Genomic DNA, 71,361 nt, shown 5'->3' with positions numbered 1-71,361 from the left:
TGTGGATGTGTGCCCCAATCTTTGTGTAAGGCCCGGTTTCCGCCTCGAAGGAAATCCCTTAGTGGAACCGTGACCTAGGCCTTTGTGGCGAGGGTCACCGGAGATTTAGGTGAGGCGCCTTCGTGGCGTTCGGTGTGTGGTGTGAGTACCGCATCTTGGGGTGAGGCCTTTGTGGCGTTGGTGTGCATCGAGCAACCACACCTCAAGGTGAGCCTCTTGTGGCGTTCGGGAGCACTAAGCCACCGCACCTCTCCAACGGAGATTAGCACTCGCAAGAGTGTGAACTTCGGGATAAATCATCGTCTCCCGCGTGCCTCGGTTATCTCTATACCCGAGCTCTTTACTTATGCACTTTACCTTGTGATAGACATCGTGCTTGAAGTTATATATATCTTGCTATCACATACTTGCTTGTATTGCTTAGCATAAGTTGTTGGTGCACTTAGGTGAACCTTTGCTTAGAATAAGTTGTTGGTGCACATAGGTGAACCATAGTATATAGGCTTTGGGCTTGACAAAGTAAACGCTAGTTTTATTCCGCATTTGTTAAGCCCATCTCGTAAAAGTTTTAAACCGCCTATTCACCCCCCCTCTAGGCGACATCCGTATCCTTTCAGTAAGCCACCAAGAACACCAAGAACAGCTAGAACAGGAAGAACAGCTTCACTGTTCAACCTGCTCCATCACACCACTGAATTAAATCAAGCATCAAGCTCACCAGGAGGAGCAGGGCAAGAAAATCAACCATAAGATCAACACAGACGCAAACCCTCTACACCAACACCAAATTCTAGGAGCTGGAGTGAGGTATACCAAGCATCATGAACAAACTAGATGGTTTTGTTCATATATAAGCATATGCACCAATCACACAGAAGCAAAAAGGGTATGAAACCCTGGATGTATCATCATTTGGTTACTAAACCAATTGGTGCCAGCAAGTACAACTAAGGCTAGAAGGAAATCAAACCAGGGAACACTGGTTGTGACAACACAGTGTCATAACCAGAGAAATCCAGCATGGATTTAATCCTATATAGCCACCCAGATTCACCAAGCACCTATTAGTCTAGCTAAACCATCAGACTGATAGGCAACATGTGCCTATCTTGTTTATCAACATCAAAGTCACTGGTAATCACCAAGTAATTAGCCAGTGAGCATCTATTCATCAAAGTAAGCCAACACTGGTGGGAGCCACCCTAACAGCAAGGAATTACTGTCAGGGTTACCTCAGCCACACCATCAATCCAAACAGTTAAGCCTTACACATGCATCATCAACCAAGTGGGTTCAGAATGGGCTAGGGTCCCCAACAATTGTTGGCATCCCTCTAGCCCAAGTAAATCAATTGATATGATCATCACTGTGTTACAGTTCACATCATTTATCCAAATAACAAAGCAAATTAAGCAGATAAATGAAACAGATAAGCTACTGATGCACAGGGTCTTGCAGATGATCCAAAGGATCATTGCACACAGTCACTGAGGCTTGGACAAGCACCAGCACACCCAGACTAAGTCTGTAAGAAGCACACATAGCACTGAATGAGCACCAGTGAGTCACAGAGAGGGGCACCCACTAATTCACAAACCAGAAATGATCAGATGATCATCAGGGCTTGCTATAGCATGCCAATACATATTAGAGCATCACTGATCAGCAAAGCATAGTACCAGATAATTAAATAGCCACACATAATCCACTGTTGCTTCACAGATAACCAAATGGATAATCATATGATTGTATCCAGAAGCACATCCAAGGTTGGAGGAACCACTGGATCATGATAAACAAGTAAAGCACTTAGTGCTCATCACTAAATCATACCAGTAGGCCAACAGCAATGCTCAGATGAGCATGCTCATGAATTTAAGCACAAGAACTAGCCACAGAAGCTCAGGCACTTGCAAAATTGCAAGATTTGCATACTGCAATTAAGACATTGAAGCATATATGAATACACATGAGTGCCAGGCAAGCATAGAAACAAGAACAGAGGCACAGGGAAGAAATTCTAGCAAGTAAAGCAAGCTTTCACAGGCACATAGCTTAGCAATCTTGCACAGCAGCACAAGCAGCATCAACAGCACACGCAGCACAGCAGCAGCAGTAAGCACGGCCACAGAGCAGCATGAGCACGGCTAGCCTCTCCATGAGGAGGAGAGGCTGTGACCAGAGCTAAGGAAGGAGGAAGGAGAACAAGCACATGAGAGAAAGGGAGAGATGGCGAACGTACCGGGGTCGAGCAGGCAGACGACCATGGCGGCCATGGCGGCACACGCCACAGCGCGGCGGCGCCAGGCCAAGCCAGGCCATGGAGGCGCCACAGCACCACCCCATCATGGCAGCACAGCCACGGCGGCGCCATCACGCCAGGGGCTCGGGGAGCCGCGGGATCACGCGGATCCCGCAACCCTAACCATGGCGAAGGGGGTCGAGGACGAGCGGGAGCGGCGTCAGCTCCAGATCGACGCGGATGGAAGGGATCGCCAGCATCTGGCGGTTCGATTGCGCCCCATGGCGTGGGCCATGGCGGCCGGAGACCGCCGGAATCGGCCGGCGACGGTGAGGGCGACACAGGTCGCCAGAGAGCGAAAGGGGATTAGGGTTAGGTCGAGGCGGCGCGAGGAGGTGAGGGAGTGAGCGACCGCTCGGGTCGGTTGGACCCGAGCTGGTCTAACCCAACCCACTGGGCTCCACTGACAGGTGGGCCCAGGGGCAGTTGTGACTTTTCACAATTCAATAAAAACCAGAAACTTTGAAATTCAATAGAAAATTGAAAAGAGCTCTAAAAAAATAATTAAAAATATGAAAATAAATCAGCATAAAATTCTCTATCCAAATAAAATATCAAAGAGAATTTTTGAAGATAATTAAGAATAAGTCTTAATTTGATGATTTAAATAATGATTTAAATCACACATATTATTTTCAATAAAGAAAATAGTCCATTAATGCAATTGGACTTTAAAAACACCTTGACAACATTTCAAGGTTGTATTTACCCTAAAACAAGTATCTCCAAATCATTCTTAGTAATTACCTCTCACATAAAATAATAAGACATCAGAAAGGGGGGAACAAACCCTAAAAATGAAAAGCATGTATAATCGCTTCTTTAACCATTGCCCTTATCGGACAATGATGCTATTTTTCAGAGACAGAGGACAAGGGTCAGTCCACACCATCCAACTGCAAAACTTTGCAGTGTTCAGGCAAGTTCATCACTTGCTCATGTCATTTGAGTATTTCTATCAAATTACTTGCAAAGTACTATGGTTATCACTATTGCATCAAAACCAAAACCACTACTTTCATAACTATGAATATGACTATGTGGTGGGCAATGGAACCATGGATTGTGTTGATATGGTGGAGGTTCCATTGCAAGGGATTATATCCATCTAGGATTAAACAACAAATGTCGCCAGTGATTCTTGTGCCGTAATAACCGTGTTAACCATAAGATCTGAAATGGGACGGACTAGTCAATCGTATTTCCACCTCTTGTACATCAACAGATGCGCTTACCGTAGCAGTTGTATCTTGCGGAGCAACTTGTGGGTGGGGAACCCATTCTAAGTCCCCACGGTTATGCTGTGCATACCGTAGCGGTTGCGGCTTGCGGAACAACTTGAGGGTGGGGATCCCACTCTAATTCCCCACGGTAATGTGGTCTATGATGGGTTGCAGCTACCGGCGAAGGAGTTTGGTTCGATCCCAGGCTGTTGTCGTGGTCGGGGTCCGTCCTTAAATGGTGTAAGTGGACCGACGAGGACCCAGGGTCGGGGTTTGCAACAAAGGGTGGGTGTGCGAGGTAGCGGAGGAATATGATTGGCTATGACCTTATACCGGGCCTCACACCGAAGGAAGTGTGGACGGGAAAGCTGCCCGGTTGGCACCAAGGTGAAGATCTCTTATGGGTAAAGCAACACACCTCTGCAGAGTGTAAAGAACTGTGACCTGTCACTCCCTGTTCCGGGATATGGAACTGCGAACGTGGCCGGAAAGGAGCTCCATGAAGTTCTAGTAAACCGGTGAAGGCTGACGGACATAGCTCTTTGGAATAAAAGCAATCTCTTGAAGAAATGTTTATCGAAACCTGCATTGGTATTAGACTTTCAGGTCTAATATCGTAGCTAGTGAATTAAACACCTCTTATCTATAATGAACTTGTTGAGTACGCTCGTACTCATACCACTCTTAAATCCCATGCTTAGATTGTCTGAATCGTCTGGAGGAGGACTACGACAACAATGAAGGAGCCGAGATCATCGGCTATGAAGAACCAGACCTCTCTGGAGGTATCGAGGGCGTAGACTACCTCATCGTCTACGGAACCGGGAAGGCTTCCGGAGGAGACCAAGCCTAGAAACATCAAGTAGTAGTAGTAGTAGTCGAGCAGCCCGAACTCTTAGGATTTAGCTGCTCGAGCGAATAAATGTACGACTTAATGAGACATCTATATTGTAAGCTATGTTGGGTTCGCCTCGAACCCAGGAGTATTCCTCTTAGGACCCAAGAGGAGCTTCGAGACGATATATGTATGATTATTGTAATATTAAATGAATGAGTTATGGACCTGCTATGTTCTGTTGTACTACTCTGAGGGACGTAATATTTGCGGAATGGTACTTCGTGAATGTTATATCAACGACTGGCATACTACAACATGCAGTGGTATGCAGGGTCACCACAGAAAACGATATTCATATGAAGTTCGAATGAAATTTGTATAAATTTAACGCGAATTTAAACTTAAAAAATAAAAAAACATCTAGCGGCGCTGGGAGTCGAAGGCGCTGAAGTCCAGGTCATCGCCATCGTCGCTGGATGCCCCGAAGGACCAACTGTCGTCCTCGTCGGCCTCCTCCTCCTTTGGCGCCGGCAGCTCGGAAGGCCCATCGAGGCCGACCTAGTTGGCGCCGTGGTCCCTGGCGAACCACACCGCCACCTGCCGTGGGTCGATCGCGAGATGCCGGTATTCTTCGTCGACGGAGCGGCCGACCATGAAGTTTTGGCCGGGGAACTCCTCCTCGTCGTCATCACCACGGAGGTCCGCCTGTGCCTCGGCCTCCTTCTCCCACCATTTCTTCTTCGCCGGTGGAAGCGGCGACGAGGCCACGACGTCCTCCTCCTTGAGGCGGCGGCCCGACCCCATCGTCCGACGGGCCGGAGCAGATGACGCACGCCTCGCGCCCCAGTCGCGGATGACGATGCCTCCGAAAGGAGGCGCGAGCGCGGCCGAGCGCGTGCGGACGACGGCCGATGAAGATCCGGTGCGCGAGCTTCCGGAGGCCGCGATCCTCTCCGGTGGCCTCTGCAGAGTCGGCGCCACCCGCACCATGCAGGCCGCTTGCGGGAAGTACAGTGGGTCACGCGGCGGGTCGCCGCGGACGCGCTGGCGGTAGCCGTACTGGCGTAGTGTGGTGTCGATGTCGCGGCCGTACCACCAGGCACGTCGGTCGATGGTGTTGAAGCGACTGCGCGAGTGGTCGGCCGCCCACGCAAGCTCGACGGCGCGGTCATCTTCAAAACGTCGCTGCCAGGTCAGGCCGTCGACGGCGTTGTCCGGCAGCTCCTCTTCGCAAGCATCATCTGGTTCCGCCGTTCCCTCCCGAGGGCTGGCGTATGTGGTCCTGCCAGTGGCGGCGGTGGCACGGCGAAGCCGGCGTTGGAGACGTTCCAGCCATGCGGCAGTTTGTACTGCATTGGCACGGGGATGCGGTGCCAGTATAGTATGTCGGCCTCGTCGACGTTGAGCTGCAACGAGCGCAGCATGCCGCCGCCGCTGCCGCCGGCCTCGTCTTTGTGCGCCATCGTCGGTGGGTGCGTGGGAGATTTGCGCGGCGGTTGGACGACGACGGCTAGGGTTGGAAGGCGGGGAACAGAGAGGAGTGCGCCGGTGTGGTTTTAAGGGAGGCGGCGGACGCGCATTAAAGGCGCGTGGGTAAGGTAGGTGGACGCCGCGTGGCCAGTCGCCACCCTCGTCGCCGCTTGGATTTCCGCGCAGGAGCCATTAACGTCGACGACCAACCTTCCCGCGTCGTTTTCGATGCAAACCGCCGCGTCCTCTCGTTGACAAGAAGCCCCCACCCGCGAAAATCGTCGTGCCGCGAGGCGTCGACGCGTCCGATTCGCGCCCTTCGCCACGGAGTTACAGGCGCTTCTATTAGGCTGAAAAACTGGCCGGCGCCGTTTGAGGCGCACCGTGAGAGCCTAAAAACCACGCCGGCCCTCAAATCAGGAACGCTAACAAAGAGAAAATTACCTCCTAGTCGACTGAAAATACAACGGCTAGTGCTAGCTAGCACTATTAGCGTTAACCGTGGCCCGTGGTTGCGAGGCAGCTTGCACTTTGCACAGCGACCGACCGTTGTCGTCGTCCAGCTTGCGCGAGGACCGACCGTTAACGAGCGCGAAATCCCCAAACTACCCTCAGACGTCGACCCGCACGCGCGCGCGCCCGACGACGGCGCAGCTTGCTTTCTCCATCCTCCTGCGCGTCCGCCGTCGTCACTGTCCTTATCCGTCTTTCTTTCCATCTCTCCCTATTTAGCCCCGACCTGCCCCCGGCCGTCGTCTCCACGCAGCTCAGTCATACACACCTCCACAAACACAGCCACATCGCCAGTACACCAGCACCACCAGCTAGCTTCTCGTACCTTGAGCAACGCAAGGCCGGCCATGGACTCGGAGTCTTCGACGTCGCCCTACTCGCCCCCGTCCCTGCGCCACAAGCTGCGGACCACCGTGTGTGGCTGCTTCGGCTCGCCGGACAGCGACGGGGAGAGGCCGCAGAGCGGCGGCAGGGCCAAGTGGAGGAGGAGGGTCGCCGCCACGGGCGAGTTCAGGTACGACCCGCTCAGCTACGCGCTCAACTTCGACGACGGCGGCAGCGACGACAGCGACGAGGGCGCGGATGCCGCGTTCCGGTACCGGAACTTCAGCTCCCGTCTGCCGAGCTCGCCCAAGCCGGCAGCGGCCCGGAGGCTCACCGCCGTCCCCATCGCCTGAACTGGATCGCAGTGACGTACCCCGTTTCTTTTTTTGCTGTAACTTCCTTGTCTAAGCGAGATTGAAGCCCTTACTTACGGATGTAACTCTACGCAATTTTATTTACGAGCAATTTATATAGCGGGAGGAGTACAGCAGTAGCAAACCGAAATGGTTCCCCGTGTAATCGACCACTAATATACAGTGAACTGACGACTTGATTGTCACAGAAACTTGTCTCTGCTCTGTCTGACAAGTTCATCTCTGTTCGTTTCGATTATCTGAAGCACTTGATTAGAATCTGCTGGGATTTTGGATTGGTGGGCCTCGTCTCGTGTGGATTACGGTTCATTCAGAGTTGAGCCGAGCTTGGACAATTGGTTCTCTGCAGTGCTGCGACTGGCAACAGAGAAAATAATTTGTCTTACTTAGCTGCAATTCACTCTGTACTCTCAACTTCTGAAGCAGACACAATTGGTTCTCGCGGAGGAATAGAGCTGGGGAACTAATCAGAGTGAACGCACCACAGAACGGCGGTGTGCGTGTGGGAATCCGATCCCGGAGAGGCACCCGAGTCCGTGCAAGTGGAGCTAGCCGTTTTGCCGAGTAAATTACATAGGTAAACGGTTGCGAGTTGGTACCAACTCCAACTCTGGTAATTTTAACAAGTATAAGTGCAACTTCTGGTCAGCTTGTAACAAATAGAGCAACTTTGGAGTTAAACGAGAAATAAGCACGCGGGCCCACTGGTCATAGCAAGCGTCCGTCGGCCAGCCGTTAGGGCACGATTCAATATTCATCTGTGCCCGTTAGGGCTCAGGTCAGTCTCTCCCCCCCCCCCCCCCCATTTCTTTGTCGACCGGGCGGAGATGGCGGTGGGAGCGGCGGCGCTGCTGGCGGCGCAGGCGGGAGGAGTGTTGGAGAAGGCGGAGTCTTCGACGACGGGTTGGATGACCTGTGGCCGGCCCGGGTTTCGTCGAAACAGTTCCTGGCCCAGATGTGGGAGGACAACCCGGCGGCGACCTCGTCCTGGACAAGCAGCCACGCCGGTGGAGGAGATGCGTAAGTTGATCTACTCCATCAATCCGCTGTTATCTATCTTCCTCTCAAGCCCGTAGGTCCAATTTTACTCATTTGGATATTTCTATTTGCTTTGTAGCCTAGATACCGAAGTTTGGGATGTGAGGATACATTTTGAGGATGGTCAGGATATGCTAGAGAACCAAATTTGTCGTGATGACCTGACTTACATGAATGTAGTTTCAATGCTTGAGCCACGTGGCTATGGATTTGGGGATTCTATGTACTGTAGAATGGAAAGTGAAATGGAATTGGCTGAGAACAATGCTAAAATATGAGTTGCTACTGCATTTTTATTCAACAAAGATGTTAAACTTGACTGCTAAGAGGGGACTACATGGTGTTGCTAATAAATTAAAAAAAACCAAACAAGGCAGCACATTAGGGGATAATTCGTCTAACATTATTACTTATTCGTCTCCAATTGTGTTGGATTTCAGTGAGCCACATGTGTATGTCGTGGATGAAGATGGCCAGTTGTTTAATAGCCAAGTTGGTAGTAATAATCCTGTTCGGCAGGGTTCAGACAATCATCCTCACTTCTATGTCGTGGATGAAGATGGTGAGCTATCAGACATTGATGAGGATGCAGATGTGGGCACACATGATGCAGCATTTGACATGGGAGACTTTGTATATTCTGTTGAAATCGGGATGAAGGAAAAGGCTGAAGTTGGTGAGATCTTGGAGGAGATAAGAATGCAAAAAGAGGATCCAATGTCACACTTCCAAGGGGGTACGTGCGCACCCCCTGGCAACCACACATTTTGCATTGAGATTCGGTTACAGTTAGGGAGGCAGCTGTCCGATTGCTAGTTAAATACACCCTAATCTAAACAGCACGTGGCTAGCAGGGACCCACGTCCCAATTATTGAGCCCGGGAATGATTAGTTCCATGTTTTGGCGCCATGATTCTTGGAGGGGAATCTCTTCCCGTGAAGTTTTTGGCGCCAGCCGGATGTTGGGGCGCGTAACTGGGTAAGGAGATCCTTATCTTTAGATTGGTTTGCCACTTGCCCTAAAGCTGCTGCTTTCGTTTATAAATATGTAGGTGCAAGAGAAGCTTTGGCATCAAGCTGCTGAAATAAAATACAGATCATAGAAGCAATGGCTGCCCTCAACGCCGGAGCTCCAGGAGCAGGCCGTGGAGATATCGTGAATGCTGTAGCTGCTAGGACTGCGGTGGTGGCATCTGCGGATAGGAGGCTTAGCTTGCATGGCTTAGTCGCCGTGGTGGGAACTATGCAGCCGGCCATGGGAGTTGGTGTGGTTGCTGAGCTTTTTGCAGCTCGTTTTGGCGAGCCGCCGTCGAGGGTTGAGGCGACGGTTCATGCGCCTGGTGAGTTCCTACTGTATTTTGCAGATCCTGCTACAAGACGGGCTGCTCTAGCTGTCCAGGGGCCGGTTGTTATGGGCGGTGCATCATTCTTGCTCACGCCGTGGGATCGTCTTCGTGGAGCAATGCCTGCTATTCTGCCTTACAAGGTACGGGTATGCATTGAAGGAGTCCCGGAGCACGCTCGTGACACCACCTCCGTTGCCCCGATTTTCGCTGGTTCAGCGCTAATCGACGGCGTCGACGAGATGGTGCAATGTGATCAGGAGACAGCCTGCTTCTGCCTCTGGATTTGGATGGAAAATGTAGACAGATTGGCTACCAGGGGTGTCCTTAAGCTGGAGGAGCCTGTGGAGATTGAATCCCCTCTGGTTCACTATGAGATGTAAATAAAAACCTAGATTACTTATAAATATATTGCTAAAGAGTGAGGGGATAAGAAGGAATCTGTATGAGCACTATGGGAAGCGTGTGTGGGTTGCAGCACTATGGGAATCGTGCATGCTCAGAAAAGTGGTGGGGGCTTTTGATTTGACATTGTTTTTGCTGACTTTTGACATTGCCTGGCAGTACATGAAGTGCTACTCTATATTCTACTACCCACTTGCAGAACAGCTGTACAAAAAGGTTATAGAAAAATTACGCTGTGCACTGTTTATCATCTTCAACCTATGGATAGAGCTAGCTGTAGCCAGTGTTTATGTTATGCTGCATTCGGTGGATCTGTGTGCAAAGGGGTAATGGCCTGTGCTATATAGAAAAATGTGTGTTCATGAAAAAGAAAAGAAGATTGACTATAACATTTTCATGACGAAGTGGCGAGGATACAATAAATGTGTACTGAATGTTTTGGATATAAGACTACCCGGTGTGAGACTGAAAGTTAGCAGTGAGCACGTGGACCATGGTACATGAAATATAAAGGTGGTACGCATGAGGATGTTAAATAAGGATATGAGCAATAAAAATCATGCTTGTTATTTCATTTACAAAAAGGTTATTGCTTGAGAGGTGATAAAAATGGGTGAACCAGACTACACATGTGTTTGATGAGGGGTGGGGGATTGTATAGGGTAGAAGAATTTACAGGGAAAGAGTGTGGTTCAGATCATGGGACCCATTGTTTGAATTCAAAATGTGTAGGTCCGGTCGGTGGGGTCCACATTTTGAATTCAAATGTAGGGCCGGGGTGTATAGTGCCAACCGGGGTCCACATTTCGAATTCAAATATGTGGGGTACCACTGGATTAGGTATGTAATGATGTAGGCTGAACGAAATTTGAAGATAACCAAAAAGGCCTAATAGTGACACGTGTCGGCTGTTGAAGGCGTGCTCACGTACCCATGTGATCACCGGGCTTCTTTTGGTGATACAAATATTGAAGATTTGTTTGTAAGTGCAGATGAACCAGGTGAACTATGTACTGAGGTGCCACTGAAGAAAATTAAGCTACCTGTTAAGAGAAAAAGGCCCCACTGAAAGGTCACATTCAAGTGTTGTCGTTGAACATGTGCTAGACTTCATACCATCTGATGATGAGGAAAAATGTCATGGTTTTGTGCCGGAATATGATGATGATGGGTTTCAGCCATCGTCGATGATTCTACCTAAAGGAAGAAAGAGTAGAGCAAAAAAAGGCCACCTAGGGTATGGTATGATGAGAGAAGGCTGCAATCACATGAGCAACTAGCACTTCACATGTGTTTTACAAATGTGGAGCAGTTCAGATATGCATTGGTCAACTTGCATATAGCACAAAGTAGGAATTCCAACTATCATCGAAACTCTGATGTTAGAGTTATTGCTGATTGCATAAATAAGCTAGCATGTCATTTCTACATTACTGCATCAGAGATAAAAGGAGAGAAGACTTTTTTCATTACGAAGATGAATCTTGAGCATACATGTGCGACGACAACTGATACTTCTAGGGTTAGTGCAAAATGGCTTTCCAGAAGGTATGAGAGTTTGTTTAGATTTGATCCTAATACGGGCATTCAGACATTGATTGACAAAGCAAAGTTGCACTATGGTGTCGACGTTCCGAAGATGATGGCATACAGGGCTAAAAATCATGCGCTCGATACTGTCCTAGGTGATCACCGAGAGAAATACTTCAGACTGAGAGATTGGGCACAAGCAGTGATCGATACAAACCCAGGAAGTCAGGTGATTGTGCAAACAGTTATCCCTCCACCTTCTATGGAGAATCCACATCCAGGTCCAACATTCCATGGTCTCTTCTTCTACTTAGATGGAACCAAAGAGGGATTTCTGAAAGGTTGCAGGCCATTCATATGTACTGCATTTGCTATTCTTCATCTGTTGTTGTATTGCTAATTTCCTATATTATGCCATTCATAGGATGACGTGAATTATTGTTTGTACTGCAGGTTTGGATGGTTGCTTCATCAAACTCTTCACTGGTGCTCAAATACTAGCTGCAACTGGCCGAGATGGGAATAACAACATGTTCCATATTGCCTTCACAGTCGTCCCAAAGAGGACCCAGCCAATTGGTGTTGGTTCTTGACTCAGCTAAATTATGCTTTGGGAGGAGAACAAGGAGAATTTGGACCTTACACAATTATGTCCGATAGGCAAAAGGTTAGTCCTATTTCTCTTACCTCATATGATATTCTTATTTGTGTTACTTCATATGTCATTTTTTGTCATGGTAGTGTTACTGAAATACTTATGTTATATAAATGGACAGGGACTTCTCAAAGAAGTGACCCAATTGTTTCCTTCTGCTCACCAAAGATATTGTCTAAGACACATTTACGCAAACCTTCAAACGGCTGGATTCAGGGGGAAGATCTAAAGAAATGCATGGATCGAGCCAGATATGCATACCATAAGGATCAGTTTGAGGTTGCAATGGAGACTTTAAAAGTGGAGAGTGAAGAGGATTGGAAATGGCTGAGTCAGATCCCACCCCACACATGGGTACGACATGCATTCGACACCAACTGCAAGACTAACCTAGTTGTTGACAACCTCAGTGAGGTGTTTAACAGATATATCTTGGATGTTAGGAAGAAGCCAATAAGAACAATGCTTATTGGTGTAAAGAACAAGTTAATGATTAGGAGTCATGAGAAGAGGGTTGGTGGAGAAACTGCTAGGTGGGTGATCACACCACATTTCATGGAGCAGCTTGAGCTAGCCAAGAAGTACTCCAGGCCTTGAACACCAAGAATTTCAGGGACTGATTTGTGGGAAGTGACTAATGGAAAATGTGATCAGATACATGTTGTTAATTTGGTAGCTAGAACATGTGGATGCAGGAGATGGGATGTCATAGAGCTCCCTTGTAATCATTCTTGTAGTGCTATAATCAAGGCCAAGCAAAAACCCGAGGACTATGTTAGAAATTTCTTCAAGAAACCAATGTATATTGAAGCATTCAAGCCTATGATTTTCCTAGTGCCTAGGCAGCATGAGTGGCCAAAGACTGACACTCCGGACATCATCCCTCTTGATTTCAAGATCACTAGAGGGAGAAAGGTAGAGAAGAGAAGAAAGGGAAATTTTGAGAAGCCCAAAGCTAAAGATACTTCTTGAATGAGGACGATAACCTGCTCAAACTGCAAATTGCAGGGCCACAAGTACACCAGCTGCACTACGCCGTTGAGGCCTGATCTACTTATTAGAAAGAATAAACATGTGGTTAGTAAATTGTTAGAGTTTTTTTTTAGTTTCCAACTTGCTTTCCTAACTATAACTTGCAACTTGTAGCCCAATAGAGGTGAAGATGATCCAACTGGTGCTGCTTCGGGTCCAAGTGTTGCTGCTGCTCCTAGTGCAAGTGTTGTTGTTCCTCCGAGTGCAAGTGTTGCTGCTCCTAGTGCAAGTGATGATGCTCCTAGTGCAGGTGCTGCTGCAGGTCACGCAAGTGTTGTTGCTGTTGCTGCAGGTCGAGCAAGTGCTGCTGCTCCTCCTCGTCATGTTGGTAGTTCTTCTTCTACAACCTGTAGCACTACCGCACCAGCAAGAACTGCATTTTCTCCACCAAGACGAAGCCGGCTATCCAGCGTACAAAAGGGCAAGGACATGGGGTTACATGAATTGTGGTTATGTTGACCTAGATCATGATGCTGACCCTTCAAACTGAAACATTCTACTTCATGTGTTGAGTTAACTGTGTTGTAATGGACATAGTATATGCCTTACCCTAGTCACTATTTTGGTTGTCTGGACATGATGTAATTCATGCCTTATTTTGATCCTTCAAACTGAACCAGATCAGGAAGCTCCATTTGAGATGGTGTAATCCATGTCTTATGCACTTATGAAATTCTAGTGATGACTAATGGTGCATATATATGATGCTCCATTTGATAACTTGTTATATTCTACTGAATTGTGCCTTCTCAGTACACCAATTGGTGCTCCATTTGATGATTTGATAAATTACTTGTTATATTCTGATGAATTATGCCTTCTCAGTACGCAAATGGTGGTCCAGCTGATGAATTACTTGTTATATTATGATTAATTAGTTGTCAACATACAAATGGTGCTCCATTTGATGAATTACTTGTTATATTTGATAAGCTGAGTTATTTTCTACTGAATTTTGCATTTTCAGTATATATATAGTGCATTGCTAATCATTGTCAGTATATATTTGATGAGCTGAGTCATTTCCTTTACTGAAAGTACTTCCATTGTTAGTATATATCCTACAAATATCATTGTCAGTATATATTTGATGAGTATATATTTGATGAGCTGACAGTATATGGTGCATTGCATTATCATTTCCTTTACTGGAACTGATAGTAGTTCCATTAAATGGAGCCTACCATAAATCGGCGACGCCACCGTGCCGGTTCTAACTCCGGCGACCATAAATGGGCAGCGCCGCGGGCGATAATATGTTCACACATATATCCATAAATTGACAAGTCATAATCCCGTACAGACAACAATAATTTAGTAGAGACAACAATAGTAAATCAAACAGACAGTAGTTCCATTAGATGATAAGATCAAACTGATAGTAGTTCCATCTACTACATAATTCGGTGCATCCATTACATACTACAATAGTTCAGCAAAGCACAGTAGTTCCATTACATGCTAACATAGTTCACCAAGGCACAAACTACTTAATTATTACATGGAAACAACTCATTCTCCACAGATCTCAACTATCTTCTTCATCTTCTCCTTCTGAGCATGGGATAGCTTGAGGAGATCTGCAACATAGTACTCTAGCCTCTTCTTTTCCTCCTTCAAAGTTGAACATTCATCATCTATCTTGAGCCTCCTTGCCAGCTCATGCTCCATCCTCTTCTTTTCTTCCCTCAATGATATCACTTCTTGCTCTGCCTTCTCTCTTTGCCACTTCAAGCTCAAGGTCATGAGAAGTTATCTCTGAAACATACTCCAGAGCATTGCCCAATTGCTTGTGCAACTCCATATTCTTCTTCTCCAACTCTTTTTTCTGTAATGTTAGTTGGTAATTCCTAGTGGCATACTCCACATTACCATGTATCCTATTGTCCCTCTCTTCATCATGCATGGCCCAAAGCTTGACCAAACTCCTCTCCAGTGGAGGTGGCCATGGCCCATGACATAGGCATCCCAAATGGGCCTGCCAGAGATAGTACCCGGGGTTTACTGAAGGCCCACTGCCCGAAGAATAAGAAGATTCGAGAGCCCAAGATGTATTTAAGGAAAGATAGAGTTGTAATAGGAAGTGTTATTTGTAATCTGGCGGGATGAGTTAGAAACCGTCCCGGACTCTGTAACTTGTATTACACGAATCCCTCGGCTCCGCCTCCTATATAAAGGGGGAGTCGAGGGACGAGGAGATCATCGAATCATTGTCTGCAAATCCTAGTTTTCATAATCGTCGAGTATTTTCCGGCTGAAACCTTCGAGATCTACTTACCCTCTACTTCCAACTAAACCCTAGCCTACAATCCATAGGCATTGACGAGTTGATACCTTGTCAATTGGCGCCGTCTGTGGGGACTAGAGGCGTAAGGAGCTGATCTCGATGGCACGCTCAAGATCTTCGACATCGTCAACCGCAAGCAACACAATGGATCGAGGTAAACAGATCGCTGCTGGTCTTGTCGATTTTGTTCCTCACCCACCCTCCCGTTTGGATGCATATGCGTATCTGGCGGAGCCCATGGAGATGACGTTCGGAAGGTTTCACTTTCGCGTCGAGAAGGAAGGATCGTATCGTGTCGAGATTCCGATTTCGTCGGGATCGTCGGTGATCGATTCAGATTTTTCAAGCTATGCATCGTCAACCGAGTCAGGAGAAGAAACCTCGGTGACACGCTACGTCAGCACCAGAACAAGAGAGAAACTCGCCAAGATCTTCAACGACATGTCGTTCGAGTCATCTGCGGACTCATATATAAGCGATGGCTCAAGCAATGTCGACAGTTATGACTTTATCGACAAATCTATCACAGTGGGCAAGGTCTTCATCAATCTCAACGATGATGTCACCAAACCCAACGTAGATCTGAGTACAAAGTATCATCAGATTTACGCCATTGAAGATCAAGAGGAGACATCCGAGGCTTTCGACGATGCTGGGAAATCCATACGTCGATCCCTCTAATCTGCGGCAAGGCCTGGGCAACAAATACGTCGGGCCAGAGCCGCGAGATAGAGTTCAGCTTTCACAAGCAGCGTGGGACAGAGCCGCGAGAGCTATGAACGGCACAGAACCAATGGCTACCACGGCCACACCAGAAGAACTGCAAGCATATCAATATAGGCTCGCACGAGCTGCCAGGGAATTGGAAAAACAGACAGCTGAGTTGAATAGGAGAAAGGAGGCAGCTTCTGCATCCAGCAGGAGAAGGGCAGATTTAAGTCGACAATCTAGAACTACGGGTGATAGCCATCGGGAGGCGCGGAACAGAGCAAGATCAAGGCTGCAACACATACCTGAAGCAGAAAGAGAGCACTTGGTCAGAACCTCGACATGTCCTTCATGTCGATAGATACAAGAGGAAACATCATCCCTAAGACACCGGAGGCTGGGTATATGGCGACACATGCTTTTATCCTTGCGTCTAAACCACCTCCGGGTGATCCAAGGGAAACATTGTACAATATGGCGGTAGCAGGAGTTGGAGCTATGGGGACAGCGTTTGTATCAACGCCTCCGAAGGAGCGGCAAGGCAAAATAGTCCACGACCTGCAGCAGCAACGGCGGCGGCACCGAAGGGCCAAGTGGAGCAAGAGACACGGCGGCACGAGCAAGAGTCGACGGAGCGCGGCAAAGCGAAGGGATCATCGGCAATCTCCGGAATTGACCGACGAAGATATGTGTGGCTTGCCATGCTTTACGAGGAGAGTCCGGAAAACTCGAGTCCCCTCGGGATTCAAGTTACCCGATAATTTCAAGAAGTTCGACGGCCTTCAAGATCCGGAGGATTGGCTAGTCGACTATCTAGAGACGGTGAAGCTCACGGGAGGAACTAGGGCAACAGCCATGCAAAGTATCCAGTGCATTTGAGTGGAGCCGCACGATCTTGGATAAAGAAACTTGCTCCAGGATCCATCGACAGGCTGGGAAAGTTTCGAGGATGTGTTCGTCAAGAACTTTAGATCCACGTGCAAAAACCCGCGTCGTTAGAGGAGTTGAGAGCGTGTCGACAAAAGCCGATGAGCCAATGAGGAAGTACATCCAGAGGTGGAATATCATTAAAAACTCGGCAGAAAATATATCGACGAGAGAGCAATAGATGCGTTTGTCGCAGGAGTCGAGCGTGGAGATTTCGTCGAAGACTTGGGAAGGACCAATCCAAAGACAGTATCCGCGTTAATGGAGATAGCAAATAAATGGGCAGATGGAGAAGACGCTGTCCACAACAAACGACACAGTCGCGAGGAGGACCGCGGTCGAAACTATCAACCGAGGCGAAGATTTCCTCGGACGTACCAGAACTACGACGCTCCAGGACAAATTTCGGCAGGTTTTCGGACAAATACGGGAGGAAGCAACAGAGATGATTACCGAGAGAAGCGGTGAGCAGCGAGGTGATAACAGGGATGATTCACGCAACGAGGCAAAATAGCGGGCCTAGGTTCCCAAGACCTTTCGTGTCCCCCGAAGAGATGATGAATGGACCGTGCCGGATGCATTTTTCTCGACAAGACAACGGAAAAAAGACGGTCGGGGCACTTGCGGAAGGATTGTCGAAATTTTCAAGCAATGTTGCGGTATGCGAGAGAACGCTAATGCGCGGGCAGCACAGAGAAATCCTCGAGAACCCGAAGCGAGATTCACTTGCCGCCTCCTCCCGCGATTACGAGACGACAATCGGCATCGGCTCAGAATAGCGGCAGCACCTGCACCACCACCTTATGTTGATCCTAATTCCAATGGAGCAGTTGTTGATGATCCGAAGGAAGACCGTCCAATAGAGCTCGAGAAAGTAATCTCACGACAGGTGTTTATGGCAGAGAAAATGCCTCCACCAACAGTTGAGTACCTTAATTGGTCGGGACAAGATATCGGCTTCACAATAGCAGATCATCCGCAGCAAGTTCCTCGACCCGGGCGATCGGCACTTATTACGCACGGCGATTATCGCGGGATTTGATGTCTCTCGAGTGTTCATAGACGGCGGCAGCAGCTTAAACCTTATGTATGCAGATACATTGAGGAAGATGAACATATCCTTAGCAAACTTGAAACCAACGGACACAAGGTTCCACGGCATCACACCGGAGAAACCAAGTTATCCATTGGGAAAGATCAATCTCGACGTTCAGTTTGGGACCCGAGAAAATTATAGAATCGAGAGGCTCGAGTTTGAAGTCGTGGATTTTCCGTCGCAATATCACGCTCTGTTGGGACGACCAGCATATGCTAGATTTATGGCAGTGCCACACTATACATACTTGTTGTGGAGGTTGCCTGGACCAAAGGGACCAATCACGCTTAAAGGAAGCTTTGCCTTAGCCGATAAGTGCGACAAGGATTTCCACCGGTTGTCGAAACCTTCGGGATGCAAGCTGAGTACTTGGCGTCAAAAAGCATGACCGATTACGACGTCTTGCCAGGACGTTGGAAGGCCAAACAAAGAATCAACTTTCGATCTGAGAAAAATTCAAAAGAGGTGCAAATTCACCCGATGACCCAAAAAGACGACATCTATCGCAAACGACATGGATATCGCATAGGAAAGCGCGCTCGTCGAGTTCCTCCGTGAGCACCGGAAAATCTTCGCATGGTGTCCAGGTGACATGCCAGGAGTACCAGGGGAACTTGCCGAGCACCACCTAAACTTGGATCCACTAGCAAGACCAATCAAACAACCTTTGCGGCGTTTTTCGGAACCAAACCGCAAAGCCATCTTTATCGAAATTAATCGACTACAAGAAGCTGGTTTTATCAAAGAGATATTCACAGAGGCCACATGGGTAGCAAATCCTGTCTTTGGTGCCGAAGAAAAACACTAAGGTCCTTCGCATGTGCGTCGACTTTACGTGTGTCAATAAACATTGTCCAAAGGATCACTTTCCCCTCCCGAGGATCGATCAAATTATCGACTCCACGGCTGGATGTGAACGTCTTTCCTTCCTGGATGCATATTCTGGTTATAACCAGATCAGATTAAAAGAAGAAGATGAAGTAAAGACCGCATTTATTACACCTTACGGCGTGTTTTGTTACAGAACAATGCCCTTTGGTCTAAAAAATGCGGGAGCAACATATCAAAGGATGATGCAGAAGTGTTTGGCGACACAGATCGGGAAGAACGTGCAAGTATACATTGATGATGTCGTCATAACATCAAAAAAGGGGGCAACGTTGATCGAGGATCTCAAGGAAACCTTCGACAACCTTGATAAGTTCTGCCTCAAACTGAACCCGACGAAGTGTTCCTTTGGCGTCCCAAATAGAGAACTTTTGGGGTTTCTAGTCTCAGCAAGAGGGATTGAAGCAAATCCCGACAAAATACAGGCTATCGTAACAATGAGGAAGCCAACAAAGTTGAAGGAGATACAACAGCTAACGGGGCGAGTCGCAGCTTTGAGTAGATTCGTCGCTAGGCTGGGAGAAAAGGCACTGCCGTTCTACGCTTTGATAAAACAAGGAGATAAATTTCAGTGGAACGAAGAAGCCGACAGAGCTTTCGAGGATTTGAAGCGCACAATTTCGACACCGCCAATTCTGGTGGCACCAAAAGAAAGGGAACCCCTCCTGCTATATATCGCAGCCACACCCCAAGTGGTGAGCACGGTGCTAGTTGTCGAAAGGGAAGAAGAAGGAAAACTCCACGGCGTGCGAGAGGCCGATATACTTCGTCAGCGAAGTTTTATCACCATCTAAACAAAGGTATCCGCAGTACCAAAAGATAGCATATGGAGTATTCACGACAGCACGAAAATTGCGCCACTATTTTTCGGCACATCCGATCATAGTGGTCAATGAAGCTCCCTTGTCAAATATACTGAACAACCCAGAAGCTACGGGTCGTGTCTCCCTTTGGGGAATAGAACTTTCCCCTCGGGACATCACGTATGAAAAAAGAAAAGCAATAAAATCGCAAATACTGCCGGACTTCATCGCAGAGTGGATGGAGTTGCAAAATATAGGACCTCCAGATTTATCGAGAACTTGGACCATGAACTTCGACGGGTCCAAAAGATCGGAAGGAGCTGGCGCAGAGTAGTACTCATATCACCTGAAGGCGACAAGTTGAAGTACATCCTCCGGATGACGTTCCATAACGCATCTAACAATGAAGCGAGAATATGAGGCTCTCATACATGGAATGAAGATGGCGAAAGCTTGGAGCAACTCGACTAAAAATCTTTGGCGACTCACAGCTGGTGGCACAGCAAGTTATGAACCAATGTGATGCAGTCAATGATAGCATGATGGCATACAAGGAGGTATACAATGAACTCGAAAAGTTGTTCGATGGATGCGAAGTAAACCATATTAGCAGATTGAGCAACGACGAAGCCGATGTTCTTGCAAACATCGGGTCGCAATGCCTTGCAGTCCCGCCAGGTGTATTCAGGAAGAAATAACGAGAGAGATCCACCAAGTCGACAAAATCAAAAAGAAGGAGAAGAAACCCTCGGGGGCTACCAAGGAAAAGAAAGAGGACGAAGAAGAAGATCGGGACCTGGTCATGGTGATACGAATACCGTGGATGCAGCCGTACATATCATACATCCTGAGGAAAGAAATACCCGACGATCCAGTTGAGGCAAGGCGAGTAATTCGTCGCTCCAAAGCTTTCACGGTGGTCAAGGGAGAATTGTATAAGCGAAGTATTTCAGGCGTCTTGCAAAGGTGCGTCACACCAGAGGAAGGAAGAATAATTCGAAGGATGTACACGAAGGAATATGTGGCCACCACGCAAGTAGTCGAGCTATCGCAGCCAAAGTTTTTCGAGCAGGATTCTCTTGGTGACAAGAATCGAGGACGCCAAGGACATAGTAAGAACTTGCGACGCGTGTCAAAGGTTTGCCGCAAAACCTCACTCTCCGAAGCGAGCTAGCACCAATACCATTGTCATGGCCCTTTGCTCAATGGGGACTTGATATGGTGGGTAAGTTACACAAATCCTGGCCAGGAGGAAAGGAGTACATGCTAGTAGTGTCGACAAGTTTACAAAATGGATAGAAGCGAAGCCGATAAATTCACCGGATGGAGCATCCGCGATAAAATTCGTAAAGGCCTCGTCTTCAGATTTGGAGTGCCCCATAGCATCGTCACGGACAACGGCGATAACTTCACATCCCATGAATTCAAAGATTATTGCGAAGAGGTGGGTATCAAGCTGAACTTTGCGTCGGTTGCACATCCTCAAACCAATGGGCAAGTCGAGAAAGCCAATGGTATCATCTGCAATGGCATCAAGAAGCGCTTGTTAGGACCACTTTGGAAAAAGCTCGACATACCTGGCCGAAGAACTACCAAGTGTGTTATGGAGCATCCGAACAACACCAAACACGACAACGCAGGAAACTCCGTTTTTCTCGGTTCATGGAGCGAAAGTACTACCAATCGAGATAGAGCACAACTCTCCACGTGTCGCTGAATATGATGAAGAAACATCGAGAAGAGCGCTAGAGGACGACGTCGACGCACTTGATGAAGCTCGAGATGAAGTATTATCTCGGGTAACCAAATATCAACAGGACTTGAAGAATTACCACGATCGACGTTTGCGGCCAAGATCTTTTCGGTGGGCGACCTAGTTCTTCGGCTCACGCAAAAAAGTCATGAAAAACTCGAGTCACCATGGCTTGGCCCTTACATCGTCTCGGAAGTACTCGGAGGAGGAGCATATAGGATAATGGACAAGTAGACCGGGGTGGAGGAGCCAACCCCCTGGAACGTGGCGCAACGTAGGCGGTGCTACGCCTAGAGTCGAAATATAGTCCTTGTAAAACTTCAATGTCTTTGAAACGCCCGCGAGTTTTCAGACGCACTCTTTTCCTTTTTCGGGGCACCGAGTGGGGCCGGAGAAGGTTTTTAATGAGGCGGGCTCGCGGTGCTGCAATATAATAAAGATAGTGACAATATAACTTTTCGTCTTTATCGACATGACCAAAATCTTTGCTCCGACGAATTTCAATATAGTTCATCGACAAAAGAAAAACCTTGCCTTGGTATTCAAATACCTCGTGAGTCAATAAAAATACAAAATAGTACTCAGTAAAAAGCTCGGGGGCTCATATTCACCTTAAATATATATATGCCTTGGTTTAAAACCTCGCAAATATACAAATATAGTAAAGAGTCACCGAAACACTCGGGGGCTAGACAAATAGAGAAATATAATGATTGCTTTACAATATAGTCATGGATGACAAAGAAGAAATATCTACAAGAAGAAAATAACTAGTCTTGATTCAGTATGTCATCAAGAGTAACTCTGTTTTCCTCAGGAGCAGCACCAAGAAAATCGGCATAATGGCCATCGGCAAAAAAGTCGGCATCCATCCGAAGCAGGTCCTCAATCATTTCTTCGGCTATGGGCGTAACCTTCGTGTTAATCCTGTCAACACCAACTCTCCGACGTTTTACCTTTTGGTGAACCTTCTCGACAACCTGGGCAAGGTCAAGTTTCGAGTGGCAGATCTGGAGCATGATAAGAGCAAATCTGGCGCCAGCTACTAGTTGAGCTCTGACAAAATCATGGATACTGCGAGCATCCTTAAACCTTTCCATCAATTCAGGAAGAGTTTTTGGTTGGACGTTCCGAGGAAACATGGAGTTGTAAACCATGGACAAGGTCTTGGTACGTAAGTCAAGGAAATCGCGAGTTTGAGAGGTACGATCTTGAAATCGACAATTTGGCGGGTCCTCTCCGGGTAGCCCAAAACAAAGAACCATGATCCAGGGAAAGATTAACAAGGAGGTTTGTCCTAGCACTTACTCTCTCTTCCTCGGCAGCATCGGTAAAGGCACCTATCAAAACAAAGAAGTGGAAACCTTTAAGAGACAATAGCATGAAGATGAAAGATATCAGAGGATGAAACAGGCATACCCGACATATCTGCACTGGCTTCATTCATTAATTCGAGCATGAAATTTTCTCGAGTAGTCGCCTTTTCAGCCTCGGAAGCAGCAAATTCCTTGGCAGCCACGGCCTCGCGAGCTTGCTGGAGAGCAACTTTTTCGGCTTCAGATGACTTGCGAGATTGTTCCATCATCACAAGTGTTTGCTTCTTTGCATACTGAAGCTGCTGTCGAAGTTCGTTCAGTTCTTGCGACAAGGTATCATCGACAGGTGCAGTATCAGCAACAGCTCTCCTCGCGTGAGAAGAAGAAGGCGACACATTGGAAGGAGCGGAAGTTGGAGTATAGTTATCAAATATCAACTGAAATATAAACAGGATAAAATCAAACGACAAGCAAAGATAGAATTTTTCATTAATCTCTTGGAATAATTACAAGGGCATTACAGTGGAGCTAAGGAAATACGTGTCGCTAAACGACTACTTTGGCGACAAAAGCAAAAGAAACAAAGAAAAACAGAGGCATGCAACTAGACCTCCGGCCTTGACGAGCTAGGAGTCGACGCTGGCTTAATCCCGAGATAGGCCAAGATCTTCTTCGTGTTGGGCTTGGCTGCCTTGATCAGCGACTTCCACCTTGATTGTTCTATTTGCTCGGTGTCGCCAACTTTCGTCCGATCGATAGTCCTGTCGATCGTCAGCAACCAAGGCGACAGGTGTTTTCAACGGCAACCTTCATATTCTCTTGGCGCATCTTCAGTCCAAGGTCTTCCGGTGTATTGAACATCTTGGCAAGGTTGAGGAAAGTCGCAGGCTCCTCCTTCTTCGGGAAGAAGTAGGGGAACAATGCTGACAATACTGCATTAGCGTTCGATACACCTTCACGAATCTCGGACCCATGAAGCTCCAGATAGGAAAGTGCGTCAAGGACCGGATCATCGACATGATTCGTCAGGTCAAAATCCTGGTTTGTTTGGACTGTCAAGGAAACAAAGTATTAGTGAAAAGACAAGAAACAAAGATTCTCCTAAAAATAGAAGGGAGCAGTAAAATTACCGAAAGTACGGCGACTCTGAGTCTTCAGGCGCTTGAGGATTCCTTCTTCACGAGAAGCTTGCGCAGCTTTGTGCTCATCTAAAGCAGTTGTAGCATCCTTAAGCTTTTTCTGCAGTTCCTCGACACCAGCAGCTTTCGCCTTGGCTTCATCAGCTTCGGTCTTGGCTTTGCTAGCAGCGAGGTCCGCTTTCTTGCGAGCCGCCTCACTTTGCTCAAGTTTTCGAGAAAGTGCGTCGGCGCGTTCGTTAGCCTCTGCAAGTTTTTCTGTCGAGATATGAAAAAAAAGAGAGGAGAAAGATCAAAAATCGCGACAAGCACCAAGAGTAAAAAATCAAGGAAAAACAGCAAGTACAAAAGTCGTTACCTTCGGCTCTACTAGCATATTCACGGTACCCAATAAATTGGGAACCGATGCGGAGAAGATCCTTGATCATAGGCTGTTCAACGTGAACACAGAAAGAAAAACATCGGCATGAAAAAGAGAAAAGGTGTGAAAAAACAAAATAAGGAAAATATAGATGTCGACAAGCTTACATCATCTAGGAGCAGAGTCGACGAACTGCCCAACTGAGGGGCAGGTTCAATAATCTTTTCAACCCTTGCCCTTTTTGGTGAAGGAGCAAGGGGGCTTGATGGCGGAGTAGTGGTGACGACGTTTTGTTGAGGAGGCGAGGTTTCTTCTCCTTCAACTAGCGTGTACGAGGCAAGTACGATGCGTGACGTGCTTGTCCGAGGAGCCACGTCAGTAGTTGGAACTTCTTCCTCGTCATCGCTAATAATCAAAAAATCGGCAGCATAAAAAGCAAGACAAGCTAAATATTTCGAGTACAAAAATAGAGAGAAATAAAGACGACTTACGAGCTGATGAGGGATTCAGCGTAAAGATCGTAAGTTGACTTCAGATGAGAAGGAACAACTTCTTCAGCCTTAGAGGTGCCAGAATCTTCAACATTAGTCCTTTTCCTTTTGTTCTTGGGAGAAACAGCAGGAGGAAGGGATTGCGTCGATTCACTGGCTTCAGACTCAACTTCTTTTTCATGAGAAGCCGCAGATTTGTGAGAACCCGCGACTTCACTTTCACGAATAGAAGAACCTTGAGTATCTTCGGCAACGATGGCCTGTTCTTCGACTTCTCCACCCTCCGGAAGAGGAGGAAGGGAAGTCATGGTAGGATGGTTCTGTAAAAATAGTGACCAGAAGAAAAATTAAAAGAGATGACAATATAATGAGGTGCAGAGAAAGTGCAAAATAAGGAAAAAACTCGGCAAGACAAAATACCTCGGGGAGTGGATTGGCGGCGCTGTACGGTTCCACGCGACAAGAGGAAGGAATTGGGTCTTTACCCAGGCGAGAAAGTCTTCGAATCAACTTCTCCAAGTCCTTGGTGGAAAGATCACCGGAGATTCTGTTGGCGTCATTTTTACCAGAATATGTCCAAAGGGGATTTTTGCGAGCACGAAGAGGCTGCACTCTAATCCTAAGGAAATAGGCGATGATTTGAACACCGTAAAGCTCTTTGCCTCGAGTGTTTTGAAGGCGGCGAATACGAGACATGAGCGCCTCTGTCGCCTTTTTCTCTTCCTCGGAAGCTTCGGCATCCCCGGAGCGGCGGCGCTGAATTTTGGCACTTCCGTCGAAAGGAACTATGTTGTGCTCAACGGAGTTGGCGCTTTCTTCGTGAATGTAGAGCCACTTTTTGCGCCATCCTTGGACAGAATCAGGAAATTTGACGTCGAAATAGTCGACATCAGTGCGAACACAGATAACAACGCCACCTATGTTATAAGTGACGTTGTGGGAGCCATTGCGGCGGAGGCAGAAGATGCGTTTCCACAGAGCCCAATTGGGAGGGATTCCGAGGAAGCATTCGCAAAGTGTGATGAAAATAGAAATGTGAAGGATGGAATTGGGAGTCAATTGGTGCAATTGAATCCCATAAACAAAAAGAAGACCGCGGAGGAAATCGTGGATTGGGGTCGAGAGGCCGCGGATGAGATGATCAACAAAACTAACCCGATACTCCATTGGAGGCTTGGGGTAGCTTTCTTCGCTAGGGAAGCGGATGGCGTCCTCCTTCTTCATGAGGCCAAGCCTCTTCAGCATGTTGGTGTCTTGGTTGGAGATTTTAGATCTCTCCCACTCAAGATCCTCGGCGGCCATCTTGGATTCCGGAGTCTTTGTGGCGAGTCGACGCGTGCGCGGTGGCATCAACGGCAATGACAGAGCAATGTGTGTGAGTGCGGAAAATCAGAGAAAGATTGGGCGCAGGAGAAGTTTTGCGAAGAGGAACAGGTGAGCGGCGCAAGCGAGGGGATGAACGGAGGTTGAAGAAAGGTTTATATAAGAATCGGGTGAAGCAGTGTGCCGTTGGATGAAGAGATCGTGTGGTGAGAATAGATCTTCTAGATACAAGGGTAAAAAGGTATTTTTACTGAGATAGGCGTTACTGTACGTGCGCCAGAAAAAGCGGAGGACGTGTGTCCCCCACTTGCACGACGTGTCAACATGGTGGAAGCAATGGACCCACAGGGCAGAAAAATCACGACTATTCGAGAAGGATGAAGTAAATTTGGTTAAGGGAAGCATGTCGACAAGAAAGGTTAAAAAAGATTGGCGACAGGAAGAATTATTCAATACTTCGGGAGCCTTTGATCAAAAACAAGTTTTTCCCCAAATGCTCGGGGGCTACTTCGACAAAAAGTAAAATTTCGACTATGGCAATATAGAAATTGCGGGAGCCTACAACCAAGCACAAGTTCTTGGCTGTAGCCTCGGGGGCTACTCCCATCGGGAGCGCTGTTCGCGCACCCGAGAGATAAAAAAAAGAGAGAGACAAGAAGAAAGAGATCGTATTGGGAAATAATGAAAATATAGTGACAAGGTGGATTAAAATGTTGAGCCTACAACCAAGCACAAGTTCTTGGTTGTAGCCTCGGGGGCTACTCCCATCAGGAACGCTGTTCGCGTGCCCGATGAAATTAACAAAGGAAAAATAGAAAAGCAAGAAAGTATATTTCGAGTTGTAGTTAACTCTACATATACTCCCATCGGGAGAGCAGTATAAGTCATATTTGACTCGATAAAATGTGCCATTCCAACAGCCGGAAAAGCACTCGACAATATATTCTCAGAACGCCGAAGTTGCGATCAATTTCTGAATGCCGCAAATTTGCGAAGGTAAGACCCCAGATCCGTTCTGCTGGGCGTGGCATCGCCGAAGACTGCGCTCTGCTACTTTTATCCGTATCAACAGATACGAAGAAAAATCCTAACGGACGCGTTAGGTACCCGATAAATTTGACTGGGACTCGACAGAATGGTAAGACCTTAAGCGGCACCTGTCGAAGTTTACACCAGTATCCCGAGATCATGTCCAGGGACGTGGTCTTGAAGTAGGTTTTTGCGGATTGCCACTAGAGCAGTTAACTAGTACCTGATCCGTCAGATGAACTAGCCCCAACTACCATTATCCCTGTACAATATAGAATTTTATGTGAAGAAGTATAAAAAAGGTTAAAGCTTTCGAATAAAAATAAACAGTGGAGATTTTCCCTGACTCTACGATTCAAGCAAAATCTCGGGGGCTACTGACATAGGCATCCCAAATGGGCCTGCCAGAGATAGTACCCGGGGTTTACTGAAGGCCCACTGCCCGAAGAATAAGAAGATTCGAGAGCCCAAGATGTATTTAAGGAAAGATAGAGTTGTAATAGGAAGTGTTATTTGTAATCTGGCGGGATGAGTTAGAAACCGTCCCGGACTCTGTAACTTGTATTACACGAATCCCTCGGCTCCGCCTCCTATATAAAGGGGGAGTCGAGGGACGAGGAGATCATCGAATCATTGTCTGCAAATCCTAGTTTTCATAATCGTCGAGTATTTTCCGGCTGAAACCTTCGAGATCTACTTACCCTCTACTTCCAACTAAACCCTAGCCTACAATCCATAGGCATTGACGAGTTGATACCTTGTCAGCCCATCTACCCACTCAACCTTGTCATACATCTCTTCATCCTAAATTATGCGTGAAAATCCATAAGAAACTATGCTAAATTATATGAAGGCAGTAGCTACATCCATCAATAAAAATGCATGTAAATACTAAAAAGGCAGTAGCTATATCCATCTTGTTATCCTAAAAAGGCAGTAGCTATATCCATCTTATTAAATTATGGTCATCCTACAAAGGCAGTAGCTCTATCCATCAAAAGGGGCAGTACCTACTACTATAATTATGTTCTTATTAAATTGCCGGAAATTCAATTCGGCTCCCGGGTGCATATGCTTCTCTACCAAAAAATTATATTTTGAAACGTTAAAAAAATTGACAAAAAATTCTACATGTACATGTCCATAATATATGTGCGTTCAAAAAGAGAAATTTTATCATCTAAAAAGTCTTATTTTTAGCATTGAATTTTGTCATTTTTACACACTCCAAGCAACAAATTGGTTTTTCATGAAACAACTTTGTAAGCGTGTAGCACGGGAAGATGTACGTGCGAACTTTTCATTTTAATTTTTTAATTTTTTGAAATTTATATAACATGCATCTCAAAATAAAGGGAGCATGTGCTCCCATGTGCCAAAACACCACTCCCATTGCTATTCTGGTCATAACAAAGTAAGCATTGGTCATATTAAATTATGCTACATAGGGATACTAAATTGTGGGCATATTTTAATTCTACTATTATTTAAATGGTGGGCACATTAAAATTCTGGTCATATTATATTGCTTGACTTATCTAAGCAATGGTCATATTATAATTCTGCTACATAGACATACCAAATTGCAATGGTCATACTATATTCTGTATATATCAATGGTTATATAAAAAAGGCATTATAGTTCCCAACCTTGCATCCACAAGCCAGAAATCTCATGCCCGTGTTCTCTCCTTCGAAGCAAATAACCTTGTACATTGACATATCATGGTTGCACCTCAAATCACAATCGTTGTACTCAGTGAAATCAGTGTCCAGAGTTGTTTCTGGGATCTAAGAGAAGGGACAGGGAGGCAAGATCTAAGCTTCAATCGAAAAATCCCAAATCGTAGAAAACCCTAACCCTAGTCAGTGAGCACGTACTGACTTGCGAGGACTGAGGACGTGGCCGTAGTCGAACTGGCTGCTCTCTCTGTCATTCCACGAGGGCATGGCAACGGCGAGGCGCGGCGGGGTGCGGCCAGGCGGCACGGCGGTGCTCCGAACGACCGAAGTGAGAAGAGAGATGTGGGACTGGAGTGAGTCAACGCATGTTGCCACCGGGTCGAGTCACACCGCGTCTTATCTAATCAAGCCCTAACGGCTCACTTTGAGCCCAATTTAGCTTTGAGCCCATCGGCATCAGAGGCATCACCCGGCTCCGACCGTTGCTGACCCGCCACCGTCCCGTCCCCGCCGTGCGTTCTATAAAACATCACCTACGAAGAATCACCCTACTGGGGTGCGGCCAGGCGGCACGGCGGCGCTCCGAACGACCGAAGCGAGAAGAGAGAGGTGGGATTGGAGTGAGTCAACCCATGTTGCCACCGGGTCGAGTCGCACCGCGTCTTATCTAATCGTGCCCTAACGGCTCACTTTGAGCCCAATTTAGCTTTGAGCCCATCGGCATCAGAGGCATCACCCGGCTCTGACCGTTGCTGACCCGCCACCGTCCCGTCCCCGCCGTGCGTGCTATAAAACATCACCTGCGAAGAATCACCCTACTGGCGAAATGGGCCTTCTGACATCCTGGAGTTGGTAAATATAGATGTTGAAGTTCAACGGATATAAGAGCAACTCCATCCGCGTCTTCTAAAAGGTGCTAGATCGAGCGTTTGGAGAACGTGTTTTGTTTGTACCGCATTTGGGGACATCGTTCCCCAGCCGCGTTCCCCGAACACCGGCCCCAAATTTTTTAAAACATTAAAATACTTTTTTTTGTTTTTTTATTTCAATAGAGAGAAGAAATATGGTTTTACATAAACTAATACATAATTTGGAACATGGTTTACACAAACTAATACATAGTTTGAACCATGGTTGACACAAATTTAAAACACTTCAAAATAAGAAAACCTAACTAGTGATGGCATCGCAGATTTCGTGTGTTCGCTACCAAGAAAGAACACTCGCAGGCACACCTAGTCACCCAAACTACAAAATCCAGTTGTTGACAGTACCCTGTTGGTTCTTTCGAGAAAGAACAACCAGAAACCTTCGTGCCTGTTTTCGCTGCGAAGAAACAACACTCAATCGTCGTCCTCCTCGGCGTTGTCGCCGTGGTAGTGCTGGCGGCAACACATCTCGTCGAACACCTTGTTGCTCATGTTGCGCTCGCCAAGGTAGGAGATCATGAGCACGAAACTGGCTTGGAGGTGGTGGTAGCGCACGAACTTCTCGCAGTCGGTGTGGAGGTACATCTTGCCGCGCGCGTCGAAGATCACGTTCACAATCCACCGGCAGCAGCCGAAGGCAGCCACCCGCTGATGCAGCTGAAAGGACACAGATGTCGCCTAGAGGGGGGTGAATAGGCGATTTAAAACTTTTACGAGATGGGCTTAACAAATACGGAATAAAACTAGCGTTTACTTTGTCAAGCCCAAAGCTTATATACTATGGTTCACATATGTGCACCAACAACTTATGCTAAGCAATACAAGCAACTATGTGATAGCAAGATTTATAACTTCAATCACAATGGCTATCACAAAGTAAAGTGCATAAGGAAAGAGCTCGGGTATAGAGATAACCGAGGCACGCGGAAGACGCTGATTAACCCGAAGTTCACTCTCTTGCGAGTGCTAATCTCCGTTGGAGAGGCGCGATGGCTTAGCTCTCCCGAACGCCAAAAATGGCCTCACCTTAAGATGTGGTTGTTCGATGCACACCAACGCCACAAAGGCCTCACCCCAAGATGCGGGAGTCACACCACACACCGAGCGCCATGAAGGCGCCTCACCTTATTCTCCGGTGACCCTCGCCACAAAGGCCTAGGTTATGGTTCCACTAAGGGATTTCCTTCGAGGCGGAAACCGGGCCTTACACAAAGCTTGGGGCACGCATCCACACCTTAATTGGAGGCTCCCAAGAAATCGCCACAAAGGGCTAGAATCCGTCTAGGGTTCCAAGAACCCAAGAGTAACAACCTTCTTGCTTTCACTTCCACGAATCACCATGGAGAACTCAAACCTATGCACCAAATGCAATGGCAAGAACACCACAAAGATGCTCAAGTCATTCTCTCTCAAATTCGAACAAAGCTACAAAAGCTATTGGAGGAATAAAGGAGGAAGAACAAAGAGGAGAACACAAAATTCTCCAAGATCTAGATCCCAAAGATATACTCACAAAGAGATGATATGGTTTGGTAAAAGTGTGGATCTAGATCTCCTCTCTCTTTTCCCTCAAAAGGGGGCAAGAATCATGGAGGGATAGAGAGATAGGGCAAGCTTCTCAAGATCAACAATGGAGGAGAGAGAGAGAGTAGGAGAGGCAACAACCCAAGGAGGAAGAAGGGGGTATTTATACCCCCAAGAAAATCGAGCCGTTGCAGGATATTTGGGGGCGGATAATCCGGTGTAAGAGAGGGGCGAAAAAATGTCCGACCCTGGTCCAGAAGGTTACTGCGCGACATTTCCAAAAGTCCTTAGCCAAATTTAAGGGGCCGGATATTTTGCAAACTTGTAAAAACAATATCTAAAGATTGGTAGCTCCGAATAGAGTGAAACCAATTTTGTTGGAAAGATGACGACAAGAGCTTACCCAGTGCAAACCAGTGGGGGTGATTTTCTATTATTTTTAAAGGTGCAACACCTCAACAAGAGAAACCAAGAAAATCACCAAACTAAAAAACGCAACAAGTGATCTATGTGAAATCCGTTTTCGATGAACTAGAGCTTGTCATGAGAATAAGCACAGGATCTAAAACATCACATGGATAAGATCCAAATAACAACCAAGAAAGATGATGCAAGGATGCAAAGATTTGAGCTCTCCGAAGGATATGATCGAGTTACTCACTCGAGAGCCCTCTTGATAGTACGACAACTAAACTATAAACCGTCTCCAACTACACCATGAGACCGGTGAGAAAGAAACCCTATCAAGAGCAAACCTTAATCTTGCGCATTCCACTTGAGCTTGATGATGACGGACTTGACCGCAACAAGATGGAACGCCTTTCTTGATTGTGCTTGCTTGATGAAGTCATGTGAAATGCTCCCCCATACTCCACTATGGGAGAGCTTCTTCTTCGGCGCGTCTTCACATATCCATGATCACCATATGGATGGCAAGCTTCAAGCATATGATCTCTTTGAGTTGTCTCATCTTGAACTTGCACTTCATTTCTTCATTCTTCATCATGTTGATGTCTTGAAGTAACTTGAGGGCTACTTCATCTTCATCTTCAAGACATACTTGACACTTGATATCCTTCATCAATTTCTTCTTATTGCAACCTTGAAGCCAACATATGGTTCAAGCATTGCCTATGGACAACTCCTACAAATATAACTCAATGCAAACATTAGTCCATAGGGATTGTCATTAATTACCAAAACTACACATGGGGGCTCCATGCACTTTCAGCAGCGAGGCTGGCTCGTCACCGACGACGAAGTCGGCGAACTTGTCCGGTAGCCTCTGGATGCCGAGTGGGTCGCCCTTGAGGACGACGACGAATTCGAACAACACTTGCCGCTCCTCCTCCTACATATCCGACGATGAAGACGACGACATCGCAGGCGACCCTTTTTATAGGCCGGAGGGAGGCGGGGGAACGGTGGCGCTCATTAACCTCGGCACGCAGAGCTAGACGCGACGAGACGAGACACTTCGCTGCGCCTCTGCGGGAACTGCACCGTCGCTGCGCCTCTGCGGGAACTGCACCGTCGCCACGCACCAATAACTTTCATCGCGAGGTAGGCGATGGTTAGGTTAAACTTCAATGTGCCGCTCACGCGTCGGTCCTGCCATGCCTCGCCTCGCATTTCGGTGTGTTCGGCGTCCCCCGAGCGTCCCCTGTGTACCGGGGACGAGCTCGGGCGTCGGACACCATATTGAGCCGCCGGATAAAAAGAGGCTTTGGGGCACGTGGTTGAAGATTTTTTTTATCCGGCGCGCCTCAAATCCGTTTGGGGGACGCTTTGGGAGACGCGACCGGAGATGCTCTAAGCTTCGGAATAACTGTCAAATCACAATGTCCGGGAAACCGTGTTGGAAATCAGCTTAAGATGGGGTTAGAGGGGCTTTGCTTAGCCCAAGCTTGGTCACAGGTTGAGAGGATTATATGAGCCGATTTTGACCCTAGGAGTCGGTGTCCTTTTTCAGATGCTTGTGAGGTATGTATGTAGCCATGTAGGGATGTAAACGGATCGGATAATGCTTTTTCTATATTCCTTACCATAATTTTTTGCTGGATTCGGAGCGAAGCCGATAATGACCGGATGCGGATTATATCGAACTATGGATGCGGATCGGAAACAGAGCGGATGCGAAGTGGAAACGGAAAAATAAATAGCGGATAGACATGCGCAGAAAGACATATTTTTCCTCAAAATAATAACATAAGAGTGGTAAATAATTTAAAATATCACCAATGTGAAGATCTTATTACTTATTACAAAGACAAAGATCGTACTTAAACAATACTTAAGTAAAGATTCTCCAGCCATTTCTTATTATTATTTCATTTAAAAAAAGCAAGCAACCGACTAAGTAGGAAGCGATATCACAAATTCAAATTCTCAGCATTACATTCTTGATGTCCTACTTGTGCCACCTTGACACTAGGTTATAACATACATAAAGACTAATTAGATACTTGGTCTAATGGTATAGGCTAATATAATTGGATTATCCTAATTGAACAAGTCGGATAATCCGTAAAAAACTGCGGATAATCCGTATCCGTCGGATAATAGCCATACCATATCCGCTACCACATCCGCCGGATATCCGTATCCATGCCGGTATCCATCGGATTTGAACAATCGTATACCATATTCTCAAAAAACGGATGCAGATGCGGATTCGAAGCGAAAATTATCCGTCCCATTTATAACCCTAGATGTATGTATACTTCTTTGGACAAAATACTGGCATCACTGTATTGAATTAACAAAAACAAATATTAGTAGTAGTACTACATTTCCATAGTACTAGCCAAAAGCAGAGGGAACTACGGAGTAGGAGTACTTGTCAACCCGCATGTACCTTTCTTCGACGAGCTCCGATGCACTCATGCACAGATCAACCTACGACATTCTCTGCTAACCTCTTCGCCGTCGCCAATCACCACCCCTCATGCTCTCACCAGTACTGAAGTCGCCATCGCCGCACTCGTCGAGGATTGAACCCAGGAGCTCTTGACGCTCGGCTACTCTCAGAATGCCCATCTCCTCCATCTTCCTGACCACCCTATCAGCGTCCTCCCTCTTCCCCGCCCTGCCCAGCTCCTCCACCACGGCCCTCCTCGTGATATGATCCACCACCGTCCCCGCCTTCGCCAGCTCCCACATCACCCGCTCAGCCTCCGCGACCTCCCCGGCCACCGCGAGCGCGCTGACGAACGCGTTGCAGGCCTGCTCCGTGGGCACCATCCCCTTGGCCCGCATTCCGTCGAACAGCTCCCGTGCGTTCTTCGTCCGGCCCTGCGCGCTGAGCCCGTGCACCAGGTAGCTGTACGTGAAGGCGTCCGGCTGGCACCCGTAGTGCGGCGCCATCTGGTGGAAGACGCGCAGCGCGTCGTTGAGGTGCAGCGACTGCGCGTAGCCCCTGACGAGCACGTTCACCGACCGGGTGTCGGGCGGGATGCCCTCCTCCAGCATCTGCCGGAAGAGCGCGGCGACGGTGTCCATGTACATGTAGTGGACCATGGAGTCGCTGCCCCCGCGCGCCAGCAGCGTGGTGAAGAGCGTGTGGTAGGTGCCGGCGTCGGGGCGCGCCGCCGGGTCGGCGGAGGCGCGCATGAGGGTGTAGACGTGGAACGCCTTGCCGGGCCGGCGGAACTCGCAGTAGAAGTAGAGCGCGGCGCGGAGGAGGGGACCTGGGGAGGGGAGGGAGGGGAGGAGGGAGAAGAATAGCGCGCAGGTGCGGTCGAACTCGTGGTAGAGGGCGGCGGTGCCGAGGCGCTTGACGGCGACGAGGAAGGGGGCGGGGGAGGGGCGGAAGGCGGGCAGGTTGAGGGAGTGGGTGAGGAGCGGGAAGAGGAGGCGGAGGTCGGAGGTGGCGGCGAGGGAGGAGGCGAGGAGCGGCGGGGTGAGGCGGGTGGGGAGGGAGGCGATTGCCGCGGAGACGGCGTCCGGGGAGGGGGAGGAGGTGGGGGCGCGGTGGCTGCGGCGGAAGCGGTGCGGGGTGCGGCGGGAGGTGGAGAAGAAGAGGCGGCCGGAGAGGGCGGGCGCCGGGCAGAGGATGCGGCGGAGGAACGAGGTCATCGCGGCGGCGGCGGGCGCATTTGGGCGGCGGGGATTCGGGTTATATGACTCACCATGCCACAACGGCACCGCACAACATAATCCCACTCGGTTGGGGGGATATTTTATAATTTGCCACACATTACATTGGACCTTTATAATTTGCCACATATTACTTTGTCTTTTACTATTTGCCACACATTACACTCATTTCTTTATAATTTGCCCTATTCCCCACTTTACAGCTCTATTATAATTTTTTACTCCAAAATACTTTGTGAAATACTCTAACTGTACGTATGTGGCTGGAACTAGTTGAATCGATGAACAAGACGAATCAAATCCCCCAATCAGTTGGTCGGTCAACCACTGCTATTCCCATTCCTCTTCCTAGTGACCACACAAGCGAGCACCATCCGATGCAGCGAGCGAGGGTCCTCGCCGGCTGGCCGGCCGCCATGCTCACGATCGTCCCGTGTCCGGCCGAGCGACGGCGAGCTCCCATGGCAGGGGAGACAGCGGAGCTCCTCAACGCGTGGTACAGGGGCCGGGCGGGGACCCAAAAATGGAGCCATAGTGGTGCTCGGCAGCAGCTGGGGCTGGTGCGACTAGGAAGAGCCGGCGATTGCTTGCGTCGAGCTGCTTTTCTGGCGTCGACCCGAAGCCGCTACCGGCGACTTCCGGCGACACCTCCGAAAGCTGATGTTTGCGGCGATGTACACGAGCTCCTGCCGCCGGCGCCGGCGGTCATCCCAGCTAGCTTCTCTGTTTCGTGGATCCTGTTTTTCCGCTGTTGTAAAAGGAACGACGGTTTCGTTTTGTTCTGTGCAGATCTAATCTGCTAGGTTGATTGTTCCGGCCACATACGTACAGTTACGGTATTTCACAAAGTATTTTGGAGTAAAAAATTATAATAGAGCTGTAAAGTTGGTATTAGGGCAAATTATAAAGGAATGAGTGTAATGTGTGGCAAATAGTAAAAGACAAAGTAATGTGTGGCAAATTATAAAGATCCAATGTAATGTGTGGCAAATTATAAAATATCCCTCGGTTGGGCGACCGCCAAGCACGACACGCTTCAGTCATCACAGAAAGAAAAGTGGGAAGAACAGGCGGCTTGGCCGGCACTGAGAAAGGATGGCGGCGGCCGTCGCGTTGGCGAGGCCTCTCCGGCGACTCCCCCACTTCCCTTCCCGGCGCCGCGCTGTTTCCACACCGCTCCACTTCTTCGCTCGAGGTACGCACTTATCCATTGCTTCGTCTGATATTTCCCTGATTGAGCTGTGGTTTAAGACCTGGCCGCCCATGCGCAGGGCGGTGTGGCGTGGCCCTCGCCGTCGCGCCGGCCGCGGTCGGCGATTCATCTGCCAAGGGGAGCGTGCACAGGCATGTAATCGAGGAAGTCATGGACATTCTGGATATGGTTATCTCTTTCTCCAGCTCATTGTTTTTTTCCATTGAACTAGTACCGTCGCGAATTAGTGAGCATTCCGTTTATGTTTCGCAAAAAAAAATTCCGTTTATCGGTAATTAGATGGTTGATGATAATGCAGTACATATTTGACGTGTGGATTTCTTGTTTGATTTTTTTTAATCAACAGGGATCACTCCCCAGCTCCATTCATAGAAAAGAAGCCAAATTCTTTTATTAGTGGATTGGGGATAGGGTTTTGTGGGGATTGGATAACATCAGAGATTCACCAAATACTCTAGAGTATTATCCCCACTAATCTCCACTAAAACACTAGTACCAAATAATGTCTTACATGGAGTTTAAAGTTCGCTAAAAGGAAAAAAGGAAACAGGAAAAAACTGAAAATAAAACAAACCGATCTGCTTGTTTTCAAAGCTCGCTGGGGAAGTAGCTGCCATCCCAGCTACTCCCGAAATACCAGCTACCTCCGAAAACAGCAGCAGTACAGATTAAACGAAACTTAGAACATGTCTACTTAAAACTACAGCTCAAACGGTCCAGAGCAGGAAAAGGACAGGATGCCCTTTAGCTTTCCATCTGAATTTCTCCTTCACCGGCGACTCCCGGAGGCATTTCTTCTTTGCGCTTTCCTGAAGATCACATCACCACATGGATTTTGTGTGATTCACCAGGATTGTCGAGGAGATACGTTAGTGTTGCCCTTCCTTCATAGCTCGAGTTCCAGTCGAAGGTGGGGCATCTCACCCCATAGGAAGGCAGAGTGGAGCTTTCAAATTGGCCAGCAGGTCCATGAATTAAACGTTTTTTCCATTTTCTAGATCCTTGAAAGGTTTCTTCCAATCCTGAAGGAAGAAGTAAACCAAGCGCCAAACCTATTTCAAATTGATTCAAGTACCCTTGTTAAAACACAAGATTATTTCTATTCAGCCACAAGCCCTAGAGGACAGCAGAGGAAACTACATTGAAAGGCATGAATTTCTTATTACAAAGCCATTTAGTAGCAATGGATTCAAAATTGGACACATGCACATCAAAAAACTCTTCAACCAAATCCCAAAGGGCTCTAGATACAATACATTCAAACATGAGATGTTGCACAGTTTCAAATTTAGTGCACATTTCACATTCCATAGGTTTTGGAATTTCTCTAACTCTAAGGTTATCTCTAGTCATAATCTTGTTCTGGGAGGAGCCAGAGAAAAACTTGAACCCTAGGTGGAATCTCGAGTTTCCAAACAGCAGGAAGATAAACAGGGGTAATCCCTCTAAAGTTGATACTAGCATATAAGAAACTAGAAGAATAAACCCCAGAAGAATTGTATTGCCAGATTAATTGGTCCTCCTCATTGGAGAAAGAAATGGATCTAGCCACTTCCAGCAGTTCTTGCCACTGTATCTTAAGTGAAAGTCCTTCTAAAATTTCCCGTAATCTCATGGCTATCTCAAATTTCAAAAATTGTTTTGTTTTGTTGGTTAGAAACAAAATACAGGTCCCAAAATTGGGTAGCTAAAGGAGAATTCCCAAACCAGATGTCCTCCCAAAACTTTACGGATTTGCCATTTATAACCAAATTTAACTGCTTTTGATGCCCACAGCACTCCTTTCCAGAAGGTGGAAGGTTGGAGATCATGGCATGATAGTATATTTAAATTTTTTGTGTATATTTAGCATCTAAAACTTTTCTCCAGAGTGCTCCCTCACTCTGGATGTATCTTTTGATCCAAGATCCAATTAGGCAGATGCTTAAATCTTGTAGGTTGGGAATCCCCAAACCTCCAAAATCCTTTTTTCATGCAGATGGAAGGCCAGTTAGCTAGGTTAATTTTGTGATTGCCTTCCTCATCATTCCACATGAAGTTAGCCATCTGTGTATCTAATAGATGCAAAGCCCATTTCTTGGTTAATTCAGTGGATTTTGGGGCTTCTTCCCACAATTTGAGAAGGCATCAAGAGCTTCAGGTTGTGTAGATAAAGACGATCTTAGCTCTCCCGGCTCTAGCCGAGAGGTCCTCCATATATTTAGAGCCCACACCGAACCAACCCGATATCCAGATCCAATCCCCTACGACCTAGGACATGGCTTCCATCGCGTCCAAGCTCGCGCGGGCAGCCGTCGCATGCAGCGCCTCTCCGGCGGCCATTGGAGGTTGCAGTCGCCCCGTCTCCCTTGCTTGCTGGATTCGTTCCCTCTTCTCCAGGCTGCGTTTGTCGCGTTGTTGGGAGATTCTATCTACCCGGGTTCTCACTGTGAAAAATCGGGCAACACCTAGGAGGATCTGCTGGGATCCCCCTTATCAGGTTGGATTTGAGGGGCCCTATAAAAAGGCCCCTTCTTCCCTAGCTCATTTTTATCTCTTCTCTCTCTCTCTCCCCTCCATTGTTGCTGAGCTTAAACCTTGAGGATCTCCCCACCCACCCAACCAATCTTGCTCAAACTTTGAGGAGTGGTGGAGGAGGTGAAAGTGCATGGAGCCCCCATGTGTGGTTTTGGTAATTAATGACAATCCCTATGGACTAATGTTTGCATTGAGTTATATTTGTAGGAGTTGTCCATAGGCAATTCTTGAACCATATGTTGGCTTCAAGGTTGCAATAAGAAGAAATTGATGAAGGATATCAAGTGTCAAGTATGTCTTGAAGATGAAGATGAAGTGAGCCCTCAAGCTACTTCAAGACATCAACATGATGAAGAATGAAGAAATGAAGTGCAAGTTCAAGATGAGCCATCTCGAAGAGATCCTTTGCTTGAGTCTTGCCATCCATATGGTGATCATGGATATGTGAAGATGCGCCGAAGAAGAAGCTCTCCCATGGTGGATTATGGGGGAGCAATCCACAAGACTTCGTCAAGCAAGCACAAGCAAGAAAGGCGTTCCATCTTGTTGAGGTCAAGATCGTCGTCATCGAGCTCAAGTGGAATGCGCAAGTATAAGGTTTGCTCTTGATAGGGTTTGTTTCTCACCGGTCTCATAGTGTAGTTGGAGACCGGTTTATAGTTTAGTTGCCGTACTATCAAGAGGGCTCTCGAGTGAGTAACTCGATCGTATCGTTCGGAGAGAGCTCAAACCTTTGCATCCTTGCATCATCTTTCTTGGTTGTTATTTGGACCTTATCCATGTGATGTTTTAGAGCTTGTGCTTATTCTCATGACAAGCTCTAGTTCATCGAAAACGGATTTCGCATAGATCACTTGTTGCGTTTTCGAGTTTGGTTCATCATCTTTCTTGGTTGTTATTTGGACCTTATCCATGTGATGTTTTAGAGCTTGTGCTTATTCTCATGACAAGCTCTAGTTCATCGAAAACGGATTTCGCATAGATCACTTGTTGCGTTTTCGAGTTTGGTTCATCATCTTTCTTGGTTTTATTTGGATCTTATCCATGTGATGTTTTAGAGCTTGTGCTTATTCTCATGACAAGCTCTAGTTCATTGAGAATGGTTTTTCCATGGGCAACTTGTTGCATTTTCAAGATTGGAGGTTTTACCGGTATGTCTTTTTGAGATAGGTCAAACCTTTCTTCATTTGTTTCTATCCTCCTTTGCTGGACTATGATGTTTCTATGCATATTGTTGTAGAGCTCGTTGTTGTGATTTCAACGAGCCCAAGATCATCGAAATCGGAGTCCGGATGCAAAAGTTATGCCCGTTTTAGTTTTGGTGTTTCTGCAGTTTTCTTAGGCCGGATATTTTGGAAATATCCGGGCCGGATTATCCGGGCCGGATATTTCGGAAATATCCGGCCCCCCCGAAATCGTCTAAGGACCGGAAGAAAAGCAGCTCTGGATAGGGGCCGGATTTTTGGCCGGATTTTGTCCAGGTTTTGTCCCTGAGGCCGGATTATCCGGCCCCCGGATAATCCGGCCCCAACTTGGGCCGGAATATCCGGCCCTGTTTTTGCCCAAACGGCTCGATTTTCTTGGGGGGTATAAATACCCCCCTTCTTCCTCCTTGGGCTGTGCTTCTCTTACTCTCTCTCTCCTCCATTGTTGAACTAGAGAAGCTTGCTCTATCTCTCAATCCCTCCATGATTCTTGCCCCCATTTGAGGGAAAAGAGAGAGGAGATCTAGATCTACATTTCTACCAATCAAATCCATCTCTTTGTGAGTGGAACTCTCTAGATCTTGATCTTGGTGTTCTTTGTGAATTCCTTTGTTCTTCCTCTCTTATTCCCCCAATAGCTTTTGTAGCTTTGTTGGAATTTGAGAGAGAAGGACTTGAGCATCTTTGTGGTGTTCTTGCCATTGCATTTGGTGCATCGGTTTGAGTTCTCCACGGTGATTCGTGGTGGTGAAAGCAAGAAGGTTGTTACTCTTGGGTTCTTGGAACCCTAGACGGACTCTAGGCCTTTGTGGCGGTTTGTTGGGAGCCTCCAATTAAGTTGTGGATGTGTGCCCCAATCTTTGTGTAAGGCCCGGTTTCCGCCTCGAAGGAAATCCCTTAGTGGAACCGTGACCTAGGCCTTTGTGGCGAGGGTCACCGGAGATTTAGGTGAGGCGCCTTCGTGGCGTTCGGTGTGTGGTGTGAGTACCGCATCTTGGGGTGAGGCCTTTGTGGCGTTGGTGTGCATCGAGCAACCACACCTCAAGGTGAGCCTCTTGTGGCGTTCGGGAGCACTAAGCAACCGCACCTCTCCACCGGAGATTAGCACTCGCAAGAGTGTGAACTCCGGGATAAATCATCGTCTCCCGCGTGCCTCGGTTATCTCTATACCCGAGCTCTTTACTTATGCACTTTACCTTGTGATAGCCATCGTGCTTGAAGTTATATATATCTTGCTATCACATACTTGCTTGTATTGCTTAGCATAAGTTGTTGGTGCACATAGGTGAACTCTTGCTTAGAATAAGTTGTTGGTGCACATAGGTGAACCATAGTATATAGGCTTTGGGCTTGACAAAGTAAACGCTAGTTTTATTCCGCATTTGTTAAGCCCATCTCGTAAAAGTTTTAAATCGCCTATTCACCCCCCCTCTAGGCGACATCCGTGTCCTTTCAATTGGTATCGAGCAAGGTCTCTCATTCTTAGGCTTCACCGCCTTGAGAGTAAAGATGTCGGTTAGGGGATTAGCGCACAATAACTTGGTTATATTTGATGGCACAAATTATGATCTATGGAAAATTTATGTGCTTAATATTTTGCGGCGTATGTCTCCGGACATGGAGCGATTTCTTGGCATGGGTTTTTCTTCTCCTAAGGATCCTCAAAATTTATCTCTTGAGGAGGAGAAAAACTCTTGCCTCGATGCTCTTGCTTCTCATGTGTTTTCCATTGTTGTGAGCAATGTAGTTACTTCTTCAATCATGCCTTTTGGGAGCGCTCATGAGTTATGGACAAAAATTCAAGATAAATATGATGTGTCCAATATTATTAAGGATGATTGCATTGCTTCCACTTCCGGCCGTGATGAGTTCTCATCTTCATCCACTTCACCAAAGTGTGTCAAGACACAAGGTAATGATATGGTGAGTGGTGATGAAAATTGCAATGTTGATATTAAGCTTTCTATTGATGATTCTTCATCTCTATCTCAATGCAATGTTTCATCTACGGACTCAAACACATCTAGCACTAGAAATGATTTACATGCTTGTGTTGATAGTCCTTGCATATCATGTGTAAGTTGCTTGAATAAATCTAATGATGATATGCTTGCTTTGTCTTGTGGCCATGATAAAAATGCTTCTATTTCCTCTAGTTGTTGTGTGACTAACATTGTAGAGGAAACCAAAGATTCTATTGGTCAAGACAAGATCTTGAAAGGAGCCTCAAGTAACTCCTCATCTTTATCTCACGGTTCTCATATGTGCCTTATGGCCAAGGGTTCCACGGTATCTCCTACCATGGAACCTCATACTTCTCGTGGTGATAAGGATGAGGATGTTTATGAAGAAGAGGATTGGGTTGTCTCTCTACGCGATAAGGGTAAGAGTGTATTCAAGATTATTTGCAAAGATAAAATTGCTAGCACTCACTTCTTTGAAATCTTGACTACCGCTATTGAGAGCCAAAAACTTATTTGGATGCATGAGAACACCATTGATAAAAAGGGTGCTCTTGAACGAGAGTATGCCGATGATGTAGCATCTTTAAAGAATGAACTTGAAGAAGAACAAACCATCAAGGAAGCTCTTGAGGAGACCTTTGCTCTAGAATTGTCTAGAGAAAAGGAAAACCATGATAGAGCTCTTGAGATGGCAAATGAACTAAAGCTAAAAAATGATAAGCTTGTGTTTGTTAATGCTAAACTCCTTGAGGATTTTGAGCAACTCAAAAAGGGCTCAAGGGTCATTGAGAGTGCGCTCACCAAACTCACCGAGTCGCATGAGCAACTTAAAGCTTCTTATCTAAAAGTGCATGCCAACTTGCCTTCTCCTATTGCTATTGATAATGATGCTTGTGCTACTAACTCTACTTCTTGTGAAGCATCTACCTTGAAGGAGAATGTTGAGCTAAGGGCTCAACTTGATTTGCTAACTAGCAATTATGGGAAATTGGGAGAAATTCATGGAAAGCTTTCTAGCTCCTATGAGGATCTTCTAGCCTCTCATGATAGGCTAAAGTTAGCTCATGAGGCTATAATATCTAAGGCAACACCTTGTGAGCCTCATGTGGGTACTAGCACTACTACTCAAAATGTTATATTGCCATGTGCTAGTCCTAGTAATTCATCCACTCATAATATTGCTAAATCTTGTGATGAATTATCTTCATTGCCTTGTTGCTCTAACAATGAAGGTTCTACTTCCACTAGTACTTGTGTTGTTACTAACCATGTAGAGGAAATCAAAGAGCTCAAGGCCCAAGTCTCTTCTTTGAAGAACGACTTGGTAAAGGGTCATGAAGGGAAATGCAAACTTGATAAGATGTTAAGTGTGCAACAATCCCCCAATGACAAGAGTGGACTTGGATTCAACTCCAACAACAAGATCAAGTCCAAGAACAACAAGAAGAAGAAGGGCAAAGTACAAGTCAAAGACCCGGCCAAGATCGTTTGCTTCAAGTGCAAAATTGAAGGGCACCATGTTAGATCTTGCCCTTTGAAGAAGAAGCAAAAAGGGAAGCGGCCTCAAGCTCAAACTCATATTCAACCTCAAGTTGAAGAAATGCCACTTCCCAAGAAGAATCAAGCCAATGCTCCCATTGTGGAGAAATCTAGTGAGAAGAAGGAGAAGAAAAGAACTTGCTACATATGCCGTGAGAAGGGTCACATCTCCTCCTTTTGCACTATTGGTACCTCATCCAACTCTATCACCATTGATGATGTTTATTCTCTTCGTAAGGATGAGGGTGGCAATGTGTTTGCCAAATTTGTTGGTGCTCAAAGTGGTGTCAAGAAAAGAACCATTTGGGTTGCCAGGCCTATTGTGACTAACCTCTTAGGACCCAACTTAGTTGGGGACCAACAATCCAAAACTTGATCAATAGGTGCTTGTTGGAGGGCATTGGAGACTTGGCTACATCATGAAGAGTTAAGGGATCTTCATCATTTATACTATCTCAAGCCAAGTCTTTTGGTTATCTTACTTCTATCATACACCCAATGTTCCTCCTTGCGGTAACATGTGCTCAACTCATTTATATTGAAAGTTACTCGCCCCTTTGCATGTGTTAGTTTTGTTCCTAACATGTGTTTGTATATGTTGTGCATCCTACGTGTTTTTCTTGAGAAATCAAGGCTATGTATGTTAGGTTGCACACCATGTATTTGTGCTTGTGTTGGAGCCTCTTTGCATCTTGTTGTATCTTATATGGCTCTTATGAGAGATTATTGGACTATAACATTTTGGGGGAGTGATATGCCTTTAGGAATTTCACAATCCTAACAATGTGTGTACATGAGGAATATCACTTAGAATTGATATTGCAAGATTATCTAGTCTCTATGTGGTATGTCATCTTCATGAGAAATTCAAATTCTAATGTTCATTAATATCTCTAGTTGGATCTTATTTGCCTCTTGTGAAAATAAATTCCTTATCACATTATGGGGGAGTAATAAGCTTTGTGCATATTACAAGCCTAGGAAATGTGAACATTTGAGGTTGTGTCACATAGAATTGATATTGTAGATTATCTCTCCTATGTGGCATGTTTGCTCAAACAAGCTCCAATTTGCTTAAATGGCTTCATTGCTAATATCTTTGTGGATCTTATTTGTGTAAGTTTTTCTTGGCATGGTTTTTCACAACGTGTCCCTCAATACATTTTTGGAAAACCATGTGCTTCAAGTCATACTATTAATTGCTTTGCATGTTGGTATGAATACTATTAATTGCTTTGCATGTTGGTATGAATACTATTAATTGCTTTGCATGTTGGTATGAATACTATTAATTGCCTTGCATGTTGGTATGACTAAATGAAGCTATCAAGAAACTTTCTTTGCATGATGGTTAACTCTTATCTTTTACCATATGCTTTGTTCGTTGTAAATATGATCTTATGTATACTTACAAACTACCACCGGAAATATTTCCTAATACCTCTTGTCCTAGGACAATTGGTAATCAATTATGAGGTAGATATTTATTGATCATATCTACATTGGCTCTTGTGTTTAAATTGCCTTATTTATTGCCATGAATTTGTTGTGCTTTGACTCCCATGTGTCTTCCTTGCATCTTATGGATCTTGTGTTTAAATTGCCTTATTTATTGCCATGAATTTGTTGTGCTTTGACTCCCATGTGTTCTTTTTTCTATTCAAACTTTCTTAGCTTTTTTTTTGTAGATATAGGTAGTGTGATGATCCTAGTTGTGTGCATTTTGTATCCATATTCTAAATCCTAGATAATGCACTAATCTTGGGGAGCTCTCCTATATTTGTTATATAAACTTCTCTTGATCTTTATCAAAAATTTGGTTTTGGGAGTCATAAATTTTCTTTTTGGTACTGTGTGCCATCATAAAAAGTGTCGAGGGTTTGGTTTATTTGTTGGAACCTTGCTCTCTTGGGAGTTGGTTATCTCATTCCTTTGTGCTTAGGTTTAATTAGCTTCTTATAATGAGATAAGTCTTTGGAGTCAATCTTGTGTTGATTTGATTCTTTGATATAATTTGGACAACCATTGTCTCTTGGTTTATTTGGTGTTTTGTCCAAATTGTATCTTCCTTTGGTTCTTGAAAGTATTGTGCATGCATATTTAATATATGTATATCTTATGGCATGTGTCACTTTCTTTGATCCAATATATAGGGTAAACTCCATCAAATCCTAATTTGGCTAAGATGTGCATGAAATTCAATTTCATATCTATATGCACATAGAATTGTGGAGTTTGTCCTATATGTTGTAGTGTGTCTAACTACTTCGGACCCAATTAGTTTGGGGACCATTTTGTACTTACCTTTGTGTTAGGTACAATGGATATGCATTGAATGCTTGTCTCACTCTTGGAAAGAAGTGGTGACTCAATGGTAACGTGAGGCAAGCTAGGATGATCAACGAACACATATCTACTACATCCACACCAATGCTATCTTGGTAACAAGTATCTTCTCATGCATACTTTTCTTGTATCCAACCTTATGGTTGCATCTTGGCATGAATCTCTTGATTTGCAAATGTTGTGCTTCTTGCAAAAGTCTTAATGAAACCTCTTTATTGTGAATGTGAGTAATTTGAGATGAGTGCATGTGTTGGGAAGTATTTTAAATCATGCTCATGATTCATCCATCCCAACTATGCCTATCTAGCAATTTTGTTGCATATCAATTCCTCAAGGCTCTCACATGTGCAATATAGATGAAAGTGCAAATTTAGTTACTTCTTTTGGTATCCCGTTTGTGATACTTGTTGCCTTTCTCAAATGCATCCCAACTATCTTCTATCCCTTGTTGATATTTGTGATGTATTTTAGTTGTTTGTGGTTGAAGTTCATGAATGTACAATAAGATAATATTGAGCCTTTGGCCATGCTATTAAGCAAAAATCTTATTGGTATATTGCATGACTTCGTCTTGGATATCATGCTATTTTTCTTGTGTATCTATTTGGTGTGTGCATGTTTCTTTGTGGATAAATATCTTTGTGATATTGTCCACTTAGAGAAACTTATACACATAAGAGATGATACATCTCCATTTGATATCTTTTTTATTTGTTGCATGTTGATTGGTCATGCTAAGAAATATAATTCATTGAAGACTATGATGATGCTTTTTGCTCATCCATATAATAGTCTTATAATATGCTTTATCATGCCTTTCACATATCTTCTTGGTTGAGCCTTTTATTATGGTGCCTCTTACTTTTTGCTCAACTATTTGTTTGTTGCAAGTGTTAAGCTTATTTCTCTATCTATGATCTATTCCAAATGTTTGTGTTTTAAATGGTAATGAGGGAGTGAGGATTCCATGTTATGCATATTGTATTCAAATACAACATTTTAATTTATGCATGTACCTTGGGGAGCTTCCTCATTTGATTTAGAGCACTATCTTGTGGTGATCATTAGAGTTTGATTCACTTGGTATCTTTTGTTTTTGAATGATATTATGGGAGTGATGATTCCATGTTTGTGCACTTTATACTCCAATGCAAATTGTCTAGTTTTGTGCACAAACCTTGGGGAGCTTCCTCATATTATTTAGAGCAATCTTCTTGATCTTATCATAATATCTATCTTTCTTTTGGTATCCTCTTTGTGATTCATTTGGTTGCTTGCTTCATTTGTTGAAGCTTCTTGACTTTGTTATCTTTTTGCAATCTTTGATCCTATCTATAGTGTGATTCCTTCCGAATATTCGCCATTGGATATGTGCATTTGATTCCACTCAAATTATGAGAAATGCACACGCTATGGAGGAACTCTCACTATATTAGCCTTTTAAATTTTTCACCCATTTCGGCAATTGGTGCCAATGGGGGAGAAGTTTGGAGGGTTTAAGGGAATTTGGTTATGTCTTTGCTTTGTGCTTAAGCATGTGCCTTTATTGCATTGCATCTTGTTGCTTTGCATAGTTGAATATTTAGAGGAAACTCCACTAGGCTTTGAATGCCAATATATGCAATGAAAGTCAAGATCATTCACACATGCATATATTATGGGGGAGTTTGCTCTATATATTCAACTTATTTGTTACTTAAATTCCTTATATAAACCCTCTCAAAGAGATTGTCATCAATTACCAAAATGGGGGAGATTGAAAGTGCATGGAGCCCCCATGTGTGGTTTTGGTAATTAATGACAATCCCTATGGACTAATGTTTGCATTGAGTTATATTTGTAGGAGTTGTCCATAGGCAATTCTTGAACCATATGTTGGCTTCAAGGTTGCAATAAGAAGAAATTGATGAAGGATATCAAGTGTCAAGTATGTCTTGAAGATGAAGATGAAGTGAGCCCTCAAGCTACTTCAAGACATCAACATGATGAAGAATGAAGAAATGAAGTGCAAGTTCAAGATGAGCCATCTCGAAGAGATCCTTTGCTTGAGTCTTGCCATCCATATGGTGATCATGGATATGTGAAGATGCGCCGAAGAAGAAGCTCTCCCATGGTGGATTATGGGGGAGCAATCCACAAGACTTCGTCAAGCAAGCACAAGCAAGAAAGGCGTTCCATCTTGTTGAGGTCAAGATCGTCGTCATCGAGCTCAAGTGGAATGCGCAAGTATAAGGTTTGCTCTTGATAGGGTTTGTTTCTCACCGGTCTCATAGTGTAGTTGGAGACCGGTTTATAGTTTAGTTGCCGTACTATCAAGAGGGCTCTCGAGTGAGTAACTCGATCGTATCGTTCGGAGAGAGCTCAAACCTTTGCATCCTTGCATCATCTTTCTTGGTTGTTATTTGGACCTTATCCATGTGATGTTTTAGAGCTTGTGCTTATTCTCATGACAAGCTCTAGTTCATCGAAACGGATTTCGCATAGATCACTTGTTGCGTTTTCGAGTTTGGTTCATCATCTTTCTTGGTTGTTATTTGGACCTTATCCATGTGATGTTTTAGAGCTTGTGCTTATTCTCATGACAAGCTCTAGTTCATCGAAACGGATTTCGCATAGATCACTTGTTGCGTTTTCGAGTTTGGTTCATCATCTTTCTTGGTTTTATTTGGATCTTATCCATGTGATGTTTTAGAGCTTGTGCTTATTCTCATGACAAGCTCTAGTTCATTGAGAATGGTTTTTCCATGGGCAACTTGTTGCATTTTCAAGATTGGAGGTTTTACCGGTATGTCTTTTTGAGATAGGTCAAACCTTTCTTCATTTGTTTCTATCCTCCTTTGCTGGACTATGATGTTTCTATGCATATTGTTGTAGAGCTCGTTGTTGTGATTTCAACGAGCCCAAGATCATCGAAATCGGAGTCCGGATGCAAAAGTTATGCCCGTTTTAGTTTTGGTGTTTCTGCAGTTTTCTTAGGCCGGATATTTTGGAAATATCCGGGCCGGATTATCCGGGCCGGATATTTCGGAAATATCCGGCCCCCAAATCGTCTAAGGACCGGAAGAAAAGCAGCTCTGGATAGGGGCCGGATTTTTGGCCGGATTTTGTCCAGGTTTTGTCCACGAGGCCGGATTATCCGGCCCCCAGGATAATCCGGCCCCAACTTGGGCCGGAATATCCGGCCACTGTTTTTGCCCAAACGGCTCGATTTTCTTGGGGGGTATAAATACCCCCCTTCTTCCTCCTTGGGCTGTGCTTCTCTTACTCTCTCTCTCCTCCATTGTTGAACTAGAGAAGCTTGCTCTATCTCTCAATCCCTCCATGATTCTTGCCCCCATTTGAGGGAAAAGAGAGAGGAGATCTAGATCTACATTTCTACCAATCAAATCCATCTCTTTGTGAGTGGAACTCTCTAGATCTTGATCTTGGTGTTCTTTGTGAATTCCTTTGTTCTTCCTCTCTTATTCCCCCAATAGCTTTTGTAGCTTTGTTGGAATTTGAGAGAGAAGGACTTGAGCATCTTTGTGGTGTTCTTGCCATTGCATTTGGTGCATCGGTTTGAGTTCTCCACGGTGATTCGTGGTGGTGAAAGCAAGAAGGTTGTTACTCTTGGGTTCTTGGAACCCTAGACGGACTCTAGGCCTTTGTGGCGGTTTGTTGGGAGCCTCCAATTAAGTTGTGGATGTGTGCCCCAATCTTTGTGTAAGGCCCGGTTTCCGCCTCGAAGGAAATCCCTTAGTGGAACCGTGACCTAGGCCTTTGTGGCGAGGGTCACCGGAGATTTAGGTGAGGCGCCTTCGTGGCGTTCGGTGTGTGGTGTGAGTACCGCATCTTGGGGTGAGGCCTTTGTGGCGTTGGTGTGCATCGAGCAACCACACCTCAAGGTGAGCCTCTTGTGGCGTTCGGGAGCACTAAGCAACCGCACCTCTCCACCGGAGATTAGCACTCGCAAGAGTGTGAACTCCGGGATAAATCATCGTCTCCCGCGTGCCTCGGTTATCTCTATACCCGAGCTCTTTACTTATGCACTTTACCTTGTGATAGCCATCGTGCTTGAAGTTATATATATCTTGCTATCACATACTTGCTTGTATTGCTTAGCATAAGTTGTTGGTGCACATAGGTGAACTCTTGCTTAGAATAAGTTGTTGGTGCACATAGGTGAACCATAGTATATAGGCTTTGGGCTTGACAAAGTAAACGCTAGTTTTATTCCGCATTTGTTAAGCCCATCTCGTAAAAGTTTTAAATCGCCTATTCACCCCCCCCCCCTCTAGGCGACATCCGTGTCCTTTCAGGAGGCCCCGATCTATAGTTCTACCAAGAGAGATTTCGCCAATACTTGTTAGTCCTTAGTGGATCTTGGAGTTAGGGTTCCTATGGTGGGATCTTGGAGGATGTGCTCCTATGGAGGCTAGCTTGGAGTTGTGCTAGCCCCATAGGGTGTTGGGAGCCTCCGGTGTTGTGGAGCTCGCCCCAACCTTGTGAAGGAACCACCGCCTCGACCGGTGCCTTAGTGTAGAAGTGGGAGCCCCTTTGTGGAGCTCTCTCGAGGAAGAAGGTGAGGCCTTCTTTCGTGGTGTGGCCGCCTAGCCTTTTGTGTGAGGCTAGCACCTCCTCAACGCAGACATACTCCCTTTTGTGGGAGGAACCGCGGGAAACAAAACTCGCCTCGTCTCCGCGCCCCCCCGGTTGTCCCGCTCCCTAACTTAATTATCTTGCTTGGTTCCTTTGCTTGTTGCACTAGCCTAGGATCATACTATGAACAGCTCTACCACTAAAGCTATCACCTTTACCTTCCGCATCGCATAAAAACTGAAAAAGACATAAAATTTGTGTAGCATCCATTCACCCCCCCTCTTGTTCGCTACGATCCGTTCATCGGGGCAATGGCCTCTCAATTCGGGAAAAAAAGGAAAAATAAAGCTGATCCTGATATATCCTATAATGTCACATATGGTTAAAACATAACATATCTCGTCATTTTTGCATATTCACTAGTAAATGTGCACGTCCAACACAAGTCTTGAAGTTATGAAGCTGTATATCTTATCAAAACATCATGACAGTTTATGAACCAAAACATATTCATTACAACCATGGTGCGATTCTAAGAAATCTGTGCTTTGTATTATACTAATCACGCAAGTGTAATGGAAGTCTCGACTAACATTGAAATTAAGCACTAACATTTTAATGACAGTTATAATTTCTTATTTATGTTTGTTTTCATACAGAGTATAAGCCAGGTCAAATAAAGCCAATAAAATATGTATGAACAGTTTTTATTGCCTGCATTTGTAGCCACAATGATTGATCAACATCAGAGACCAAATGCTGGAATCACCTACGTTTTCACTAAATTATAAAATCATCATGTAGCGCTTATAAGGATTATTCAACAGAACACGCACTATCCCTAAACATCTTCAAGAAGATTATTCAATAGAGAATGAACAACTAATATTTTAGCCAGGTCTAAGACCATGCACTATCCAAAAACAAAAACACACATATATAAGATTTCTAAAGAGCTGTTTGGGTTCCATAATGTGCAAGCTCTAAACATTAATCTGCATCTGGTAAAATCCTCACCTTAAAGTGCCAGAATAAGGACACCATCAAGCAGCACTAACTGATGTGTTTTTGGCTACTATAACCGAACGGACAAATTAACATATTTGGACAGGCTTACAAGATCAATCTTTATCAGCTCACTTAAAAGTAAGGCCTTGTCTACCTCCCTCCCTCTCTCTGCATCCACTCTTCAGCTCCTCCTTCGGCCTCTGCACAGCTATTGATATCGACCCCATCACACCTTGCTACTAGTAAACAAAGAAGATAGCTAGCTAATCAGCGTTTCAGTTCCTGATACAACTCATAATAAGAAACTACGCCAAAGGCATCTATTACACAAACTTGCTTGTTGATTACTCCCTCCGTTTCAAATTAGCTATCACAGCTCTGGCCATATTACGTGTTTCAGTGTGTAGGTTCGCCTTGCCTTGAATACATCTTAAAGAAGCTTAGCCGCAACTCACATGAAAAAAGTAGTTGCATTGTGTTACCCCAGTTCCACCAAGCTCAGTTCGCTAAATCATTAGTGCTAGATTGGATCAGACACAAAGAAATATACATGAAGGCATACCATGGCTAGAAGAATTATCCCTGTGTAGCACCTGATTCTGCAACAACACATCACTACTGGATGTGGAGCAAAAATTGACCAATGATTTAATCTTTCGGTTATGTGGCATGTGTGACTTTTCTGCTTTCCTTGTTTTGGACTTCCGGATGCCAATCGAGGAATGACCAGCTTGATACTGCTTCCATCCTGGAACCAGTAAAGTAGATCAACCAACTTATTTATGAGTCGGTTCACGCGTTGGATTCGGGCAGTGTATGCGTCCAAGGTGAACCTGGATCAGGAAAACGGAAATATTAATAGTCCAATCTGACCTTAAATAGCACCTGAGGAAGGTTTCTGATGGTTGGTACTTGAGCTCTGGTAAACATGCCAAATTGGAAATTTTAGTATAGTGAGAAATTCCTTTCCCTTTAAATAGAGAGTAAACATCAAGGGAATAGCTGTGCCATAGTCTGATGTCCAAGCAAAGCAAATGTTGGGGTTACCCAACCCAGGAATCAATAAATAGCAAACCAACTAGTTGATTGATTGGATTTGTCAATCAAATCTATTTTATGGACTTGAATAGAGAAGAAAAGATATATATAAACCTCACAAAAATACCATAATTTGAGGCAAAAGGCCACACAAAAATGATCTATAGTTCCAGCTTTCCTGAATGTTATTACCTGTACCATGCAGCCATTATCCAACCTTGCCATCCAGATAAATATTCCTTTCCGGGTTGTTTTGCAGGCACAAATGGCTTCCCAACGAAGAGATGTCTTCCACACCAGTTTTCTTACTCCGCCTATCATAAAGGAGGCTATGCTGGCAATCGAGAAGTTAGCTGATATCAAAGCAGTAGCTCAGGGGGGTTATCCACAGGTAGAATTCAATACAAAGGACTGGTTAATAGCTTATATTATATACCTTGTTTTTCCTCATCTCTACGATTTATATTTATCTAGGCTGAGCGGTGCCGAATTTCAGTTGGACATCCAGACTCTATGAGAAGTAACCCAGATGTAGTTGCTGCTTTGAGGTTTTCTCGACTTTATATTGTAGCTATCACCATCTTTTATGTAAGCTGACTTTGAGGCCTTTCCCAGCATATCCGGAAACTTCCGATTGGAACCCTGTTCTCATGGTGACTTTCTCGGTGCTATTCTTGGGGCAGGAATAACAAGGGAGAAAGTTGGAGATATACTTTTGCAGGTCCACACTTTCCCCAAATACTCATTTCCTGGATGTTATGTCCACCTTGTCCCTTTTCACATTATCATTGTTCGAGATATCTCTTTGCTTTTCTTATTAGGGGGAAAGAGGTGCTCAGGTCATTGTTGATCCAGAACTTGTTGATTATCTGACTTCCACACTAGAAAAGGTAGGCATCTCCCTAGTTGTGTTGCTGCTTTCTCGTTTACCCGAACTGGATATGTGCATTCTCAGTTATGTGCCTATCTGTATGACAGAAAATATCTGAAATCTGAATATATGATTCAGTGCCATGCATTAAATGTTATCCAGAGCACATGACCATATATTACAGGTTGTTATATCTATTTTCAACTCATTATATTAAGAAACAGGAGCACATTGCAATATTAGTTTTTATGGTCAGTTACATCACCCCCCAAGAAAATCATTTCATGTTAGTCTTGTATTTATGAGTTTCCACCCAGATCTTCTCATGAGCTTTGACTGATGTTCATGAAGTTTTCAATACTATATTTGGTATGCAAATTATACATATTCTTTTGATTATGGTTTTACTCTGAACGGGATTTTATTGAACAGGTGGGGAAAGTTGGTATTTCATGCACCCAGATTCCATTGCTTGCTATAGAGTATGAGCCACCAAGGTTTGTTTCAAACGTCATTTCATATCTTAGTGCATATACTGCATGCTTAGGATGACAGAATTTTATGATGTAATACCCTGAAAAAAGCTACTCAACTCTATTATTTAAGTGCAGGACCAAATCTTCTAAAACTGTAGAATCATCACTTCGGGTTGATGCTGTGGCCAGTGCAGGATTTAAAATCTCACGCACAAAGCTTGGTAGCATGATGAGGTATGAATGATTAGCTGCTAATTTACTAATTTATGTTCAGTAAGGTATTTTTACCATAACATCGATAGTTGGAACTCTCTTATGTATACTGGACAGTGCCGTTAGTCTGTTGCATGTTTAGTGAGCAGACTGCAATTCATTATAAGCATGCATTTCTGTTTGTTCAGTTCTGGTGATGTCCGTGTGAATTGGTCAGTGGTTACGAAAAGTGGAGCTACCCTCAAAGCTGGAGATGTTGTTTCTGTCAGTGGGTTGGGGAGATTGAAGGTAAAAAAAATCACCAGTTATTTCCTTTTTGTAGTAAATGGCTGATAAGTATTGAGTTCTCTCAAGCAAGTCAAACAAATTGTGGTGTTACTGTTGGCACCTAATTCACTCTGCACTGAACTATTTTTTTTTTTGTGTTTGAGAGGCATTCCATCGGTGCATGTTTTCAAGGATATGTTGGGTCTTGCATCATATTGTATGTGTCAATTAAGTTGGATTCCTCATTCCATATGTGTGATATTTGCTGTTGTTTCAATCCGATCCTTTCTTATTCTGCGAACCATAACCCTAAAACATTAAATGAGAAAACTACAACCTTTATGATTCATTACATCTTTGTTGATACATGCTGGTGATTGGATCTTTCCCTCAGATGATATGCAAAAATATCTATTATAACATGCTATGGAAGATGCATTAATACTACTACCTCTGTCCATAAATAGATGCCAAAAGTTTGTCTAAATTTGAATGTATGTAGACACAATTTAGTGTATAGATACATCCGAATTTAAATAAATCTTTGACATCTATTTATGGACGGAGGTACTACAGATGTATAATCCTGAGAAAGTTTATTGATTTATAGCAACCTGTGTTATACGCCCTCAGTTATTTCAAGTTATGTATTTTCTGTAGATTGGAGAAATCGAGACTACGAAGAGAGGCAAATATGTAGTTCAGCTGATTCAATATCTGTAGGTCCATGAACAATCAACTGTTCGCTCAACAATACCTGTCTCAGATGAATGGTATGCACTTTGACACCTATTATGTGAATATTCTCTTGTTCACGATTCAAGTAGCAAAGTTAAAAATGTTGCTGGGATTATTATGTTCTGAAGATTCATCAAATAATCACTTTTTTTTTGCTTAACTTGGCAGGGTTCAACAATTCCATAGAAACTTGTCAATATAGATTTAGGGCGTCTTATATTGCTGAGTCATCACTGAGGCAGTACAAAAGGGCATATGCTATGATGGAAATAACAATTTACTTATGATATCATTTACTTATGGTGTGCTTGCTTAACATATTTGGGATCCTGAACTCTTTACTCTATGCTTCACTATCAGAGTTCGTGAATGCTCAGTTGCCCATACAAGCATAAGGGGGCAGCTGCCTACCTTTGCTTACCTGCAAAAATTTACGAGGAAACGAAACCATGTTATTTAGAATGTAAAAGGACAAGTGAACAAGTAGACGTAAAGTATATGCGACAGCTATATCTTTATTTCTCTTCACTCAAGATGAAATTGAGAATGAAATGATTTAGTAGGTAGGCAGTTTGCTTATACTTGTACATCCATGTGTTTTGGATGTATTGATGAAGTAAATGATAGCATGTATGCAAACGTGGGTAGCTGCATGTACGCTTATAAAATATGTTGTCGTCAGAGTTCTTCATGTTTCAGCTATCACTGATATAGTCTAGTTGGATTTTGCAGGGTTGAAGTTCTCTATGAACTCCCAACTCCTGTGAAGGCTTGTTCTGCTTTGAGGCGAGAAGGAAATTAGTATGCTTTCCGAACAAAAAATGTACAATTTCAAAACCAACACAAATGGTGCTTCTATATATCATATAGCTTTTCATACTAAGAAACCTCTGTTTCATATTCGTAGTGATAAAAAAAGTGATATGAAATTAATGATCAAAAGCCAGCAATTTAAATCAGAACACATATGTCGTGACAACGATGTGATAGGAAACCTTTGCACTTGGGTACAGTGATAACTACGGGTCGTAGCTTCAACCCCCTTTTTAATGCCAAAAAGGCTTTGCAGAGGATAGGATTCCTTGTACTGGATTTCCTGTTCCAGTGTCCAAGTTGCAAAAATGCCTTGTTTTCGAGAACATCAAGTTGCAAATTAACTGAAAGATCCAGCTTTGATAACTGCAAATGACCCGTACTGTTGCATAATTTTTGTTATCACAGGGTTCCTTTTCAGAAATACTCAGGCTGATCTCATTTTCTTGATTACAAACAATATATCGATGCTCATGCAATCTTTTTTTTTTCTTTTCAAAAGTAAACCACCAAATTTCTTAAGAGGACTTGAACTTCTGAAATGATATGGCAGCACACCTGAACATGACTGCCAAAGCTCCTACTAATACCATCTGAATTGTTTCATCTAATTCTCAATGACGCTAGACCTGCAGGATTTACATTTGCAACATGGAAATATATAGATCTTTGTATAACTCCAGCACTGCAGGGAAGTCTCCAGTCTCCAGTTCCATCAAAATGCAATTATTTGCCCCTCTTATGCATCCTTTCACAGAGATATCCAATCTGATCCAATGAGATACTACTAGACTACAAAAGCAGGACATCACATGCATCTTCATAAAGGAGTGCTGTGCATGTGTCCCAACTTTGTGGACCTTGATTGTTATACTTGACAGCTCGTGACAAGGGGTTGTTTGATTTAAGCCGGCCAATTAATTGGCCGGGGAACTATAGCTACAGCTGCCTTCCGTCCAGTTCCCCTTGAAGGTGATGCTAAAAGCTTACTCACTCTCACATGCTCCTATCGCCATAGACCTGGCCACCTGGGATGTATTTTCAGCGAAAACTGAAATGTACCAGATTGAGATTCAGAAAACTGCAAAGAAACCAACAAAAATTTGACACCAAGTGGGGTTAATCATTGTAGTTGGTTGATTTTGGTCAAGAGGAGCATTTGGTATGGTGACTTTGAAGTGGACCGTGGTGAAAAAGTTTGTTAGTGGGTTGAATGAGTGGAACAGGGGAGGGGCGAGCAACCCTTTCCAAAACAAAATCATCCAAATTTGGACCCTTGCACGACAAGTTTTACTTTTTTGCCGGCGTGATGTTGCTCTTTCCGGCATGTGGGTGTTAATTAACGTAATCCGTAGTATTAATCTATATGGAGTGTCAAGTCCCAATTTGCTAGTTCTTGTTTTCTGCACAGACCAACAACTTGTTGAAAACAGACGCTCCTTCAGGAAAGACGCCCGTTCTGGATGTGCCGGCGAGATCGGTCGCGACGGAATCGGCTCTGCCGCTACAATATGCGGAAAGTTCCCTTGGATTCTACGTTCCCCACACTTTTAAAATACACAAACCCAGTGCTTTAGCTTTTGCTTGTCGTTAAGCCAATGGTGAACGTGCATTTGCCTCCTGAGTGTATTTCCAACGAAGACTTGACCAATTCGAAAGATTCCAGGTTATTTCCCGTACCATGGTCCAGCCGAAAGGGTTCGCCGTGTAGTGATCCTGTGAACTGAAATGCGAAATTTGAATGTAAGTTTTTCTCCGTGCTGAAACTTTCCACTTAATAAGGCTGTGTGCATCATTTTGATGTAGAGGCTGGAGCTGGGTTCCTCCTTTCGTAAAAAGGTTTTACTTCATGCTGAATCGAGAAAAAAATCATGGTCAAGTACTCTTGTCATGTTTAGGCTGTTGATAGTGTTCATTCCATTCACTGCGTCCAACTGGGACGTCACACCACACACTGCATATTCTTACATGTTGACGGTGATATGTTTGTGATGTTCTGCTTTTGCATAGGGTGGGTAAATTCCTAGACCAAAATAAGAGTCAACTTAACACTGCTCGATGACCTCAAGATGCGGCTAGGTAGCAAGCCATCTCTTTCCCACACGTTTCGGCCTCCCATTCGCCAATGGGTAGAACCGATCACTACCACATGTGCTTTTGCTGAAACGGACACGCTTAGAATCAATGGTACGAGTACAACCGCGAGACTAAATTTTTTTGTCGCCGCGTCTGTTTAAAATTGTGGACTTCAAAAAATATGGAGAAATGGAAATTTCTCTAGTTTCTTTTAGAAATCAGGCGTCCCTGGTAGCAAGAAACTCGCAATACGAGGAGTACCGAAATAATACTCCCTCCATCCCTGGTAGAAAGCAACTTGTCAAAATTTAGATATATCCAGATACTAATCTAGTAGGTGACACTTTTGGTGGAAAGGAGTATTTGTCATTGAAACGAGTGAATAAACATAGTACTAAAATTTGTGTAGATATATACGATTCAGCAACAAGTATTATAGATCAACGGGAGTACAAGAACTTTTCTTCGGAAAAGATACAGTAGGCCTGAATTTTGAAGCAAATGAGCTAAACTGTGCACGCACACTCGGTTGTCTGATTAGAGCTCCAGCCTACAGCTACTGTTATCTGAAGCGTACGTGATCATTTCATGAGGGACGTAACATATGGCGTGCAAGCAGCGTCCTTCATTCGATCGCGGTCGTCCTATCCGAGTCCCGGCGGCGCGATCAAGCCGCTCCATACGCACCGGTGAAGAACTCACGCGCGCGATCCGTCCGGCCATGTAGCGCGCGATGTGGAGCGAGGCGGCCGCACAGACCAGATCTGGGATCGTCGCTGTCGGGGATCACGACGGCGGTAGGCAGCACCACACGCCTGGTCACGGATGGACTATGGATTGGCAGCCTTTGCTGACATTTCAATCGGCTCCAAGCGAGCACGACGGATTGTTTAAGCTGTCCATCCTGTCCTCTTCTGCTCTTTTTCCACCCGGTCGACACGAGAATCTCGGCTTGCCGGCAGCTTAAAATCTCGTAATTCTTCTCTCTTCGTCCTACTTTTTTTCCCTTCAAAACGTAGAAGTCTGTTCGCTCGTCATGCATTGATGTAAGTACTGCACAAGTTATTAATTTCAAACTCTTTAAGGGTATAAGGGAGGGAGCAAACACTGTATCTTCTGCCTCCATTCATAAAAGTTTGTCGAAATATTGTCTAAACTTAGATGTATCTATATACTACAAATGTCTAGATTCAACCGAATTCAGACAAATTTACAACAACCTACTATGGGTAGGGCTAGTACTGCTTTACATTTTCCGCTTTGACGTGCACTTGAACTTGATATCTCCATCTATAGAGTTGCTTCACTTGGAGATTAATTCAATGTGGTCAAATACGTACTAGTACTACTACTAGTGCACCGTATGAGTTGAATTTTGACAAGTACTTTAGACTCCTTAATTACGTTTGCAGTTGACACTTTTTTTGCGTAATTCTTATGGTGGTTTTAGTTTCAGAATGAGTAAAATGTATGGGAGGTCCTAAAAGTTTGGGCGAAATATACGGGCTCTCATACTCTGAAGTGGTGTAGCGGCATTCCTAATTGTTTTTACATTGTGCAGCGCGGGTCCTAAATTGGTCTGCTCGATCGTTTACCGATGTTGAAGGGGGTTTACTTCTTCAGGTTTAGACGGTATAATCCCAAGATATCTCCACAAGTTTCGTTATTTTACATAGATTAAAAACTCTTTCTCCCTACTACTAATGTATTTTTAGGAAGAAGTATTTGAGAAGATGGTAGGATATTGGTGAACATCAAATTCTCTTTCACCCCCAAATTTCGTGGGATAAAATACCAGAATAGTAAACAAGGTCTAACTTTTTTTTTTGGCGTTGTAAACAAGGTCTAACTAAGCTGGTGGGAAAAGCAAAGAAGGTCTAAGAGCATCTCCAGTCGCATCCCCCAAAGTGTTTCCCAAACCGCGCCGGATTGAGCATTTGGGGGACGTGTTTTGTTCGTGCCGCGTTTGGGGACGTCGCTCCCCAGTCGCGTCCCCCAAACGCCTCCCCCAAATGAATATTGGTGCACGAAAATAAAGATTTTCATTCAATTTTGATTATATATTACAAAGTTTGAATGAAAACGGCTTGATTTCATCTAAACCTAGACTACTGACCGCCCGACGGTGCGTTCGACGGCCCCGCGCCGTCGTCGCCTCCCCTACGCCGCAGCTCCTCCTGTGCGCGCCTCCTCTCCTTGCGTTGGGCGGTGGCCAGCCCCCGCCGCTCCAGCCGCGCGTCCTCCTCCGCCCTCCCCTGTTGCGCCGCCTGGAGGGAGAGCTCGACGGCGCGACGAATCTGCGCCTCTTCGCGGGCACGGGCGTCGTCCTGGAGCTTCTTCTCCGACTCGAAGGACTCGACGAGCGCGTGTTGCTGATCGGTCGTCTCGTCCGCGTGCGGCCCGTCGTCGTCGGACCACTCGAACTCGTCGTCGTCGTCCTCCTCCACCTCGGTCTCCTCCGCCTCGGCCTCCTCCTCCTCCATTGGCGCCTTCTCCTCCACATCTGTTGGCGCCTCCATCATCGCCGCCGCCAACACGTCGGCCTCCGCCGCCAACTGGTCCGCCCGCCTCCCCCAGATCGCCGTCAGCGCCGCCTCCCGCTGCTGACGCTCCTCCGCCGCCAGTTGCTGCTGGCGCTCGATCGACTCCCGCCGCCGGCGCTCGATCGCCTCCCACCGTTCACGGTACAACGCCTCCCGCTCACGCGGCGGCACCGGCGTTCACCAGCCCACACCGCTGCTCCATCTCCTCCGTCCGGCGCCGTCGCGCCTCTTCTCCCGCCGAGGCGTCGAACGCCGCAACGGTGTCGCTGCTTCTTTGCTCGTGCCACGGCTGCTGCCGCCACGGCCTCGTCGGCCGGCGGGGCCATGGGCGCAGAACGCCGCTAGGTCCGCCGCCTGCGCCGCCTCACGCTGCTGGCGGGCTTGCTGCTCCATTGCCTCCCGCCGCTGCTTACGGTGTGCACGCCAGTTCTGCATCCCTCGCCGCCGCCGCTCTTCCCGGGCCGCGGGGTCGGTGTCGACCTGCGATTCCGGGACCGCAAGTGGAGGAGACGGCGGGAAGTGGCCAGCGCCGCGGCAGTTCACCATTGCCACTGGTGGTGGAGGAGATGGCGGTGGAGCGATGAGGGCTGTGTTTGTTGCCGGCGGGTGTGGTGGCTACCATTGAGCCGGGAGACCTTTTATAGACGCCGACGTCGGGAAGAAAGCGCGGGAACAGGCGAGAAGATCGCGCGGGAACGGGCGGTGGCGTGCGAACAACGGCTACGCGTGGAGGCTGCGCAGCACCGACGAGACGTCTCGCCTGCCCCTCCGTCGCCATTAAGGCAAAGATGCCGCCGTGTGTCACTGCGCGCGAATAACTTCCGTCGCGAGGTAGGCGACAGTTAGGTTAAAATTAACTGTGCCGCTGACCGGTCGGCCCCGCCACTCTCCGCCTCGCTTTTCGTTGTGTCCGGCGTGCCCGGAGCGTCCCCTGTGGGACGGGGATAGACTCGGGGCGCCGGACACCGTATCGGGGCGCGCTGGACAAAATTCGGGTTTGAAGGACGCAGCTGGAACGGTTTTTTAATCCAGCGCGCCCTAAATTGCTTCGAGGGACGCGGGCGGAGATGCTCTAACTGAGCTGCTAGGGAAAGTATCTGTACAAGTGCCGGTACAAAGTTGACCCTAGTGGACGGCGAGAGTTTGCGGAGTTAATGGCGTCACATGGCACCAAGGTTAGGCCGACTTTAATTGTGCCTTACCATGCTCACATGAAAGGAGGTTATGACCATGATTAGTTTACGAACGGTAACATGGGGAGGCGATGAGGGACGAAAGGGAGCGATAGGATCCGATCCCTCACGAATTAAACAAGCAGGGGTACTTCCAGGTTCCAGCCGCGCATGCAGCATCGGCGGCTGCCAAGTCAACAAGCTAAAATTGAAAGGCTGGTAGTGCATGCAAAGTGACAAAAAAAAAAGAGTGTACTCAGTTTTTTTTGTTTCAAATGGAGCTTGAACTTTTCCTTGCTTGGGTCACGGGATGTTCGCTCTTTTTTTTTTTTGGTTCATGGGTGCTGGGCTTTGGTATACAATTAAAGTGTAAAGTAGCATCACCTTTTTGGTGGCAAATAAATTGAGTTTTGGTATACAATTCAAGTTTGTTCGAAGTTAAGCATATTATCTTCCAATTAATGTGCATTCCCTGCAACTCAATAATATTACTTTGGTCATTGCAATGCAAAACATCCCTCACATGTTCCAAACTTCCAATACATCAGCATAGTTAGGACTACGTCAAACACCAAGTCAATCTCATCAGTGTCGGACTCTATGTTGCCATACTTAAAAAGGTGTTCTTGTCCACATGATGAATACGAAGAATTGTAGTCATCCCTATAATAATTATAACAACACACATGTAAATATATTCAATAAGTACTCATGGCAAGACACACATCAAATCCTATCCACATAACCAAACCCTTGGCCTAACCTACAAATAATCTAACAAGAACCCTAACCCTAACCTAACAAAAGTTTAAACAAAATGCTTCATAGCAATCATAACGAACCACCATTGGCCAATGCAACAATAATCAACCATGCATGTTGCGCAAATTTGAAATGCTAGGGTTTCCAAGATTTGGATAAATCCTACCAAAATGCAATATTTCAATCGGTTAAAATCAAGGTAAAAAGGGGGAAATACCTCTAGGCACGTGGGGTTGAAATAACGAGAAAATCTTTAGATTTGATGGATTTGAGAGAGGGGTTTGGGAGGAGGATAGAGGGGAGCCGCCAGCCTCGAGCTTTACTTGGTGGATAGGTGAAATGAGGGGGAGTGGGTTGGGCTAGGCAGGCCCGCACAGTATAGTGCCTATGGTAGTGGAGCTATTCTACACAGTGCAGCGCCTAGCCTGTAGGAGCTACATAACCGCGGGTGCGGCTCGGCCTAGCCCAGCCACACCATGGTGGAAGGAGGTGTAGCGTCTGATCGTTTAACATTACACCACGTAACATAGTCTGTTGGACGCTACATAAAAATGATAGATCAGCGGCCAGAGTTTATTTTGTGATTATATTGCCCCGAAGGTCATTTTTGTCCATTTTGTTGCTAAATAGAAAAAGGAAAAAAAAACTGCTATCCGTTTATTTACGTGGCTGGGTGCCTGGGTTTGACTACCTCGACCACGCCCGTGAAAGCCGATCCTCCCTGTCCACGTCGTGTATGTTTCTCTGTCTGAAAAATCGCCGCCTTTGCTGGCGATCGACGACGCCGTCGCGCTCGCGTGCGTGGGTAAAATTCCGGCGGTTCCATGACCGGGAGTGTGTGATGTTCTTTTCCTCTGGGGTATCCGGCGAGACGTGTCGCCGTTCGTGTGATGTGCTGATGTGCACGTTCTTCACGACTAGTCAAACTAGTCAAGCTCGATCATTGGTGTGCGTGGCTTAGTTCGTTAGAAGGCACGACGTGCAGGTAAAGAGAGAGCCAGGCGTGGTGTGCGAACACACACCACTTCCATTCAAAGTTTCAAACACTAGACATAACCGTCTAGGAGAAGAGCTGTTACGAAAAGCGTGAGCAATCGGCCGGCTAGTCCACTCCGTTTCTTCGGCCTTTCTGCTTTCCGAGGCAGTCCAACACTCCAATCATGAACACCGTGGGATAAGACGGGTGCGTGAGGCAACAACGTGTATGGTATGGTCGAACAAAGCTGCACAACCTTTCAGTCACGAGACACATGACTTGGTGCGAGAGAAGAGCAAAAGCACCTCTTCCTAACCGGGTAATCCAGTAGACAACCAACCTCAAGAGCAAAAGCAGCTCTTCGGAGCCCATGGACGTTCCAACTTCAGGTTTAACACTTATATATGTCTCTTCAAAGTAAAATACTGTTTTAGTGGTAGGATATGTTTTCATTAATAGAGAGGCATCTATCTTAGCTTCACCAATCTTAAGTACGGAAAAGTTCTCTCAACCGCCGTCTCCAAAGAAAAAGCCCTAGCCGCCTCCACTTCAGCCTTCTCCATAGATCGGTTCCCCCTCCTCCGGTCGGCTTCGCCGACGTCGGGAGGAGCGGGGAACCCGATCTATGCGTGGAGTTTTCAATAAAAGTAGTCTTTTCATTAGTCTATGTTAGGGTTTTGGTCGCTGTTTTCTTGTTGGTTTCCCGCAATGGAGATGACATCGTCTGCAATAAGTGATCTTCGGCCTTTCGTTCGACGACGAGATCTTCTTCCCGACGTCAATGGTGGTGTTGAAAGATTACAATTATCTAGGTATGGGTGTTCAGATCTTGTTTCGCCAGATCGATCTTGGATCTTTTCTCATGGTTGCCGCGAGGAGGATTATCCTCGCAGTTTTTGTCCCGATTGCTATGTCCTCGACAATGGTGATTCGTACTCTCGGCTCTCCATCAACGTCGACAAGGCAGATCGGTTTTTATTCCCTGACATACTGGTGTTGGTACTCTTGCCGATGTTGATTGACTACTTTAATGGTTGCGCGCGTGCACGCAGCCTTGGCATTGCGGCTCAAATTAAAATTATGGGAGAACCTTCGTTGGTATTTACAGGTCTATGGTTTGTTATTTATCTTTGGCTACCTTCAGGAATGTACAAGATTATGTCTTGGAAGAAGAAAGAGTTTAAAGACCTCGAAGATTTGCTAGTATCTTTTAGACTTTATTTTGTAATTGCTGGAGACAGCTCGTGTATCTCTACCATGTACTATTTGTTATTATGAATATATGTGGTATTGATTGTCAAAAAAAAAAAGATAATTATATACGAGCGTCTGTGTTTTTTCTTTCTGAAAAATATAAATAACCTAGCAAACTAGTCACTTACCTCCAGCCTCACCTTCGTAGCTCACGCCTAATAGCCAAGAGAACGGTACATTTGAGTAATTTGTTTCAGGTATGCACACATTAAGAGCATCTTTAGCCGCGTCTATCAAATGAGTCATCAAAGCTTTTTCAGGGGCACATGATAGAAATCGACACCCAGTGGAGGCCTCCAAAACGGTTTTGCTTCCGGCGTCCCTAGGCCATCACCGACTCACATGGGATGGCTTGGTCGCGCCGGACATGAGTTGCGCCACTTGATCCATTGGATTTGGCCTGCTAGGCCAGCCATGTCAGGATAAATAAAGACCACATACGGCCAGTTTGACTCATTTATGGCGGCGCTGGTTCCCCTGTCTAGGGGCAGTCGTCGGCACTTCAATTCCCAAGCGCCGGAGAAAATGCTGCTCACCAATATGGCAAATGCCAATAGAAACCACTAGTGCGGGTTTCTGTATGTTCTCATGTGCATCCAAGAACAAGAGGACACATAAAACCCTCCAGTATTTCTAATTTGGGTGACTAGGTGTTCATGCAATTGAAGTTAGGTTTTCTCATTCTGCAATATTTCAAATTATATGCAAAAAAATTATCGTGTAATGTTTTAAATTATGTATCAAAATCTATCTTATAATATTTTAAATTATGTATCAAAAAAAATTGAAATAGCTCGATGCTCGATGCAAATGAACATGTGCCATTATTTTTATGACCGAAATGCGTCAGGACATTGGAGATGGCCTAGCACTGGAGCTCGGTTGCTGTCACGGTCGTCAAGCGCAAACAAGTCGAGACAAAAGACGAGACGACGGGTCGTCGGAGCCCGTGGATCAGCGAGGCGACCGCCGATCAACCATGGCCGGTGGGTGAGCCGCACGACATGGCACCGCGCCGAAATGGCCCGGCAACAACGAGCGAGACGGCCGAAACTAGCTGCCATGTTATGTTCAATGCAGCCGCCAGAACTGAAAACTGCGTGAGATCTCCCGCCCAACCCGACGGAGCTCCTGCGTAGATGCTTGACGGGATGGACCCCCGGGCGCGCCACATGACAAGATTCAGGGCTAGCTGGATTTACGGGGAGAAGAAAGGGCCTCGAAGCGAGGATGGAGCAGATAGATGCGCGGATTGCCGGATTCTTCCTTCCTTTGATCTACAGAAATATCACGGTTCTGGCTGCTGCCAACTGGTCTAGACTGTCCACCAAGACCAAGTGGGCGCTACCGCTCCAGCTCAAAGTCTTCTTGCACACTCAGCACCACTGTAGCATATCTTTCTGTTTCACCAATCCTCCCTTCCTTCGAATATACTACTCCTGGCAGTTTCAACATCTTGCTCGGTCACATGATGTCAAGATCCGGCAGTTTCAGCAGCTAGCTGCTGAACTGAATGGACCGAGTCACTGAAAAACATGGCTGGTACTCTGATGATGCAGATGATCCGGGCAGCTGGTTTGGCTCCTGCTGTGCTGGCTGAAGAGGCATAGTGTCAGCAGAATTTGAGCTTTTGCAGGAATCTGCTCCCATGCTGGAGAAGAATACCTCAGGCAATTTATGCACTTCTAGTACCTGCGTGATGTGAGCGTACTAGAGAAGAAGAAGACTTGATGCATGTCTCCAAACACTTGGATCGCAACAGCAAACACCGAATTTTGGACAATTATAGCTCACACAAAATTACAAAGGTCGCATTTATGAGAGCTGACGCGACAGCAAGTCGTCGAAGATCGCAAGGAATCAATCCAGACACAGCAACGGTGGAAAAGGCCAAACGGAGCGACATCACGTGAGAATCAGTGGTAGAACAGTCGGAATTGGCGAAAGATCTGAAATTTCTAGAAACAGCAGGTTCAGAATTATTGAGCTTACTTATAATAATTGATTAATCGATCCCAGGGAGCTCCGGCGAGCGATCGTGATATCATAGCTCGGATCATACAGTCGCTCGTGAACTCCAAAAAGGAACTCCCCTCTTCCTTTCAAGAAGGGAGCAAAAATTACAGCAGCAGCAGCAAGCAGCACAGGACGAGAACGGCAGCAAACATCTTAGGAGTACAAAACTAAAACTGCGAAGAAACGGCGATGGTAGTAGTAGCTGTTGTAGATTTTACTTCATAGCCGAGAGGCGCGCGCGCGAAGGCGGAAGCATCGGCCAAGTCACTCGGCCGGGGCTGCCAGAGTCGCGGACGCGGCCATCCTGGGGGAGCTGACGGGGAAGAGCGGGAGGAGCCGCGGCGGCTCGGCAGCGGCGCCACGCGGCGAAGGGTGGAAGAAGAAGCCTCTGTCGGCGATGGCCGCGCGCTCGGCGTCCCCCGAGGACGACGCGGGCGAGGGGTTGAAGGCGTCGCCGGTGAGCGGCGTGACCGGGCTGAGCTTGAGGGACGGGAAGTCCAGGACGCTGGGCGAGAGGATCTCGGGCGTGGCGGCCGCCTTCCTGGGCGACGCCGGGGCGCCCATCGCCAGCGGCGCGATCATCTTGAGGTTCTTCATGCTGCTCCGGCGCTCGTACAGCTTGAACGACGGCTTCTTGGGCCGGGTCGACGTCTGGCTGCCGCCGATCCCGGCGCTGGTGTTGCCTGCCGTGGGTGCTGCCGGCGCGGCGGTCTTGGAGGGCTGCTCGGAGCCGGTGAGCATCTGGACGACCTGCTTGAAGGAGGTGGTGTCGGCCTGGACGAAGGTCGTGGGGAAAGGGGTGGTCTCGATGGTGCGGGGTACGGGCCTGGGGGAAGGTGGAAGGTTGTGGTGCGGTTGCGGTTGCGGTTGCGGTTGTGGGCGGTGGTAGGGGTGAGACGGCGAGGTGGAGGACGACGACGTAGAGGAGGTGGAAGACGACGGCGAGTTGGGATCCTGCGGAGGCATGGGGAGGAACTGCTTGGTAGTACAGGGCTCCATTGAAGAGAAGCCTTGTGGCTGCTGTGTACGTGAGATTCTGGAGGGTGGAGGAGGAGGAGAAAGGATTGGAGGGGAGGAAGAGGGTGGGGAGGTTAAGAAGGGAGATGGGAGGGAGTTAGAGATGCATTGTTGTTGGTGTGAATGAGACTTTGGAGTTTGGATGGATCCTTTCGCTCTCACTCTCCCTAGGGTCCGTTTTCTTCAGCTTTTGTTCCCTTTCTTGCGGGATTTTCTCAAATTTCCCTGGTCTTTTTTTCCAAGAGAAATCCAATTTACTCAAAGTTTATATTACAATCCTCAACTTTATTTTGGTTCAATCTTCAACTCTGAATTCTATAAACCGTTCGAAACTGGACCTTCTACCCTTTTTAAACATGTTTTGAACCCGTTTTTCTCGCCAGCTAGCGGTTTTTCTTCCTGTATACCGTGCCAACCCATCAACATACAACATACATGGTACAAGAAAGACTAGCTTAATACGACGCAAGGGGTGATTCTGAACCGTTTTTAGAATTCGGGATTGAAAGTTGAACCAAAGTAAATTTAAGGGTTGTAAGCTGAACTTTGAGACAAGTTTAGGGGGTAAATTGGACTTCTCTCTCTTTTTCTTTGTTATACTTTTTACTCGGCTATGTTGGCTAGCGCGGTGATGGGAACTAGGGAGAGTGGTAAATTTGTAGACACAACCTTCGGCGTCTCTATTATTTCCCTTTTATCCACTATATAACACGATAGCGAACAAGAGAGAAGTGTTGGCATGTCGTTGGTCGACGAGCTGCTCAACCGTGCTCCTCCACCAACGTAGGCCGGTGAGGTTGGGGTTATTATACCTTCGGTTGGAGGCGTATCAGTCGGTGCTCCTCTATGAGGAAGGGATGATCATCGACACATGATGTCTTTCAAGGGGGAGGACATGTTGATCGGGCATGAAATCAAGCTCTATCTCGATGCCCCCTTTCTGCGTGTGGCTTTGATGCCTCAAACTTCGGTGAAGGAACGGGGAGTGGGGAATATGCGAAAAATGGAAAATAGAGGGAATTGGTGGCTCTACCATTCTCTGGGAAGGGTGTTATTGACACCCGAGAACTTACTGGGAGGTAGGGAACATTTTTCCATTGGTCCTCGTATGTCCAAAAACGGTGGTGGTGATCATCGACGCCCGTTGTCTTTACGAGGGGGGGGAGGGGGGATATGGTGATCGGGTATGCAATCAAGCTCCCATGCCACACGGTGGTTGTCGGCGCGTCTCGATGTCCACTCTCCATATGTGGCTTTGATGCCTCGAATTGCACTGAAGAAACAATTGTGGGAAAAATGCGAGAACTCGACAATAGAGGGAATTGCTGGCTCTACCATTCGCCGGGAAGGGTGTCATCAACACCTGAGAAACTTACTGGAAGGTAGGGGACATTTTCCCTTTGGTCTCGGGTACGTCCAAAACGCCTTTATGCTTCTAATTTTTAAATGATTGTTTACCCAAGAAAATCTGTTATTTTTAAATGATTATTTACCTTCCTCTATAATTTTTTATTGATAAACAGTTTTTTTATGAAATCCCCCATTATTATGTTATTTTGTAAGTGAAGGCAGGAAAACTTCTGTTTCCGTATTTTTAGGTTTCATGAACCCTTTGAAACTCAATTAGTTTAGGGAAAAGCCACGTATTCCTCTTTTTTAAAATCGAAGAGGCCGAGTGTCGGAACTCACTTAGGAGACATCATGGTTGTCAACATTGGCCCATGTCGTGCTCGGGGTTGTGTGGGGTAGTTGCAGCCTACCCCTCTGTTTCAACTCGTTCATCCGATGATGTGGATTTTTTTTATGCCCTCTTTGTTTTGAACTAAAACCCTATATGTAAACCCTCGAGGAATTTTACTCACGGCGGATGGGCCAAGAGAGATTGAATAAAACATAGATTGTGTAGTCAACCACTAGAGGTTGAACAATCGCCGGACCCTCCTCCAGCTGCTTCTCATGTTCTGACATCGCCTCCTCGTTGATCTACATCATGAGGGGGATTGAGTAGTTCGCCCTGAACGATGAGACTGTGATCACATCTCTTTATGTACATAGTTCCATTGTTTTAGACTGCATGAGAAACCACACATGATTACGGCATCGTCTATGTAATTTCTATGATCAATCCTTTGCATATGAGATGATTTATTTAGATGCATCCGTGTTCATGTTTGTTGTTGATGCATTTGGAGGTTATCAAGCACTTTTTGTGTGACGTTGTCGAGAGAAGCTTAGTAAAGCAATATACAGCTTGCAAAAATACATTTTTTACTCGGAGTGTGGTGTTATGACTTTTTTTTCTTGTTTGCATTAACTATTAATTCTATTTTTAGTTTACTGTGTATTATTATAAAATACCAGAATGTTTATGCTAACCATGAATGGACTTACTAGAACCTCTATGCCAAAAAATTAAGTCTTATGCAAGATGTGGAAATTTTATCAAAGCATCAATAATCTCAGGAAGACGAACATTTGAAAGGTTTGTTGAAAGTCCTAAATATTATAGTTGAAAGTTCATTTGAATTCCATATAAAAATTGGTACTCTAAGAATCTTTGTAAAAAAATCATTTTCAAATCATGTCTAATATAAATCCTCTAATCGGCGAGAGTCTTTATTGATCATTTGGGGGAGTATTATTACGTAAGTAATTTTTTCCAAAAGAGGTTTGGAAAAAGATAAGAATTACATGTTTCTGTTGTCAATGAGACTGCCCTCCCGAAAGGTTTGTGTGGGACTTAGTTAAATGTGCATTAGAAGTTGACTCCTCACATGTGTCCCTACTTATGGTGGATAGCTAGTTGAAAATTTTCCATGGATGGGACTTAACAACGGTGAAAATTCTTTTAAAAACTTTTTTGGACACATATAAATTGAGAAACTTTGTTTATGTTTATGTTAACAACCTTTTCAATGACCCCACACATAGGTGATTTTCCAAATTTTCTATTGATGCATTCTACTCTTAAGTAAAAATGGGCTGACATTTTGTTGAAAGCAGTTATATTTTTCTTTTATGTAAATATGTGTAAATAGTCTCCTTATTAATTAATACAACACTATGGGGGTTTTGTTATGTACTTTGTAATAAAAATCAGTATATCTAGGCATTGACAAGATGAAAACTAGTGATCAATAAGTAGTTCAACATAACAAAAGATTGGGTTTGTGTTATATCAAAAGTTCCTCTTGAAAGATCAGGATACGATGACTAGAAGGGGTGTTAATATGAGCTTACAAAAATTCCACTACATAAAATAGATAAGCAAAAGCTTCAAGCTAATATTAGGAATAATTAATGGGTGATGAACATAGCAGAGATAAAACTAAATGAAGAAACTCAATCAGAAAAAGAACA

General features: G+C 45.6%; 4 protein-coding genes and 1 long non-coding RNA gene across 7 annotated transcripts; 2 read left to right on the top strand and 3 right to left on the bottom strand.

Moving 5' to 3' along the window:
• Window positions 1–6,576: 6,576 nt before the first annotated feature.
• Window positions 6,577–7,235, top strand: LOC127343841 (uncharacterized). The gene has a single exon (XM_051370031.2). It carries the CDS (start codon window positions 6,694–6,696, stop codon window positions 7,021–7,023), a length of 330 nt encoding a protein of 109 aa, XP_051225991.1. The 5' UTR covers window positions 6,577–6,693; the 3' UTR covers window positions 7,024–7,235.
• Window positions 7,236–33,594: 26,359 nt separating this feature from the next.
• Window positions 33,595–35,464, bottom strand: LOC127343842 (pentatricopeptide repeat-containing protein At2g27800, mitochondrial). The gene is made up of 2 exons (XM_051370032.1): window positions 34,159–35,464; window positions 33,595–34,049 (listed from the first exon to the last, which is right to left on the bottom strand). Exon 1 carries the CDS (start codon window positions 35,376–35,378, stop codon window positions 34,215–34,217), a length of 1,164 nt encoding a protein of 387 aa, XP_051225992.1. The 5' UTR covers window positions 35,379–35,464; the 3' UTR covers window positions 33,595–34,049; window positions 34,159–34,214.
• A 971-nt stretch (window positions 35,465–36,435) lies between these two features.
• LOC127343843 (uncharacterized) lies at window positions 36,436–56,558 on the top strand. Of its 3 annotated transcripts, XM_051370036.2 has the most exons (12): window positions 36,436–36,594; window positions 36,671–36,780; window positions 53,067–53,198; window positions 53,282–53,355; window positions 53,423–53,528; window positions 53,629–53,697; window positions 54,111–54,175; window positions 54,290–54,388; window positions 54,556–54,655; window positions 55,295–55,407; window positions 55,936–56,012; window positions 56,105–56,558. In XM_051370036.2, exons 1-10 carry the CDS (start codon window positions 36,495–36,497, stop codon window positions 55,355–55,357), a joined length of 918 nt encoding a protein of 305 aa, XP_051225996.1. In that variant the 5' UTR covers window positions 36,436–36,494; the 3' UTR covers window positions 55,358–55,407; window positions 55,936–56,012; window positions 56,105–56,558. The 3 variants fall into 3 exon arrangements, with proteins under 3 accessions (XP_051225996.1, XP_051225993.1, XP_051225995.1); XM_051370033.2 differs by lacking the exon at window positions 55,936–56,012 and having other exon boundaries at window positions 36,437–36,594; XM_051370035.2 differs by lacking the exons at window positions 55,936–56,012; window positions 56,105–56,558 and adding an exon at window positions 55,541–55,706 and having other exon boundaries at window positions 36,437–36,594.
• Window positions 51,780–53,112, bottom strand: LOC127343844 (uncharacterized). Its single transcript, XR_007877547.2, has 3 exons — window positions 53,000–53,112; window positions 52,643–52,688; window positions 51,780–52,517 (listed from the first exon to the last, which is right to left on the bottom strand). It is a non-coding gene; the product is annotated as an uncharacterized lncRNA (long non-coding RNA).
• A 10,267-nt stretch (window positions 56,559–66,825) lies between the features above and the next one.
• LOC127343845 (VQ motif-containing protein 4-like) lies at window positions 66,826–68,130 on the bottom strand. The gene has a single exon (XM_051370038.2). It carries the CDS (start codon window positions 67,981–67,983, stop codon window positions 67,249–67,251), a length of 735 nt encoding a protein of 244 aa, XP_051225998.1. The 5' UTR covers window positions 67,984–68,130; the 3' UTR covers window positions 66,826–67,248.
• Between the last annotated feature and the right edge of the window lie 3,231 nt (window positions 68,131–71,361).

This window comes from Lolium perenne, chromosome 3 (genome assembly GCF_019359855.2).
Source record: "Lolium perenne isolate Kyuss_39 chromosome 3, Kyuss_2.0, whole genome shotgun sequence".
In the NCBI taxonomy this organism is placed as follows: Eukaryota; Viridiplantae; Streptophyta; class Magnoliopsida; order Poales; family Poaceae; genus Lolium; species Lolium perenne.
This window is presented reverse-complemented; position numbering and strand designations above follow the sequence as displayed.

Coding starts and splice junctions, on each gene's coding strand:
- LOC127343842 (XM_051370032.1), bottom strand. CDS start 35,378: ATGACCTCGTTCCTCCGCCGCATCCTCTGCCCGGCGCCCGCCCTCTCC.
- LOC127343843 (XM_051370036.2), top strand. CDS start 36,495: ATGGCGGCGGCCGTCGCGTTGGCGAGGCCTCTCCGGCGACTCCCCCAC. Junction 53,199..53,281: donor CTCAGGGGGGTTATCCACAG/GTAGAATTCAAT, acceptor ATATTTATCTAG/GCTGAGCGGTGCCGAATTTC. Junction 54,389..54,555: donor AAGCTTGGTAGCATGATGAG/GTATGAATGATT, acceptor CTGTTTGTTCAG/TTCTGGTGATGTCCGTGTGA.
- LOC127343845 (XM_051370038.2), bottom strand. CDS start 67,983: ATGGAGCCCTGTACTACCAAGCAGTTCCTCCCCATGCCTCCGCAGGAT.
- LOC127343841 (XM_051370031.2), top strand. CDS start 6,694: ATGGACTCGGAGTCTTCGACGTCGCCCTACTCGCCCCCGTCCCTGCGC.